The sequence below is a fragment of the Melitaea cinxia genome, chromosome 12, assembly GCF_905220565.1.
Source record: "Melitaea cinxia chromosome 12, ilMelCinx1.1, whole genome shotgun sequence".
Lineage (NCBI taxonomy): Eukaryota > Metazoa > Arthropoda > Insecta > Lepidoptera > Nymphalidae > Melitaea > Melitaea cinxia.
In genome coordinates this window covers 8,401,674-8,462,806 of record NC_059405.1, presented here as the reverse complement: position 1 = coordinate 8,462,806, position 61,133 = coordinate 8,401,674, and the positions used below count along the sequence as shown (strand labels likewise).

General features: G+C 33.6%; 5 protein-coding genes across 5 annotated transcripts; 2 read left to right on the top strand and 3 right to left on the bottom strand.

Moving 5' to 3' along the window:
- Positions 1 to 2,877: 2,877 nt before the first annotated feature.
- LOC123658313 (armadillo-like helical domain-containing protein 3) lies at positions 2,878 to 17,981 on the top strand. Its single transcript, XM_045593750.1, has 13 exons — positions 2,878 to 3,411; positions 3,494 to 3,654; positions 4,285 to 4,452; positions 5,057 to 5,168; positions 5,568 to 5,732; positions 7,843 to 7,984; positions 8,539 to 8,618; positions 8,715 to 8,847; positions 9,110 to 9,194; positions 10,311 to 10,543; positions 11,912 to 12,038; positions 15,412 to 15,566; positions 16,876 to 17,981. Exons 1-13 carry the CDS (start codon positions 3,143 to 3,145, stop codon positions 17,095 to 17,097), a joined length of 2,052 nt encoding a protein of 683 aa, XP_045449706.1. The 5' UTR covers positions 2,878 to 3,142; the 3' UTR covers positions 17,098 to 17,981.
- An 859-nt stretch (positions 17,982 to 18,840) lies between these two features.
- LOC123658574 (coiled-coil domain-containing protein 149) lies at positions 18,841 to 22,660 on the bottom strand. Its single transcript, XM_045593950.1, has 7 exons — positions 22,568 to 22,660; positions 22,245 to 22,484; positions 21,914 to 22,084; positions 21,149 to 21,421; positions 20,785 to 20,860; positions 19,687 to 19,825; positions 18,841 to 19,351 (listed from the first exon to the last, which is right to left on the bottom strand). The coding sequence occupies exons 1-7, from the start codon at positions 22,640 to 22,642 to the stop codon at positions 18,985 to 18,987; spliced, it is 1,341 nt and encodes a 446-aa protein (XP_045449906.1). The 5' UTR covers positions 22,643 to 22,660; the 3' UTR covers positions 18,841 to 18,984.
- A 1,666-nt stretch (positions 22,661 to 24,326) lies between these two features.
- Positions 24,327 to 44,181, top strand: LOC123658488 (girdin). Its single transcript, XM_045593896.1, has 7 exons — positions 24,327 to 24,395; positions 25,709 to 26,125; positions 28,105 to 28,388; positions 32,593 to 32,763; positions 32,979 to 33,195; positions 40,084 to 42,691; positions 42,974 to 44,181. Exons 1-7 carry the CDS (start codon positions 24,339 to 24,341, stop codon positions 43,309 to 43,311), a joined length of 4,092 nt encoding a protein of 1,363 aa, XP_045449852.1. The 5' UTR covers positions 24,327 to 24,338; the 3' UTR covers positions 43,312 to 44,181.
- A 1,108-nt stretch (positions 44,182 to 45,289) lies between these two features.
- LOC123658315 (threonine aspartase 1) lies at positions 45,290 to 47,444 on the bottom strand. Its single transcript, XM_045593753.1, has 4 exons — positions 47,266 to 47,444; positions 46,901 to 47,029; positions 46,017 to 46,831; positions 45,290 to 45,538 (listed from the first exon to the last, which is right to left on the bottom strand). Exons 1-4 carry the CDS (start codon positions 47,294 to 47,296, stop codon positions 45,395 to 45,397), a joined length of 1,119 nt encoding a protein of 372 aa, XP_045449709.1. The 5' UTR covers positions 47,297 to 47,444; the 3' UTR covers positions 45,290 to 45,394.
- A 7,793-nt stretch (positions 47,445 to 55,237) lies between these two features.
- Positions 55,238 to 56,141, bottom strand: LOC123658730 (HIG1 domain family member 2A, mitochondrial). The gene is made up of 2 exons (XM_045594076.1): positions 55,842 to 56,141; positions 55,238 to 55,545 (listed from the first exon to the last, which is right to left on the bottom strand). Exons 1-2 carry the CDS (start codon positions 55,969 to 55,971, stop codon positions 55,379 to 55,381), a joined length of 297 nt encoding a protein of 98 aa, XP_045450032.1. The 5' UTR covers positions 55,972 to 56,141; the 3' UTR covers positions 55,238 to 55,378.
- Between the last annotated feature and the right edge of the window lie 4,992 nt (positions 56,142 to 61,133).

Below are 61,133 nucleotides of genomic sequence, written 5' to 3'. Positions count from 1 at the left end.
AAAGTACACACCAGATTATGTAAACCATACTAAATTACCTTATGTAGAGAATAATAACCCAACCAATGAATTTATTTTGAATTCCTTTACAATTAAAGAACTTAAATCAGCTATACACAGCAGAAAAGACACAGCTTTTGGTTTGGATGGCATTCCTTATATTTTGTTAAAAAAGTTAGATGAAAATGCACTTAAGATTCTGTGCGATATTTTCAATAATTTATGGAATGGAAATTACATTCCTGAGGATTGGAAAGTTGATTGTTTGATACCAGTCTTGAAGCCTGATAAAAAAGAGTTCCATGAAGATTCTTATCGACCTATAACTCTGACTTCTTGTATGGGTAAAATTTTTGAACAGCTCTTAAAACAGCGTATTGAATACTATATTGAAAAAAATAATATACTACCTCATAATCAATATGGATTTCGAAAGGGGAAGTCAGCTCAGGAAAGTATTGCCTTGTTGCAACTTGATATTCAAAAGTCAATTATTCAAAAACAATCCCTCGTTTCTGTTTTCCTAGATATTGAAGGTGCTTTTAATAATGTTAATCTTAAGATTCTCTGTGAAGAACTGATCAAGATAGGCTTACCTGTAATACTCATAAAATGGATTTTTAACTTTTTATATGAAAGAAAAGTATTTGTTAAACATGGAAACCTATATGGACCAAGGTATTCTTCAAAAGGTGTTTGCCAGGGAGGAATATTGAGTCCATTGATATTTTTATTATACATACATAAATTAAATATGAAATTAGGATCTCTAACAAAGAATTTACAGTATGCTGATGACTTAGTTATTTACTTATCTGGCAACTCCATAAATCAAATAGCAACCAACCTTAATCAAAGCTTAAATAGTTTAAATAAATATTTTAATTACTTAGATTTACATATTAACTCCAAAAAATCTAAAGTTGTTGTTTTTGGTAAAAGAAGTAACCCTTCTATACATATTCATTATAACGAAAATCAAATAGAACAGGCTTCAGAAGTAAAATTTTTAGGCGTCCTATTCACCAGTAATTTGTCATGGACTAAATATGTTGATTGCATTGTGGCTAGGGCTACTAGAGCTTTAAATATCTTGAAATCTTTAGCTAAAACCTACTGGGGAGCTGATCCCAAAATTCTTTTGTTACTTTATAAGTCTATTATCCGAAGTCATTTTGAATATGGAGCCGTATGCTTTGCTTCTAATAAATCTTTAGTTAAAAAACTAGAATTGATCCAAAATACCAGCTTACGCCTTATTACAGGTGCTTTCAAAACAACACCAATTAATATTCTACAAACCGAATGTAATATTCCACCTCTTAGTATACGCTTCAGTTACTTAAAAAATAAATTCTTATTGAAATTATATTCATTGAAAAACAATGAACTTTTTAAAAACCTTCTAAGTGCTCATTCAACAATTTCAAACACAAATTCACTGTTCTTGCTACAGAATTTCTCTAAGTATTTACAGTTACTTGAATCTTCTAATATTCACAGAACAGAGACTACTTGGCCATGCTTTGAAGGAGATTATGAATACTATTATGTTAATATTAATGCAGAAATAGACCCTTCCCTTTCCTCGAAAGAGTTATTCTATGACAAACTTTCGAACTGGTCAAACTATAGAATTGTATACACTGACGCATCAAAGAATGAAAATAGTACTTCAATCGCCATTTATGATAGTCAAATAAAGCTTGGGTCTGGTGAAAAAATTAATCCATATGCAAGTATTTTTACAGCGGAAGCACTTGCTATCCTATCAGCATTACACTATCTAGAAAATAGAAAAACTGAGACTCTTAAATGGGTGATCGCCAGCGATAGTATGAGTGTACTTTCATCTATTTCAAATTGTAAAATGAGTGCTAAATCAAATTACATCATCTATGAAATTAAGAAGAAAACCTATCAACTGTATTCGAATGGTTTTGACATTGCTTTTATTTGGGTTCCGGCACACTCTGGGGTGAAAGGAAATGAAAATGCAGACTTTCTGGCAAAAACTATAGCAAATGCATCATCCACCCAAATCCATAACAGAAGTAATTGTCATTGTCAAACACAGTCCCTGGAAAGAACCAACGCTGCTGCCCTCCCTTACACAGATATACACAAAAAACTAATCAATAAGATGGAGAGTAACTGGCAAGAAATGAGGAACTCCCTTGAACATAAGCATAAAGGATTGGAGTATAAAAATTTAAATAATAACATTAATAAAAAACCATGGTTTTGTAAAGAGAAGATTTATAGCAATCGGAAATATTATACAGTTATTTGTCGCTTACGATTTGGACATAGCCGACTTAATTCTCATTTACATAGAATGAACATAATAAGAGACTCGCCGTCATGTAATTTTTGCAACGCCAATGAACCGCAAACACTGGATCACATTTTCTTTTCTTGTTCATCTTTTGGCATTCAGCGCCTTGTGCTAATTGATGACTTAAGTAATGTATATAAGAAGATTGAAGACGTACCGCGCTCTTTAACGGAGTTATTGAAGAATCCTTTGAATTATAAATATTTGTACAAATTCATAACGAATACTGTACAAGAGATTTGACGACAATAAATATAAAAATATTAAAGACTGAAGACTTTAATAGAATTAGTCTTGAATTAGACCGCCGGATTCGACATAATATTTTAAAAATATTAATTTATAAAAAAAAAAAAAAAAAAAAAAAAAGAAAGAAGAAAAAGATACATTCAGTTATATCCTCAGAAATTACCTAATAGAAAAATAAAAATATATATAAGTATTTATATTTTAAAGAAATAAGATTGAATAGGCTTTGCCTTCTTAAAAAAAAAAAAAAAAAAAAAAAAGTTATACTGAAAATTTGAAAAGAAACACGTCTGAATAGGCTGTATGGTCTTAGATCTTTGCCTGTCCCGAAAGGCGACAAAATGAAAAACAACAACATAATATTGTTCACTTACTGTCATCTGTAAATTTTAATATTTGTGACTTGTATATAGTCAGTAAAAAATCTAAATAAATATATTTCAGTCAATGAAAAAGTTTATCATTTTGTTTATTCTTTATTCCGATGTAATTAATAATAAATAATATTAAGAATAAATAAAAATTAAAAAGTTTTGTTCCTAATACTTAAAAATAATGGCTACACGAAAAAGAAGTGGTTCTGGTTCTAAAAGACATTTAAAGGAAAAAGTAGTACAGATATATGAATCATTTTTCAGAGGAGATGATTTAACAACAGACAATCCAACTTTTTGGGATGAATTTTTTTTATTAAAACCTAAAATTCCTCAGCTAGAGACTGAAATACATAAATTGACAGTAGAACAGCTGATAAATCTAAAAGATAACATTAACTTATTGGTAATACAATGTATAGAAATGTTGGGACAGGAACATCACATACGGTAGGATACCTTATAATGGAAATTTTTAAATAAAATGCCTTATCTAGGATTTATTTAATGGTTTTTCATCATTTGTTTGTAGGTTGGTGTATGCACTACAGACTTTTAGTGCCATTTTGACCACCATGTACCAAAGAGCAGGACAAGATCCCAGTATCAACATAAAATCTATTTTATTAGGGACAGATAATGCAAATACTAAAATGCAGAAGCTTTTAGAACATTGTAGCACAGTGTTATCAGGTAAATAATGAATAATAAACATTTCATACTCAATGGAACTAGGATCAACTCGGTGTTGGGGGTCCAGAAACATGCAATATACAGCCACAAACGCCGAGCTCACAGTAAACATCTGTATGTCCAATACAAATATAACAATTGATAGATTTAATTACTTTAGTTTTATCAGTGAGGCTCAGTTAATTCCGCCAATGTCAAGTAGAGTGGAGAATACAGTAAGGAAATTGATCAGCGTGGTTGAGATAACAGTCTCAATTTAATTTTGAAAACAAGCGAAATAATCAGACAATGAAATGAATTTTTAAAAATGAATATAGTAATGAAATTTAAACCTAACTTAAAACAACGCATTTATTGTTAAACTAAAACTACAGCTATTAGTAACTAAACTATTACAATTTAATTATATTAGGACAGATACATGATATATTTAAACTTAATTTTATAGAATTCAATACAATTATATGTTATGTGCAGGCATCAAACATGCAACAGTCATGGGCCAGTGCTGTGACCGTTGTGCTAATGCATCATCTAATATTTTTGTCCTTAAATCTTTTCATATTTGTTTTTAATACATCTCATACTTACTTATTTAACTTCAATTTGTTTTCTTTTTGTGTAAAACAGGTGATGTGCCAGACAGTTTAAAATCAATGGTTTTGAAGCTTCTATTGATAATTGCAACTGGAATAGATAATATTGATGATAATCCATTGGTAGAGCATTTAATGCTTCATTCTCTGTTTGAACCTCTAATACAGTTGCTGTGTACGTCAACTGAGAGGCAACAGCATGGTATGTTTGTAAATTCAATGTAATTGCTTAACTTTTGACTAGCCTGTTGACGCAGTGTACAGTGAGTTCAACTCAAGCCTCGAGCCTGGGTGTAATACGTGTATTTATTTATATATAAGTATTGATTATATGTATTTAATGAAAAAATAAATAAAATAAGTCAGCCGACTGTTAACTATAACAAAACAGAGACCATATGTGTATGTTATACAATATAAAAAAAAACATGTAGGTATACAATATACTTAATTTACTCTACTTGCTTAAATATATTTAAAAGTATGTAAGTATATTAAACTGTCTCCTATATTCTAAAAACAATAATATTGTTTTGTTCAAAAACCAATAAATTTTTTATATACGTTGTTGAAATTGAACTGTTCCTAAGCAAACTCAACTGTTTTTTTATTTAAGAACTAGGCTCAAGAGACTTATGTATTTTTTATTTTACTCTTTCATTCTATCTTAAAATATACTTTTGTATAGTTACCTAAGGTACTTCTAAATAATGATAAATAATAATATTGTTTTGCTATTGGAACTAGTGAGCAACCTTACCACCTATTACAAACTATTAACAATATGTTTTTTTAATATCTTGTAGGATATGATGTTGTACTGCTTCTAATGTTCTTAGTCAACTATAAAAAGCACGAATCTGCCAATCCTTATGTGGTAAAGTTATCAATACTAGATGATGAATTGGCACTTAATGGGTGAGAATTACATTTTTTTATTTTAATTATTAGCTGGAACAAACATACAGACAGACAAAAATTGTAAAAAATCTTATTTTGGTATATGTACCGTGTATACATCCATATGCATTTAAAAAGTGTTTATTTTAATATTACAATCAGACACTACAATTTTATTTATTTGTAGAGAAGTAAAGTTTTTTTTTTTTAAATATAGGTTAAGAAAATAAACTTTAAATGTAGACATTATATTTATTCTAAATTTTTTATAAATATTAATAACACCTAATTTCCAATTCAATTAACTGTACAGTATTATTATTGATATTTTATCACATATGTATAAGTAGATTCATTGTCAATATTTAATAATATCTTAAAGTTTTTGTGTATTCATGTATTTATTTATAATTATAGATATGGCCAGGTGATAAGAGCGGCGTTAAATGACTTTGTGATGTCGACATTTGGAGGGATGCAAGCAAGTGGGGGTGGCTGGTTGTCATCCCTCACAAGTATGGTGGGAGGAATATTCCTCACCAGTGATGACACACAACCACTTGTTAGAGGACAAAGGAATAGGTATTTTTTGTTTTTCTTATTGTAAAATGTTATCTTATTCTTGATAGGTACTTTTAAATTTTCTTTTTGTGAAAATTTGTCTCATTGGTGTTGTATCTGTTTGCATCTGTTTGTACTCCTTTATCCAAATGTTGTATAATAAGGGGTTATTAAAAGACGAATGTGGCTTTAAGCTGTTTCAGAATCTTTTATAGAGGATTTAAAAGAATGGAATTAAATAAAAAAAGTTTAGAAGTTGGATAAAGTGGATATAAATAACCAACTCAATTGTAAAACTCAAGTGACTTGGTCATTAACACAACACTCAAAGAAACCGATAATTTCAAAGTCATATTTTAGTGATGTTGCAGTATCGATTTTAAAACCAATTTTTAATAATATCGTTTTAATATTTAACATTTTACAATATTTAATAAATAGTTTGGTTAATTTAGTTAAATAAGCATTTGGCATCCATTTTACATTTCAATGTTTTGAATCGGCTATTAGGTCGATAATCACTAGTTTTAATTATATTTTTTTTTGTACAAATATTTTCTTGGTCTCAACAGCAGATTACAATTTTGCGCTTATATTATATTGAGTAAATCAAACTTTATCGTTTGACGTTCCTTTGTGTTATTATTTGAAGTGAAATGAAATACGTACCTACTGTAAAATTAACAGTCGGCAACAAAAATATCTCAATATTAATATTGTCAATACCTACATTACTAGACGCAGAATTTGATTCATGTGGCGCGTTGGTGCAACGGTCACAGCACTAGTTTGTGACTGTTGTGCTGGCGGTTGCGAGTTCGATCCCTGCACATACAAACATTTGTATTGGCCATACAGATGTTTGCCGTAGTTTGGGTGTTTGTGCAGTCCTTGTGGGTCTCCCACCGTGCCTTAGAGAGCACGATAAGCCGTCGGTCCCGGTTGTTATCGTGTACACCTGATAGAGATCGTTACTCATAGTAGGGAATATGTCCGTATATTTGAGCAGCATGGTAGATTCAGCTCTGATCCTTCTCCTACACGGGGAAGAGACCTATGCCCAGCTGTGGGCTTCATATTACAGGCTGAAGCGTACGTATCACTAAACAATAGACAAAAGAAAAAGCCGAATCTTTTGAGGTTGTGACTTAATGACTACTGTGTAAATGTTTTAATTTTTGTGATATTTATTACTTTTAGTACTGCGGTCACCAACCCGCCTGCCCAACGTGGTGACTATGGGCAAAACACATGAGTTCACGTTATTTTTGGCGTAAACTTGTGGAGGCCTATGTCCAGCAGTGGGCTGTATAGGCTGTAATGATGATTACTTTTATTTATCATATTTATTTTTTCATTTATTAAGAATGTGTTTAAAAATTATTAGAATTGTCGAATAAGCATTTAAAACAACATTTATCTTTTTATTTATTTATTTATTTATTATTATTTAATTGTTTCTTGTCTCCTTAACTCCATCACTTAGTGTAAAATATTTAACTTTTCTTCTAGCTCCTACCGTTTTACAACTTTTTTTTATTTTCGAGATACGTCAGGAATTCAGATTTTTTTCATTCATCAATATTATATCAAAGAAGAAACATTTTGATTGAAACATTTGTTTCAAACATTACGCGTTTTGTTTTCCTAGTGTGTACACATGTGTACGTGTAGCTTAGGTGTATGTCGTAGCCATCGTATTTTAATTCAGCGAGTGGAAAAATTGCTAATTATTAAATAATAGTTATTTTATATTTAATTTTCTTATTTTGTTTAAGGTACTAAGACAAGTAAGTTATATATTTTGTAATTTTTATTTCAATCTCGCATTCAAATAAAAGGACGCCAGTTTAATAACACGTTGTGTATATACTAGCTGACCCGGCAAACGTTGTTCTACCATAATAATAAAGACACCGTTATCACCTAGGGTCATAATAAATGCCTCCGGCCTATTATATGATTTCATTTTATGATTATATGATTTCTAGATATATTTATCAAAAAAATTGCTGTAATAATTTTCTGTTACGGTATAGGACTGTATACCTATACAGTCACAAGCATTAAGCTTACCGTAGGACGAACATGTGTGTATGATAGGATATTTATTATTATTGAATTGTTTCAGCGGTGGTGAAGAAGGCATGCTGCTAGCCCTTTACGAGGCGTCTCACTTAAATCGTAACTTCATGACGACCCTAGCTCACTCGTCGTCTGCCGCGGCTTCGTCCGCACCGCCCTCACCGCCAGCCACGCTGCCGCCACACCAGGTATACCTATCAAGCTATATAATGAGAAAAGTCAAGTGGTCATTTTCTAAACAAGTACAGTCCAAAATTTTACCAACCTGAAACAACGTATTTAACTCTTGTTTAAATAAAAATATATTTATCAAATTTGCACGTTATATTAAATATATTATATTTAAAATTTTTATAATTATTTAACTGTGGACTTGCTTTGAAAGGAATCGAATTTTTTGAATGAAATTGTAAGGTCCCAATCCTTAGTCCATCTTAAAAATTTTGTAAAAAAAAAAATAAAATTTACCTTGAAGAACGTTTTTTAAACATCTCGGTTGCTAAACAAGCGTACAATTCACCCAATGGTAAGCGATTACCGTACCTTATAGACGTCTGCAACACCAGAATCATCGTAAGCGCGTTGCTGACCTTACCCCCAAAACTACCCCCAAGAGGTCTGATCTCTCTGATGGAGAGACTCTGGTCGCCTTACTTACCAACAGGAATGACATGAAAAACGTCAAATGAAGGCAGTTAGGTTTTAATTTTTTATTTTGAAATTAAAATTTTTGTTTTTTCAGAGTCCACCAAACTTAGCTCAGATTCAAGCTCTTGATAATGACCAGCCAACCAATCTACTAGTCACATTCTTTCAATATTGGTACGTTAAGTTTTGTAAAATGAATTACGAGAAACATATAATAAACTTAATTAGAATTCAAAAAGAGTTTTTTAAATATGTTCTGTTTTGTTCCAGTTCTATAGTAATGGCTGATACTCGAACAGAGGCCAGTATTAATAAGTGTAGTCTGTGTTTCATCACACTCACTTGCATTGTTGAGGAACAATTTGCCAATTCTATAATGCACGACCAAAATCTTACTTTTAAGGTAAGTTACCATGTATGATATTTATCTTGTTACTTATTTTAATCGATAGTTTAACTGATAGTGCTAATCTATATTTACGTGTACTGACGCAACTACAGTCAATTAAAATAAAAATGACTTCGATACAGATATATATTGATTTAAATTGTTTTTACAGAAACTAAATAAATACAAGCATGACTTTACTTAACTCATTTACTATCGCTTATAAAATGATATAAAGTTGGTAACGTTCTATAATACTTACTTTGATGTTTTTCAGGTTCAATTGTACAGACTACCAATGCGTCATAGGAAAATAGTACCAGAAGAACCTCCATCACAGCCACTAGCTTCAACTCTAATTGGTAATGCTTTTTTCATATGCGCAATAACTGTCGTCCACAGCTTTGCGTGTGCAGAAGTAGATCATCTTATATGTAAAATTCGCGTGTCACAATGTCAGTTACAGTACTCCTCCGAAACGGCTGGACCGATTTTAATGACATTAAGACATAAGAATCGACCAACATCTTTTTTCATACCCTTAAGTTAAATGGGCGTTGAGCGCGTTAATAACATAGTACCTGGGTAACCGAGCTTAGCTCGATATTTTTAGTAAATCGTGTTTTCTGGAAATCATATTTAAATACGAATTACATATTGATAAAATATGAATAATATTTTCCGATTTTACCGACATAATAATAAAAAATATGAACTGGTTATAAAAATAATAAGTGCAATTAGGAAAAAAAGGATAAAGTTATCGATCTGGAGACATGGGGATTTGACCATGGTATTCTCGGTCGATCCAGACTCCCACCTGAACTACTACAAATTTATTGACAATTGCGAAATTTACCTTCGTACGCTTCAGCCTGTAATATTCCACTACTGGCCATAGGCCTCTTTCCCCATGTAGGGGAAGAATCAGAGCTTAATCCACCACGCTGCTCCATTGCGGGTTGGCGGATATATTCCCTACTATGAGTAACGATCGCTATCAGGTGTACATGATAACAACCGGGACCGACGGCTTAACGTGCTCTCTGAGGCACGGTAGGGAGACCCACAAAGACTGCACAAACACCCAGACCATAGCAAACACCTGTATGGCTAATACAAATGTATGTCATGTGCGGGGATCGAACCCGCAACCTTCGTATTCTAAAGATATTGGAGCCATTTTTTCATTGCCTAAAAACAGGGACATAACGACATTTTCTAAAAATGAATTCTAGCTATATTCTTTACTACTGTAGCCACTAGTAGTATATATATAGTAGCCAGTAGTATATATATATATATATATATATATATATATATATATTTCTCGTTTAATAGTATTATATATGGCAAAACAACGTTTGCGGGTTCAGCTCGTAATTATATATCCATGACACGTTTTGCCTTCCAGAGACAAGTGTTCATCGGATCATTTGTCTCTGAAGGTTTCTAGCGATGTAACATTACGTCCGCAGACCTGCTGGTGGAGTTCACGATGTGCCACCTGCTGAAGAAGTTCCCGGGCGAGCTGTACGAGCTGTGCGCGGGCGTGCTGCTGCGCCTGCTGAGCTACCAGAAGCGCTGTCGCGTGCGCCTGGCGCGCGACTGGCGCCCGCTGTGGGCCGCGCTCATCGCGCTGCTGCGGTTCCTCGTGGCCAACGAGGGCGCGCTGCTGCGCCGCCACAACGTCTTCGTCATGGCGCAGCAGGTACGGCACGACACGTGGCACGACAGGTACATGCCGCGTGCGCCTGGCGCGCGACTGGCGCCCGCTGTGGGCCGCGCTCATCGCGCTGCTGCGGTTCCTCGTGGCCAACGAGGGCGCGCTGCTGCGCCGCCACAACGTCTTCGTCATGGCGCAGCAGGTACGGCGCGACACGTGGCACGACAGGTACATGCCGCGTGCGCCTGGCGCGCGACTGGCGCCCGCTGTGGGCCGCGCTCATCGCGCTGCTGCGGTTCCTCGTGGCCAACGAGGGCGCGCTGCTGCGCCGCCACAACGTCTTCGTCATGGCGCAGCAGGTACGGCACGACACGTGGCACGACAGGTACATGCCGCGACAGCTGTGTGACCCGCGTCACGGCAGCCATATGACGCAATACGGTACGTAACTTAAAACTTATTCAATTAACAACCACACGTAAATGGAACAGTATAATCTTTATATAAATATTAATGAATACCTATTTCCGTTGGACACGCCATCACGCGTGAACGGCTAGACCGATTTCGCTAATTCTTTTTTGTAGTGTTTATTAACAGGAGAAGGTTCTTATGAAAGAAAAACTTAGAAAATTGCGCGGAAAACTAGAAAATTTAAGAATACCCAACCACCATATAAAATTATTTCTAATCTAACCTTAGCGTTTTGGGACAATATAAACTGTTTTTATGTAACCTTATGACGTTTGACATAGAATTGACAGAAGATTAGTTATTAACTTATATTTTTAACCGACTTCAAAAATATATATAGATATAATTATCTATATTCGCGGATAACTTTGTCGTTTTTTGAACCGATTTTAATAATTCTTTTTTTATTGGAAAGGAGATATCCCAAGTGTGGTACTATGATAAGGAAACCGGAATCTGATGATGGAATCCCAGAGAAATCGAGAAAAACCCTCGAAAATCGGGGTGACAACTATGTTTGATATTTATTGAATATGTTTGTTAATTTTTTTCGTCTTATTACGTTGTATTACTTGTCAATGTAATTGAAGTCGTTTTTTTTTATTATATCACTTCAGCCTATCGCAGTCCACATCTGGAAATAGGCCTCTCTCTCTCTCTAAGTTACCTTTTTAAATCTATTTTTTTTTTTATTATTAAAATTCGAATTTGAATTCAATATTCATAGTTAAGACAGGACTACTTGTTAAATAATAATACAATCAAGCCTCGTTTGCTTCGCGATTAAACGGAAATGAAATGATTTTGAAAAACTATTTGTGTTGTAATCGACAACTTTTGATAAATATATGTTATAGAAAGATAAGCCAACAATCATTAATGTTTTATATATGATGAAGTAACAAAAATTAAACTATAATAAATTTTAAATATTTTCAGGTTGTTAATATATTTAATCTATTTATCACATTCGGCGACACATTCCTACCGACGCCGGCCTCATACGACCAGTTGTACTACGAGCTTATAAGAATGCATCAAGTATTCGACAATCTATTTTATATGGGTATGTATAATTCTATATTCTATTTTTTTGGAATAGTCTTAAATAGTAAACAAATATGGCGTACTTCCGACCACAGACAATAGAGTCATATCGTAAGTATAGTAAAGAGACACAAAGAGCTGATGAATGAACAATATTAATAAGCCATAGACGAATATAAAATTCATTTTATGTTCAAATATTTAACGCTAACATATTGCTAAATTTATTTCAAAACCTAATAATATATATGTGGCGACATCTATCGCGCGAAATACGAACGTCGACAGACTACGTAATTAGAGAAAAACTGACGTATGCTACATCGCGCTATCAGAGTTTTCAAAGTAATTAAGTATATATACAAGAACCCGACAACAAACGTTGGGGCCAGTAGCCCGCCAGACACAACACCCGTCTGGTCGGAGGATCCTCCCTTTTCTTCACATACCTAAACTGGTGACCCCGAGCATGAACAATCAGCGCAGCCTTCGTAAGTTACGTCATCGTGACGTCATCATCACTTGACCCCGAGCATGAACATCAGCGCAACCTTCATTGTCATCATCACTTCTTCAAGCCTTCGAGCAGCGAGAAGCATCCAACATCTACGGCTTCAGCCAGCCAGCATTTACGGCTACTACGGGTATCCTGACCACCAGCATGCAGCGGACGCGCATTCCTGGTCATCGCCCACAGCCTTCTCAGCGACTTTGGCACAGCACACTGCACTTCGGCCGGTCAGCAAGCAGAGACGCACTTCTCTCCTGGTCGACGCAGCAGCCAGCCACTACGCAGCACTGCACCACTCTGACTCACTGGAGCATATGCAGCATCACCGCAGACAGTTCCGACTCACCGTGAACTATGCGGCATCTGGTTCCGACTCACTGGAACATCACTGGCCCGGCAAGCATCAGAAGATCTATGGACGACTCAACCTGCTACCGACCTCCGGGTCTCGGAGGGGAGTGATGTGGCGACATCTATCGCGCGAAATACGAACGTCGACAGACTACGTAATTAGAGAAAAACTGACGTATGCTACATCGCGCTATCTGAGTTTTCAAAGTAATTAAGTATATATACAAGAACCCGACAACAAACGTTGGGGCCAGTAGCCCGCCAGACACAACACCCGTCTGGTCGGAGGATCCTCCCTTTTCTTCACATACCCAAATATAGAATATTTTTGCTAAGAATTAGTAGTGGTACAGGATTAAGAAAAAAAAAAAAAAAAAATTATCGAGCATAAAAGGCAACAAATTTATATTTCGTTTATGTGAAATGGTCGGTAAAAAAAAAGTCAAAAAAATTTACAACAAAATAGGCCGTCTAGAAAAAAAGTCGACCCTATTAATATTATTGTCACATTATTTGTATTTACAATGAATAAAAAACCTTACGCCGGCGGCACGTCTCTATCTAACATCTAAAAAAAGGACTAATAACATTGTTCTCCACGAAGCTCTCATTGGGTAATCCTAAGTTTCATCCCAGTCTCAGAATTTTTTCCTGTGAACTACTAAACTTTTATGCCATTGCTATGTGGTATACTTTAATATTGTATTAGGCTGAAGTGATGATGAGTGATTTTTTGTGCTCAACATAAAAAAAAAGAAAAAAAAATAAGATACAAAAACAAATTAATAATTAATCGCTTTACGGTTCATTATTTAACAAATAATAATCCGTGAATATTTAAAATATAGGTAAATAGCATGGCGCATTTTATTGCTCATGCTGTTCATTCATCATTCATGTGTATTAAAATATAAGTGAATGAGATTGTATTTGAATTATTATTTTACTTTTTTTAATCGTCTATATAAACTGAAATGTAATTTATCTTTTTATTGCTTTTTATTATTTTGTTTTTTTTTTTGTTTTGTTTATATTTTTGTTTAATTTTGACTAAATCTTAATTCTACTATTATTATTTTTATTTTTTTGTTTTTTCATTGGTTTGTTTTTGTGCTTATTATTACTTGTTATTTTACTTTTATTTTTTTGAAATGTTAATTAATGTGACTTATTTGAAATGTTAATTAGTGTAAGTGGTAAATCACTACTGATTAATTTTATGTAAATAAAATAAATAAATTAATAATACTCATTCACCTCCAAAAATATTATGACCACATCCCCATTTGCCTTTAAAAAAAATTAAACGTCATATTCAAAAATATTAGTTATATTATGTACTCTCGGAATTTGTATTTTAGTAGTTTTTATGTGTTTAAAATGATAAATTGATATTTATTTTTAGTGCAGTGATGTCAACTTAGGGGTTTTCCTCCAAATTTAGGGAAAAAAAGTGGCATGGGTTTTTTTTAGGGGTGTCATATTTTTAGGGGTATTTTTAGGGATTTATATAACTTCAAATATATTTTTTTTTATTTTTTATTTCAAAATAAGCAAAATAAAGGTGTAATAGAATAGACCCTGGAATAATATAATCTAGTGAGTAGCGAATCATATTCATTTTTATACATACCGCCTTAGCGACATCTAGTGCGATTGCTTGTTACTAAGAAAGCAGAGTTAAATAAAACGCGAGGTAAAACTGCGTTTATGTTTACTACAAATACGTTGATTATTATTTGTTTGTTCAGTTCGTACGTTTATCAGCAAGTCATGTGGTAAAATATCTGATGTTAGAGAAAAAAAAGTATTGTCAATAATATACTATTATTTGTTTAATGTATTATTTATTTAAATTTTTTTAATTATTTATTTTATAAGTAACAAAAAAAATATTAGGGGAATCCTTAGTAATTGTGGGGATTTTAGGGGGATACATTTTTGGGAGTTAGCAACACTGTTTTATTGAAATAAATAGTAACTGGAGTTTACAAATGTCCGTAAGCTAATTTGTTGTGAAAGTGAGTGATAAATGCGGAAAAAATGTGAATTACGATTGACAGGTGTTTGTTTACCAAATAAGACTCTTCCAAAAGAATGGAATATAATAATTTTACAAAAAACTTAACTCGTTTTTAAATAAAATAAACAGCACTGCTAATGGATTACTGAGCTAAAATGAAAGACTAATGAGCATCAATCATTCAACTATCTTCCAATTGTACAAAACGCATCCAAAGAACCACCCACACTTACGAAATTTACGAAGTAAATACGCCATTGCAAGTTAAAATTACTTATATTTATTTAAAAAAAGTCTTCTGGATGCGTGTTGTATAACAAAAAAAAAACGAAGACAAATATTTTCTATGAAAGAGATATATTTTATCGATTATCTGACCTCAGCGGATACATTAATTGGCATTAATTGGAATTTGCCCCTTTTTGTGGAGGTCCCAGGGATGTAGCTTCGAATCTAACCCCCTAAATCCGCCCCAGTCTACGACAATAATTGACGTTGCGTCAATAGCGCTCCGCTACTCGACGGGCGACGGCGAGTTCAAGGCCGAGGCGCTGCGGCTCGCGAACTGCCTCGTCAACGTTCGCGCCATCATACAGCACTTCTCGCCTAAGATAGAAACATGGCTTACCTCGCAAAACCTCTCCACGCCCACCGAGGACCAGGTTATTATACCAAATATATATATTACTAGCTGACCCGGCAATCGTTGTCTTGCCGCTAAACGCTATTAAAAATAGGGGTTGATGGTAGAGGGTTGAAAATTTAGGGTTGTATGTATTTTTTAATGTTGTATCAAAAAAAAAAAAATAGAAATTAAAAATTTTGTCTAAAAAATAAAAAAAAAATTTGGGGTGGACTACCCCTAACATTAGGGTTATGTTGGCCGATTCTCATAGATACCGGATAAGCACAAAAAATTTCATCAAAATCGGTCAAGCCGTTTCGTAGGAGTATGGCAACGAAAACTGTGACACGAGAATTTTATATATATATTATAGAACTAATTGCCATTCTTACCTGATACAGCCGTTGCGAGATTAATTCTGTACACAGAATATTTTCAAAACAACTTACTTAATTTTTAAAATAAAAGTAGAATAAGTTACTCCTTTATTACATCAGCTATCTACCAGTGAAAGTCCCGGCAAATCGGCCCAGCCGTTTAAGAGATTAGCCGGAACTAACAGACAGACAAAAATTGTAAAAAACGTTACTTTGCTATATGTACCAAATGTGTGTACATCCATATGCATTTAGTAAAAAGCGGTTATTTTAATACTACAAACAGACACTCCAATTTCATTTATTTGTATAGATACAGTTTAGAAAATGTCACGATACGACTTGTATAATCTGAGCTGTAAATTTCAATGTTAATATGGAAAGTCGGTTCGACTGACATGTATATTAGGGGTTAGGCACTTTATTTTCCATAAAATACGTCATGTTGAATTTTACCATTTTGGAACCCTTCTCATCATTTACAGGTGGGGGTAAATGATTTCGAGATTTAAAATAACTAGATTAGACGCCGCTTTGGCGCAACGTTCACTGCGATGGATTGTACCTGTTGCGCTGGCGGTTGCGGGTTCAATCCCCGCACATGACAAACATTTTTATCGGCCATGCAGGTGTTTGCCGTTGTCTGGGTGTTTGTGCAGTCCTTGTGGGTCTCCCCACCGTGCCTCGAAGAGCACTAAAAGCCATTGGTCCCGGTTATCACACCTGATAGCGATCGTTACTCAAAGTAGGGTATATATCCGCCAACCCGCATTAGAGCAGCGCGGTGGATTAAGCTCTGATCCTTCTACATGGGGAAAGAGGCCTATGCCCAGTAGTGGGATATTACAGGCTAAAGCAGATTTTTTTTTGAAGATATGAAAAATCTTCTCCTTATACGTTAAAGACTCAAAGGCCCTATTTGCGAACGTATTTTATGGACAAACTCGACAACGAGATGACGGTTTCCAGATTCTGGAGGTGGTCCGCAAGAACTACGACAGTCTAATCCTCAAGCTGCAAGAGGGACTAGAGGCATACGAGCGATACGGTGAACGTCCTCACCGCCCACTACTGGGGCGATTAGTTCGCGCCGCCGCCGCCGCAGCGCGCCTGCGCAGTGACGCCGCCACGCTGCGGCACCACTCCGCCGCGCTGCTCACGCACTACACGCATTACTCCGAGCGACCCTGAGCATACATACATTCACACACACGTATTCACGGTCACACTCACATACTTACCCACACAGCTCGTGCGCGCCTGCTCAGTCAGACACCTCAGCGCTTCGACACCCCTCCGTAGTGCTGCTCATGTGTGACCCTGATAACGCACACACACAAACTTCCCCTCACACACATTCAGACACCACTCACGCATTCATAATACACACTGACACACATATAAACACTCACGTACAAATAAATACACACGCACGTGACTGAAGAGATGCAACCAGGGGTAATCAATCCTCTCTTAAAGGTAAATCAAACAAATTACGTGACTGGAAGCACTGATTCTGGGAAACAGTTTCATACTTATGGAATATCCAACGAACTTCAAATTTTAGAGTAGCGTAAAGCGCTGGACAGGATCTTCAAGCAAGCTTGTACATATTTAGTAACTGAGTGAATGTAAATATGACTATAAAATAAGTCAAAATCAATGTCCACAATATAAGTCCCCTGGACGAAAACTAAGTGTCACTATCAAATGAAATAAAATTCTATATGTTTGAATGTACATAGTAATTTGCTGTAGTATTAACACACAATATGTATACGTCCATAACTAAAACATGGTATGTAATAAATTGATCATTGTCCACTGTTAGAACTTACCCTCCAGTGTAATCTTCAAATCCTCAATCTTCTTCCTCAAGTGTGATACAATATAAAACTGCACCTCCTTGAGACTGTTTTTCACCAGATAATGTATGCCCCAACTCTACATTGTTGCACTCAAACCCATACTTTATTTTATACAAGTTACTAAGAACTATTTGTGTTATGATGTTACCATAAGTTTTTAGATGCATTTGAATACTGTATTAAACCAAAAAATGTGTTTGTTAAAAATGAATAAATACATAATTTATTTGTGAACATAAATAAAAAAAAAAATCATTAATGTGCAGAAAAAAACACCCATACTATTTCATATCATATAAAGAAGTGACTTGTACATGCATTGGTAAATAAAAAAATACTATAAGGATCATTACACCATCTAAATAAATTTGTATGAATAATATAAGTTATCGTTTAATTAATATTAAAAAAGGAGCACGCTTTATCAATGAATAATTGATTTTTCATGTAGCATTTACGTGTAAATAGCAATATTCTCATATCAAAACATCAGATATATACTGTGAAAATGTTATGAAATTACTTTATATTTTTATTATCAGGTGGCAATAATGATTTGGTACAGTCAACTGTACTTTATACTTAAAAGTAAATTTTAATGTTTAAAAAATGCATTAAAATATGTAAATCGATGTAATAAAACAGGTACAAATAAAATTGTATATTGAGATATGTTAAAAATATTATTTAGTTGTGTATTAAATGTTATATTTTTACTATTAATAAAAGACTGAATGTACATAAGTATTTTATTTCAATGGAATGTGAAAGTGATTTTATAAATGCATACATGTTAATTATTCAATAATATTAAACAATAATTTTATAATTGTATACATGACTAGAATTATTTTCATTTGTTAAATCTTTGGTAGTGAACATAACAAAAAATAAAGTTGAAAAATATACTTTTTTAAATATTACTCACTACTAAATATAAATATAACATTTAACAATTACTATTTACGAATTTCGTATTTTTTTTTCGTATTCTTTGGCTTTTAAGTACAATAAAATTTAAAAGGTAAATCTGTTAGATATAAAACTTACTTCACTTTTAATAATACAGTGGGTGTTAATTTTTAACTGTTTTTAGTATAATTTACAAAACTTCTGCTATTTTCAAAATGGTAAAGTTTTATATAATATACTTTAAAATCAACACCTAAATTTTGATACATATTTGTTAAATCTATTTTCTTAAATATAATTACTGAACAGATTTCAATTCAGCTAGAGCCTCCTTAACTAATTCTTCTAATTCTTGAGGCAGAACTATTTTTGATGACATATTTTTGTGATCACCGCTACCGTTTTCATAATTCAGACTTGATAAATCTTCCTTGCTTTTATTTATATCATCATCACTATCAGAATATCTGACTTTGTTTGTATAATTATTTTCATCATATGATTCCTTTTCGGGTTTCTCTTTAGAATCATCAGATTTTACTGATACAGAATCATTAGGGAATTCTTCCATTAGCATTTGTGATGGGAAAATTGGTATAAATTTTTGTCCATTGCACCAGCTCTCTAAGGTTTTCTCCAGGTCTGTTATCCTATTGGCCAATATTCTGAAAATAAAAAAATATATTACAATTTAAGTTTCCTGCATTCTATGGATATTACAAAACCTCTATAAGAATGAGTTTTTGTTTGACATCTGCCCTTCTGTATGAAGGCTTTATTATGGGGAAGCACTTTTTAGTTTCAAGTTCAATAAAGTAATCATAAAATAAATAAATGAGGTCCTTAAAGTGTCCTTTTTTAAAGTGGTATAAATGTTTAACGAAGCCTGACGTATTTGACAGTATCATAATTTTTATTTTCTTTTTTTATTACTACATAAATACAGCATGCAAAAATTAAATACACAGAATACTTCCTTAAATTAGAAAAAAAAGCTTACTGATTGGTTTTTCTTTGATGTTGTAGGGCAATTGATTTATCACTTAAAGCTTCAAAAAGTCCCAAGCACAAAGACTTAAGTTCAGCTGCTGATGTTCGCTTCAATCCTGTCTTTGAATTTAAGTTAAGAAATTCTCGAACTGAAAGTAAAATACTAAAAAATAGCACCTACACAAACTTTCAAGCAGTTTTATCAAGTTTTGTAGCTTTTTTTTTAATATCTACACAATACACACACGGTCATCTGTTCCCAAAGTAAGCAACTTAATGCTTGTGTTATGGGCAACTGCTGACTGGTATAATTACATTTTTTTTTCGATTAATACTTATAAATAATACATATATTTAAATATATAAATAAATATTTATATTACACCCAGACTCGGGGTGGTAATCGAACCCACAACCCTCGGAGCAGAAAGCAGGGTCACTACAAACTGCGCCAATGGGCTAGTCATCAGTTTTGTAATTGATCTGTTATATTTTAAATTATGAGTGATAAGTCAATTTTACAAAAAATATTTTTAAATACAAAAATAAGTGTATATATTAAAACCTATGGATGTTAAAACAAACAATAGTTATTAAATTGATAAAAATGCAACTTTTAGACGGCATAATATTTAGCGACAAAATACCAACAAAGGCGATAAGACTATAGGATATAATATTGTTAAGTTTAACATTGCTATAAAATGATTATCAGTTGCTGTTTATTTTAAGAGCCGCTAATAAATACATGATTTATTGTAGGTTTCACATACTTAGAGGATTCATGCTGGACACTATTGTCATTTAACATAAAAAACAATGACATGACATTTTGGTATGAATATTTAAAAATCAGAATTAAATAATGTAATAATAATTAGTCAACATTGAGTTTCAATTCTCTCCACTACACCTACACTAGAATTGTGATTTAACTGAAAATATCATTCTATTTCATATAGAGTCTTATCAATATTTTCATTAAGTACAAGTTTAGTTTATTTAAAAATGTTTTATAATTCTTATCTCCATACAAGATAAGAAACGTTATATAAATGTTAACTTAATATTTTAATCTTAAGTTGATGAGTTGAAATTATTTACATACCTTGTTTTGGGGTCATGACATCCGTAAATCCCTTTTTAATATTGAAATCATTTTTACTTCTATTATCTAGAAGAGTCTGAAAATATCAGTAAAATAATAATAATTACTAAAGAAAGATCGTTTCTTATATCAAAAGAGACAAACAAGCATCTAATTGTAGGTGAATATTTTAGTCTATGGATGCCTGCAACACTACAAGCATTGCAAGAACATTGCTGACCCCAGGAGCTCTACACTACTAGAGTGTTGTATTATTTAGTTTTGATCTTCTCATAGTTTGAGGTACTTTATTGGTCAAGCAAGATATTTCCCAATTACCCCTACCTCAATTACAAAATGAAACATTCAAAAATTTTGAATATACCTTATATTTTGTCAATGTTCTTTTACAAATTTCTTTTTCAACCTGTAGCTGAGTTATTCTCTCATGTAGATATTTATTTTCGGTAAGCAATGCATCAATATCAACAATAGGTTTGGGACTCTGTTCATCTGTTTGTGTGTTTACTCTATTGGATAGAACATAGCTGATTTGGTGATTCAAACGCTGAACTTTACTTTTGTAATAGTCTCGGTCTGACACAAGTTCTTCTTTTTCATCTAATGTTGCTCTATAGTCAAGTTGTATTTGCTGATACTGTAAAAAGAATATCATCATCATCATCATTTCAGCCTATTGCAGTCCACTGCTGGACATAGGCCTCCACAAGTTTGCGCCAAAAATGGCGCTAACTCATGTGTGTTGCCCAAAGTCACCACGCTGGGCAGGCGGGTTGGTGACCACAGGGCTGGTTTTGTCGCACCTAAGACGCTTCTGCCCATCTTCAGCCTGTGTATTTCAAAGCCAGCAGTTAGATGGTTATCCCGCCATTGGCCGGTGTTATAAGTTTCAAGGTGCTATTGGAACTGTATTATCCATTAATCGGCTCTAATGACACCCACGGGAAGAGAGGGGATGGCTATATCTTTAATGCCGTAGCCACACATCTTAAAAGAAAATATTTATTAGATTAATGTATTCATAAATTACTAGCTAAGGAATCTGACTAGTTAAAGAATCATCTTTAGCAAGCAATTTATTATTTACAATCTTGTCAATTTCCCTTTCCAAAATGTATGTATAAAATACCTTTTTCTTAATTTTTTCAAGTTCTTGCACTGACTGTTCATAATCACTTTTTGACGTGGACAATATTTTATTTCCATTATACTCTTCAGAGGTAAGACCTTTCTGCATCTGCTTCCTCAATGCCAGTATATCACCATTTGCTTCATCCAGTTGGCTTTTTAGTGTCTCTACCTGAAAAAAATCTTGGTGCATAAATATTTATTGTAAATTTTAAATAATAATTTAATTAGTTTTATAATTGGATGAAAAAAGAATTTGCTGTTTTTAAATAGGTTGACTAAGTTTATTAAAAAATCCTAATTGTTAAAATAAAAAATGGCACATACAGTACCTCTAATTTAAGCATGTTATTGTGCTCCTTAGTTCTTGCTAATATTTCACTACCACTTATTGTATTAGTAGGTGCAAATAGGTCACTGGTACTTGTATTATCTTGTACGATTTTCTTACATTTTAATTGTTCAACTAATAATTTGTATCTATCTCTCTCCATACTGCATTTATCTAATTCTTTGGTCATTATGGATAGGGCGTCTATTTTACTTTGCAGTTTACTTTTAAGAACAGAATTCTGAAAGTGCAACAAAACAATTAGTATTTTCTTAGTAAACAACTATAATTTAATGTATTAAATATAAATTGGGAAAGAGTTACCTCGAGAACGTAATCGTCTAATTGTTGATCTTGAAACTGCACTTTATTCGCCTTAGCGAAAATTTTACTTGACATTGCTAAAACTATATATATTCCAATATATTCAAAATCATTAATCTTTAGTCACTTTAAAATTATTTCTTAGCAACACACATCTCGTTTTATATTAAATTTGGTTTATCCTTTCGTGACTTTTTTATTTATTAATTTATACTAAATTGTTATAGTACGTAGAGTTAAAATATTATCTCGTAAATAATGTTTTAAAAATCTTATTTAATGCCTTGTTAAGTTGTTAATAACATTTAATAATGTAATAATTTCTTACAATCATTTTAAATTTCAAAATATTGTTTTATTGCTTTTAACGTCAACTACATTTGACATTTTACAATATTACTGTATAAAAAAATACATCGTATTTTTTTATACGGTACTATTGTAAAATTGTGACAGGCAGTTGTGATTCTGTGACTGCAGTCAACTACATTTAACATTTGGCCTAAAGGTCCAAATACCAGGCCATCACCAGGCCATAAACTCCAAAAAAATTTGAAATTTTACAATATTAGTGCTCCCACAAACATACAATTAAGTGCTCCCACAGACATACCGACTGTCTGAGTTGTATGTGTGTGGGAGCACTTACTGTATAAAGAAAAATAGTATTATTCATCTGTGACTGCAGATTATTGTTTTATAATTTTACCGTGGCTCCACACATGGCTATTTGTGTTTGCGTATTTGCCATATTTGACAAATAACTTCCATGTGTGGAGAGTGTATTTGCCAAATTTATTGCCGTATTAACCTATTTGGCAAATATGGCCAATAACAAATACGGCTTACCGAACTTCTGTCGGTTTTGCAAGGCACATCAAAGGCCAATATCAAAAAATATGTTTAATTTTTTGATATTTGGCTCCATGTGTAGACGGTCGTATCGTCTATTTGCCTGTACGTCAAATATTTTGTCAAAAACAACAAATACTGAACAGCAAACACAAATAGCCATGTGTGGAGCCACCTTTACAATACCTAATAAAAATAAAAGTGCGTGTGTCAGCCCCGACGCGCGACTGGAGTTTACTCCTTCAGTCAGTCAGTTTAGCCTATTGCAGTCAACTGCTGGACATAGAGCTTCCCAAGTTCGCGCCAGATATTCCGCACTGCAGCTAAGCACTAAAAGGCTTACTAGCCCAAGAAAAAGATTAATAACATGTCAAATGGTAAATAAACGAATCAAATAACATCATCTATTATATATAATGCGTTATTAGAAAACATCGTAACGAGGTCTTTCGTTTAGTAGACCTTACTCCTCATATTTTTTTCAAACCGGGGGCCTTATATGAAAATGGTTACTTAAGGAGGCGTAAACTCCAATAAAACATGCATGCATTTTACATAAATCGATTATTTTTATTTCAATTTTTATGTCTAATGTGAATTAATAAAATAATTATATTGATTGATTTTTAGTCCAAAAATTCATAGACATATAGGATGTATGAACTATGAAGTGAGTCAAAGTCTAAAAACTATAAAAAAATTGTAGTCTTTGATTGTAGTCAATTGACAACCGTCTGTTAATATTTTGTCAAATTGTCAATTCGTGTTACGGTGTTTGCACATACCCAAGAGCCCTTGTTTTTTGTTGCCGATGTTTAATAGGTTTGGAACTCGTGTTCATTTTGAATGTTTTTTCGATGCCATGTTATGTAGACGATTTCAAAGAATTAACACTGGTACATCCTAACACTTGGTGAGAATGGCCGCATCTGCTTCCGAGATCGAGGACTTCTTAAACGGACCTCTAGTTTCGTGGGTGAGTGATCAACCATCCGTGCCTTTAGTAGTAATAAAATGAGGCGTGAGATTAATTTGTCTGTGGGATACAATTTGTTGGGAGTTGTCACCGTTAGTAATACATTTTTTGTTTATTCATTACGGTGTAGCATATGTACGTTTTTATTGTTTATTTATAGCATACTAATATTTGAGTATCACGTAAACGAAAAGTCTTTCAAGAAATAACAAAGTAAAAGTCGAGTATTGATCTTATTACATAAATAACTATCTATTATTTTTTACTCTTGTTATATATTTGTTAACAATATTATTTAATTCATACAAATATTATAACAATATTATACTTTATTTTTGGCAATAAAAAAGGCTACAATAAATGCTATAATAAGTTGATTATCATAGAAAATATTGTAGTATTAGTATTTGACAGGAGAGATATTTAAAAACAATGATAGTACTTGACCTCTTTTCTCTACTTCTTCTCAGACAAAATAAATTATCAAGAAGTTGATCTATTGTTTTTGATAGAATAACTATGTTATACAATTACACAACTTTCACATTTTATATGTAACATAAGAGCTACTTTGCATACAAATAAAATATAAAAACCAGTTCTGAACACATAATGCAAATATCTCTTGTTATAACAAGAAATTTCATAATATTGTTTTTCATTGTTAGTTATGTTATAAATAAGTAAAAATAAATATAGGCATTATGTGTATCATATTTATTGAGAACTAAGTTATTGAATTAGGAGAATAGAATAATAATAAAATTTGCTTGACATTTGACTGGGCGAGCGAAATGAAAAAAATGTGATACTAAAACCGTAAGAAAAATATATAACGGAAGTCACATAATATCAGTCACACGAGTGTATAATATGACGTTTGTAAAACTAAAATATTACTAGGAAACTTTTTTAAATTATTTATGTAATTTTATACTGTCGACAAAAATTAATAAAGCCATATATTTTTTTATTTCACTTAATAGTTTGAATTATTATTATTATTATTTTGTTCGATTTATTTTAATTTACGGTATTTGTTATTTTCTAAATTACTAAATTTCCTAAATACTTTTATATACTTATTTAAAACGCAATCAACACAATAAAAAAAAAAATCAAGAACTAGAAAATATATATAAAATTCAACATTAATTTTCAAATTGTGTTGCTCCTATACTATCTGAAGAAACTTCGTTCCTACCTGGTGTCCCATGACACCACATAATTTTATTGTTTATATAAACATTTACATATTGCTTTCGAATGAAAAAGGAAACTGTAACTAACATATTGATATTAATTTTCTCTAGCTAAAATCATGTCTACCGGATCCTACAAGTATCAAGGAATACTCCTCTCTTTTCAATGGAGATATCCTACACCATATCTACCTCCAGATTGACCCAGAACCTTCATGTCACATAACCAAGCTTAGTGGCCTTGAAGATCAGGCGCTTATTTTAGGGAGAGTGAAAAACTTTGATGCAATAGTAAAAAATGTAAAAGCTTTGTATGATGAAGAATTGGGAATGACTCTTTTGGTGGTCCCTGAATGTATATGCTTAGGAAAAGCACCTGAAACACGAGAAGGATTGGAAAATATGAAACTTTTATCTCTCTTGCTACTTGGAGCGGCGGTCCAGTGCCCGAACAAAGAGATTTTTATAACAAGGATTAAAGAATTAGATGTCGACCTGCAACATAACATTGTAGAATGCATTAAACAGGTTTGTTGTGTTTTTTTATGTAAATTGATAAGTTAAAGATCCTTAATACTCATGTTAGAAATAATAATCAATCAAACTTCATTAAAAAATAAAATAAAAATGTTTATTAGCCAGATGATAAAAGATATAATATAATAATTGTTAGTAAAAATAAAAATACAAAGATAAAACCTTAATAACTAGTGTTAGTACTTAATAACTAAAAATAACCTTGTAATGTCACACCTATACTCAACTAGAGGATAGTTTCCGCTATCGGCAATGACTCTCAAGACATTGTAGCGGCTGCTGTGCATTCGCCTTAAAAGTGAGCTTGCTTTTTTGGGTAGAATGGCCGGGAAATTGTAGATATTAAGACTAGTAGTAGTTACGACTATTAAGCACCTTTGCATGTATTTTTCCTTATTGAACTCATAGGGGTTCTTATCATTCTTATCATCATATTTAAAATGCCCCTATGAGAATAGTCACCCGTATCAAATTTTATTATCATTAGTACTTGCAGTTACTACATAAAACAACAATTTGAACAAAGTTAACATAATACATATATATATATATATATATATATATATATATATATAATGATTTATAAGGTTTTTAAGATGATTTCATAAGAATTTACTTGACTACAAATACTACTAGATTTACAATACTAGATTACACTACTAGATTTACACTACTAGATTTACATATTAATGGGTAGTCTCTTAGGCATGGTCCATTCATTAATACATAAACTTTATGTTAGGAAACGAGATGATTACATTTTTAGCGTATGCAAAATGTATGTTTGATAAATATGGACAGTCCTTGACTTACTCAGTTGACGACACCATAGATCTAAACTCGTCATTTATAAAAAAATTATATACACAAGTTGAATGTTAGTTTATTATTACTTTCACGGCATTTATGGATTTCAAAATGTTAGAAAAACAAATGTTAATAATATTATAAATCCTTAAATTTGTGAGGATAACAAATAACGTCTGTTTTACACAAAAACTACTGAAGTTATTGTAATAGTATGAATATAAATAGACTTTAGAATAACATATTAAATTACTTTTAGACTATTTATTTTATTGTGAATCGCAAGGCACACTTTAATTTTAAACAACTTAAAGTTAAATAAAATTTTGTCTAGATGGTTTTTCTAAACAATGCTACGGATATAATATATGTAATATATTATGTAGGTTGATGTACAGAACCCCTTGATCTTTACAAAATATATGCAAATTTACATCTGCATTTAATAGTTTTTAATTATTATATTTTCTTATGCCTGATTAATATAGCAACGTATTAGGGTAACATTTTGAGGTTGTGTTAGGCATTACAAGTTGATTGTGCAGAGCCTGGTTCTATAATTTGAGATCTATGATTGATGGTTCTATAATTTGATGCTATATATACTTACTATTTATATTAATTTATAGATATAATGAAATTATAAAACAGTAATTGTTATTTATTAAGTAAAAACTGAATACTGACCACACTTATTGTTAGTGTATTTATTGTATACTAGCGACCCGCCCCGGCTTCGCACGGGTGCAATGCTGATACTAAATATACTACAGAATGTCTTTATTTATAGTGTGAAGCTAGCCTATAGCATGGTTATTAACATAATAACAACAACATTCAAATATGCGTCGTTAGATTACACGTTGTTACAGAATGCGTTAAAGAAATAAAGGTTCACTGCTCGTTCCCCGTAGGTGATATTATGTAGCCTATATGTTGACCCGACTTCTTAATAATATTCGTGCCAATTTTGAAGTAAATCCATGCAGTACTTTTTGAGTTTATCCCAGACATACATAAACTATATTTTTGGCTTCGGTATCGATTGTAGATCACACCCCATATATTCTTTAAAAAAAAATATTTAATGTACAGTTTTGACTTTCCTACCATTTTATTATATGTATAGATGTACTAATGTTATCCAAAATATTTTTTATTAGGTAACGGACATGCAGACAGTCGTCTTAACACCAGATGCAATTGACCTCTTCCAATCGCCAACAATGTTTAATCACATGAGAAGGCTAGCAAAAGAAAGGGACCATTATTTACAAAACTGGGCATCTCTTGTTCTTAATGAAGGATTATGCGAAAATGAAAACGAAAATAAGAATGGAAAAAGTCGATCAACTCAAAATGTTAATCAGAATAATGGAGAAAGTCAACATCTTGCAGTAGAATTAGCAGACTGGAAAGCACGGCTAAGAAAGCAAAGACAGGAACTGTAAGTAATTCTAAACTTAAATACTTTACTAAATACTTGCATTGACTTGACAATTTTTTCGTTTACCTATGTTGTATTTTTTTTTTTTTTTATTTTTTATACCTCCGACATGGGGGTCGGAGCACGTTTTCTGCAATTACTCTTTCATTCCAGTTCTCGCTTTCATGCCTCTCGTACTTTCATGCCGCATACTTGTTCTTTCTTTCATACATCTCTCTCTTACTCGGGGTGGGTTCCCCACTACTATTTGGCCTACTTTATTCTGGTTACCTTACTTATCATTTCTAACTCTAAAGGTAAATGATTACACATAGTTCAGTTTTTATTTTATTTTTTGTTTTAACAGGGCTGTTTTTTCAGTTGTTATTTTGTACATAAAATTTTTATTTGTCTTGGTGATATTATAATTACCATTACAAACTTTTATTAATTTTAACAATCTCTTAACACTACAATTGTTACTCTTATTCTACAGGATCTTAATTCTATGCTTAAAGTTATTTTACAAATTTTTATATTTTTAATTTATACGTGTACTTACTTACTAACAATTTATTTATTAATCTTGATCTTAGGTTTTATTACATTGAAACTTTTAACTAAATACTAAAAACTTACTTGCAAAAAACTGATGACTAATTCCAATGCTAAAAATTTACTACTTAACCTATGCTATCTACCTATATACTTATTATATAGAAATAGCATAATTGCCTGCCTCTTTATTGAAGAGCGACTAATTTAAATGCCTCCGTGTTATATTAAATATAGGACTCGCCACCAAGTTAGCAGACCCTTTGTAGTGTAAGCTGCCCTGTTAACTGGTTGCAGGAGTTCCGTGCGGTAGTCGGCGGCCACATGCTCCCCTCTTGCTCTGCGCGGGTCTTGTTCCGCAACAAACATATAAGTTTCCTCCGAAGCCAGGACCCACGCAGACCGTCCCGCGCGTATCTCGCCAGGGGGCTTGAGACTACTCGTTCGCATGCCACCGCACCTATGTTGTATTAGTAGTCCATGTTATTTCCAAGCAAACACAAATACTGTGTGTTGTTACCTCATAACTTTTTAATGGGTGTACCGATTTCGAAGATTCTTAATATATGACTTTATTATAAGTTAGTAGTGCTTGTCATGTGGTCCCATTTAATTTTTAGCAAGATTTATTTATAAGTTGTTTTTGAGTTATTCCTAATAATACGTATTTAATTGACTTCGACTACGTAGATGATGCTCATTTTATAATAATACTTGTCGATGTAAATTGAAGTCAGTTTTTTTTTTGTTTAAGAACATACATACATATAATCACGCCTCTTTCGCGTAGGGGTAGGCAGAGACCACTTCTTTCCACTTGCTACGATCCTTACATACCTCTTTCATTTCGTCCACTTTCATTGTTCCCTTCATACATGCTCTTCGGTTTAGGGTACTCTTGACCTAACCTTTTTTCAAGACGTCCCTTATTTGGTCTCGGAACGTCCGCCTAGGTCTACCCCTTCCAACCCTTCCATCCACACTCGCCTTATACATTTTTTCCTCAATCGTTCTTCACTCATTCTCTCGACATGACCAAACCATCTGAGCATACCTCATTTTATCTCATATTCTCAATTTTTGTCACTACACCTTCTTCTAGACCACAACGTTTCCTTATCTCACTATTTCTTATCCTGTCACTCAGTTTAACTCCTATCATACTTCTTAACGCTCTCATTTCAACTGCATTTATTCTGCTTTCATGTTTCTTCTGGTATACCCAACTTTCTCTTCCGTACATGAATGTTGGAACCAACACCCCCTCATGCACAGCCAAATGACCCTTGTTAGACACCCTTCGACTGCTCATAAAGGAGTGCAAAGCTCCATTGACTCTGTTTCCTGCATTCACTCTTCTTTCAATATCACTCTCACACTTTCCATCTCTTGTAAACTTTGAACCCAGATACACAAACTCATTCACCTGTTCAATTTGTTCATCTCCAATCATGATATTGCAGTCTGTCACTGCCTCATCTCTTTCAAACATCATCACTTTCGTCTTCTTTACATTCATCTTCATTCCCTTTCTTACAAAAGCTCCACTCATATCCGTTACCATCTCCTGCAACTCCTTGGGCGAAGACGCAAGTAATACTTGATCATCAGCATAGAGAAGACGTTTGACGAGTAACTCATTCATTCTCAACCCATTTTCATTCTCTTTTGAATCTGTCCAACAATTATCCATGAATAGATTAAACAGCCACGGTGACGCTTCACATCCCTGTCTAACACCTTTTTCGATATTAAACCATTCAGTGTATGCCCCATTTATCCTCACACAAGCACTAGAATCCCTATAAAGAGATTGCAATGCTCGTATGAGGACACTGCTCACACCATTCACGGACAATGCTGACACAATTCATTCCTCATCACTCTATCATAGGCCTTTTCTAAATCCACGGACGCGCAATAGACTTTTTTGTTTTTGGCCAAACACTTTTCGGCTATGCACCGCAAAGAAAATACCAGATCCGTACATCCCATTCCCTTTCTAAATCCCGCTTGTACATCCCATACTTTATCGTCTGTTTCATTCACAACCCTCTCAATCAACACTTTTGTATACAATTTACCGACGACGCTGAGGAAGCTTATACCGCAGTAATTCCTGCAGTCCTGCCGTGACCTTTTCCCTTGTACAATGGGACGATTACGGTTTTGCACCAGTCTCCCGATACTTGCCCATTTCGCCAGCACAAATTGAAAAGGCGGTACAGCTGGCTAGCTACTAGGCCATGTCCGGTCTTCAGCATTTCGACGGTAATCCTGTCATACCCTGCAGCCTTACCTAATCTCATACTTTTCAACGCTTTCACTATTTCATCCATGCTTATCTCACTTTCATCACCATTTATACTCTCTTCCATGGAAGGTGCCGTATGTTGTACCTGCACTTCCTCTCTTTCGAACACACTCAAAATAGTCTTTCCATCTCTTTAACACACATTCTTCTCCTTTTATAATGCTCCCATCTTGACTCCTGATTGTACTCAGTTTCGAGGTAGAGGTTTTTCCTCTAGCAGTTTTGATGGATTTCCAGAAAAACTTGGTGTTTGACTGGAAATCTTCAGTGAGCCTTCTATCAAAATCATCCTTTCGTTCTTCTTTCTTTCTAGACACAACTTCTTTCGCCGCTAATTTAATCTTTTATACTTCGTTCTTGCTTCCTTTATCTCGTCATCCGTTGTCTTTTGAACTTTTTGGTTAGCTTTTGTCGCTAACCAATCCAACCACGTTGTCTTCTTTTTTTGCACAGCCTTTTGTACATCTTTATCCATCCACACATTATAGTTCTTTCTTCTTTTCCTTCTTTTAGCTACCCCGCATACCTCAATAGCAACATTCACGACCCCTTTCTTAAATTTATCCCACAAATCTTCAATCACACCTATCTCTTCTAGGCCTTTAAAACTATCTACCTTACCATCCATTCCTCCTCTTACATTCAACGTAGCGAAGCGGCTCTCCATGGGCCACTTTTCGCCTCCGCGAGAAATGAGACGTGATGGTGTACGGATGGGACTGAGGAGTGTTAATTTAAAAAGACGTGTTCATAGCAAAACTGAATGTTTATTACTGACATTTAAATATAAGGCTTATAAGGTATACAACATACCTATACTACATACTTAGAACGTATACAACATACTATACTGCAATGGGTGGCGAACCACATTGCCGCCATTTTGGTTAATTAATTAATTTTTTTCCATGCGTTCCCACGAATAGCAAGGGACCCACAAATAGTTTGTCCACCCCAGCAGAGCCCCGCATGCCAGGGTAAGGGCTCGCTTAATTCTGGGTCGCCCGGTCCCAGGGCAGAGTGGCACGCTAATGACTAGGCTTGCCCCTAGCCACGCATCCATCTGCGCGGCAGACGTTGGATTGGCGGAGAGGGTAGGAATAGGGATAGGTGGTGTGAAAAGGAAGATTGGTAAGTTGGTGTGGGGAATAGGAAATGTAGGATATTACCGCCCAGTGGCAGTGGGTAAGGGATAGGACAGTAATAGCTAGGGAAGCCGGGGTTGCATACCCGTATACTATACCACAACTACCGGACAGGTAATTGGGATGAGTATCCCATGACCGAATATGTATATGTTTAAGAACACGTACGATTATTCGTTTATGATACGATTTATTCACTATTTCTTTTCAGAGAAGAAAAATCGGAACAATTGTCAGAATGTCGAGAAGAATTAGAGCATACCAAGTTAACACTTTCAAAATTACGTGCTGATAGTCAAGAGTGGTTTAATGAAGCAAGAAAAGCAGCAGGGTATAGAGACGAAGTAGATGCTTTGAGAGAAAAGGCAGAGAGATGTGACAGGTATGTGATTTAATAACAATAATTAAAAGTATTACAGATGTTGATCCATATTATGTGTTAGTAAGAATAAACTGTCTAGAATAAGATAAAATAAAGATAGGTTAGTAACAATATAAATAAATTTTATACAGGTTGCTTCCGATGAGATAACAAAAGTTTGTGTATTTTTATCGGATGTACGAAATTTAAAGAAAATGTATGATGTATTTTTATAGGTTAGAACAGGAAATTCAACGATATCGCGACCGATTAGCTGATGCTGAATATTATAAGACTAGAGTAACCGAATTACGAGAAGATAATAAAGCTTTAATGGAAACAAGGGACGCTTTAGAAGAGCAACTGCAAAGGGCTAGAAAAAGGGCCGAGCAATGTTTATCTCTAGAAGCAGCAATGATAAAATTGAAACGAGAGGCTAATGATATTGCATTGGTGAGTTTTATTATTTGATTGTGTCACTAGCGATTTTAAATACTTTTTTAATTCTTTCGGGCCTTCCACGCGGATTTTTACCGTTTTAAATCCCTCCCTGTCCGTTTGTCACTAGAAGTCACATTTCTGATCTCCCTGACAAATATAATGTCACAAAAGCTCGCTGCTCTACCCCTTTCAAATGATATCAATGATTTTAAAATGATATCAGTCAAAATCATTTTATCAATCATTTTTAGATGATATAATATGATTTTATCGTCATAAAAAAAAATTAGGAGCTGTTCAACTATAAAAGAAATCCCGACCAAGTACGAGGCGGACTCGCGCACCGAGGATTCCGCACAAACAAAATTATTAAAAATATTTTTATTATATGATGTAACTAAAAATTAACGCCCGCTTAGCCCGTTAGCCCAATTAGCCCGTTGGCGCAGTTTGTAGTGACCCTGCTTTCTGATCCGGGGGTTGTGGGTTCGATTGTGGGAATCGTCCCGAGTCTGGGTGTAATATACAGGATGTCCCAAAATTCAACGATAAGCCGAGACCGGAGGATAGACCTACCCATGACTACTTGGGAAAACAAAAGAAAAATAATATATCTCAATTTTTTTTAAGTTGCAAAAAAAACGAGTTTCTTCAAAAATTTTGACCTGTGATGATAATTTTCACTACCATGACCACAAATTTTTAAATAGTTCTGTTTTTTTTTTTATAGGCAACCTGAAAAGCATAACTATCTACCATAATCATTAAAAATTCCAAAATGCTTCCAGTTTTTTTATAAAAATTAATCAAATGTATTTTTTTCCCTACATTTTTTTAAGATTTTTACTTTTAATCAACTTTAACTCATCGTGGTGTAAAAAAAATTACGAACACTCCCATGGCAAGTTTTTTTAAAAAGATGACGTAACTAACCAAGTTTCCAAAATGGTCTAATATTCTCGGAAAACCAGCCACCAAAAAAATAATATGCGTACTAGTTCTAAACAAGAACCAAATTAAATAAATTGTAGTTGACAGTTATACCACTAATAATCACTTTTAATAATAATAATTACTTTTACTACGTGCCCAAAACAGGTTCTAGTTACAATTTCGGGGAATTTGAATGGGGTATACAGACCTAAGAAGTTAGAGAGAGATAGATAGAGATATTTACGTTAAACAGAAGAATAAGATAGGAAAACCAGCAAAAAAAATTGTGCCTTTTATTTCTTGTTTAGAAATGACATTTGGGTCTAAATGACAGTCGTGTATATATTTATTATATCGTGTATATATTTTATATATATATATATATATATGTACTATTTATAAGTATGTTTATCGAATAAAAATGTATATTCCGTTTTTTCGGAAGAGTCTTATTTGGTAAGCAAACCCCAGTCAATCTTAATTCACGTTTTTTCCACATTTATCACTCACTTTACAACACATTAGCCTACGCACATTTGTAAAACTCCATTTACTATTTATTTTAGTAAAAATAAATATCAATTTATCATTTTAAACACATAATAATACTGTTTGCTCGCAAACGAAAAAAAAAACCGACTTCAATTACATCTAGGGTTGCCAACCATACTTTATAATAAAGTATTTTACTTTATTTTTGGTAAATATACTTTATACTTTTGCATACAAATAAAGTATATGAAAATACTTTATTTTCAATCTTTACTGTGATGCGTGAAACAAGATACTCATTATGGGTACTTAACTATTTAACGGTACACATAAGGTAAAACGGATGATGGAAAGGATTTAAAATTACTGAACGAAATGTTAGATGACAGATGTGGTGTTTTGAATGTGACAGGACAGGTGACAATCTGACATTTGTCACAGATGTCACTACTCACTATCAACGATATTGTAGAAAAATTGACCGTTGGCTTTGTTTATATGCAGTTAAGGAATCAATGGTTGGAAAAATTGTTTGACCTTAGCGAAGATAACTGGCTTTCAATACTCCCTAACGTGTCCTTAAAAAATGCGGTTAAATTTGAAAATTTTGAAATGATAATTATAAAAACTAAATTACAAGACGGATTAAATGTTAAGATGCAGGATATATATTCCGAATGTATAAGACAAAAAAAAATCACTAATGATGATAAAAAAATTTCAGTGAAAAGTACAGTTGAAAAATGGCAATATATACTTAAAAATGCACCTGATAGCTTACCAAATATAAAAAAAAATTCTTACTTACTTTCTGTTCCCACTACTTAAGCTTTTACTGAAAGGGTTTTTTTAGTAATGAATCTAAAGTAGCGAGAAGAGAGAAATATAGCGTCAATAAATTTAATTAGAAACGAATTTTTATTTATATAAATTTAAATAATGATTTTTAAACAAGTTTGAAACATTTAAATATAACAAAAAATTGTTAGCATGTGCTAAAGGCACACAAAAATACGTTTTTAAAGCAATAAAAACATAAAATTTAAAAAATACTTTTTTTTTCTTCCAAATACTTTATTTTTTCCTATCCAAACCATTTTATACGTTTTTTTTTGTCAAAAAAAGTTGGCAACCCTAATTACATCGACGAGTAATACAACGTAGATCGACGAAAAAATGGTCAAGTAACAACGCATTATCAAAGATTACTCAAAAAGTAGTTATCAGATCGGCTGCCCAATTTCAAAACATAGTAAGGGACAAATTTTGCGAAATCGTTTTTTTTGCATTTTACGTTCCAATGGAGTCGTGTGAATATGATTCGATTGATATATTCCAATAATTTTATTTTTGTTACTTACTATGTTTTGAAATTGGGCAGCCGAGATCTCGATGAAATTTAAATGTTACCACATGATAAACACCGGCTTTCGATTAAATTAAAAATCATTAAAATCGGTACACCTAATAAAAAGTTATTGCGGATTTTCAAGAAGTTCCCTCGATTTTTCTCGGATCCCATCATCAGATCCTGGTTTCCTTATCATGGTACTAAACTAAAGATATCTTCTTTCCTACAAAAAAAAAAGAATTACTAAAATCGGTACATCCAGTAGAAAGTTATGCGGTATAATACAACGTAGGTCGACGAAAAAAGCGTCAAGTAAAAACGCATTATTAGATATAGCTCGAAAAGTAGTTGTTAGATCTCAAATAAATTTAAATGGGACCAATTGGCACACACCACCTTTCGATTAAAAGAAAATTTGTCGAAATCGCTCCACCCAGTCAAAAGTTCTGATGTAACATACATAAAAAAAAATACAGTCGAATTGAGAACCTCCTCCTTTTTTGGAAGTCGGTTAAAAACGACTAAAATACGAATTCCGAGAGTACAGATAACTAATATTTTTGAATATGACATTTCAATATATTTTTTTAAAAGGCAAATAGGGATGTGGTCATAATATTTTTAGAGGTGAATGAGTATAAGTGAATGAACAGCAAGAGCGATAAAATAGGCCATGTTCTTTACCTATATTTTAAATGTTCACGAATTATAATTTGTTAAATAAAGTTACCGTAAAGCGATTTCTTTTAAATTTGTTTTTTGTTATTTATTGTTATTTTTTCTTTTTTTAATATTGAGCGCAAGAAAAACCTTATAAAATATTGCAAATGTCAATCTTTTATGGTAAAGTCCCGAGTAGAAAATTTTTCGTGTTCCTTAGAAGGACCGGACCGGGCATGCCTGATCTGGACTGGATAAGGTATGTAACGCAGATGATTTGTCTGGACCTGATCCAGTATGCCTTACCATACTTGATTATATTTTTAATCAGGCTATCCTGATCTGGACCAGACCGGGTCATGATACAGCTTGCCGGATCTGGCATGCCTCATTATATCCTGATCCGATCCACATACATGGTCCGGTTCAGCCTGACCTTTTTTCTAGTCGGGGTGTTCATTGTGGGTGGGTGTGGTTTTATTTTATATTATGAATATATCTGAATATCAATTTCACCCTGAACATTTTTAGCGCTATCCCATATAGTATACCACATAGCAATGGCATAAAAGTTTACTGTAGTTCACAGGATTTTTTTTGAGATTTTAGGATGAGACTTAGGATTACCCAATGAGAACTTCATGGAGAACAGTTATATTCGTCCTTTTTTTAGATATTAGAGAGAGTGTACCGCCGGCGCAAGGTTTTTTATTCATAGTAAATACAAATAATGTGACAATAATATTAATAGGGTCGACTTTTTTTCTAGACACAGGCGGCCATTATATATTTTGTTGTAAATTTTATTTTTGACGTTTTTTACCGACCATTTCACATAAACGAAATATAAATTTGTTGCCTTTTATGCTCGATGCTCAATTAATATTTTTCTTTTTTTTTTCGTAATTCTGTACCTCTACTAATTCTTAGCAAAAATATTCAATATATTATTAGGGTTTGAAATAATTTTAGCAATATGTTAGCGTTAAATAATTGAACATAAAATGAATTTTATATTCGTCTATGGCTTATTAATATTGTTCATTCATTTGCTCTTTGTGTCACTTTACTATACTTACAATATTACTCTATTGTCTGTGGTCGGAAGTACGCCATATTTGTTTACTATTTAAGACTATTCCAAAAAAATAGAATATAGCTATACCAATCGGCTGTTACCTATAACACAAGCATTAAGTTGCTTACTTTAGGAACAGACGACCGTGTGTGTGTTGTGTAAATATTTATTTGTTTATATTTAATGCTTTTTGCAATTTTTCCTTTATCTGTGCTATTAGACGTTGCTTCGTACAAAATTTTAAGATTTTTAACGACGTCCAAAGACGTAACAGGTTGTCGATTCCACTTTTTTTTTAATGTGCTACCTAGTAACTTTTTACTGCGTGTACCGATTTAGATAATTCTTCTTTCTTAAATTTGAAGCGAGATCTGACGAGTACTTTTTAACCGACTTCCAAAAAAGGAGGAGGTTCTCAATTCGACTGTATTTTTTTTTTTTTTTTATGTATGTTACATCAGAACTTTTGACCAGGTAGACCGATTTCGACAAATTTTGTTTTAATCGAAAGGTGGTGTGTGCCGATTGGTCCCATTTAAATTTATTTGAGATCTAACAACTTCTTTTCGAATTATATCTAATAATGCGTTTTTACTTGACGCTTTTTTCGTCGACCTACGTTGTATTATACCACATAACTTTCTACTGGGTGTACCGATTTTAATAATTCTTTTTTTGTTGGAAAGGGGATATCCCTAGTTTGGTACCATGATAAGGAAACCAGGATCTGATGATGGGATCCCAGAGAAATCGAGGGTAACTCTTGAAAATCCGCAATAACTTTTTACTGGGTGTATCGATTTTGATAATTTTTACTTTAATCAAAAGCTGATGTTTATCATGTGGTCACATATAAATTTTATCGAGATCTGATAACTACTTTTTGATTAATCTTTGATAACGCGTATTTACTTGACATTATTTTCGTCACCTTACGTTGTATTATACCTCGTAACTTTTTACTGGGTGCACCGATTTTGACGTTTCTTATATAAATTAAAAGCTACTATTCGTCACGTGGTCCCATTCAAATTTAATTGAGATTTGATTAGTAATTTGTGAGTTATATCTAATATTGCGTATTTACTTGACGGTTTTTTCGTCACCCTACGTTGTATTATACGTTATATCTTTTTACTGGGTGCACTGATTTTGATCTTTTTTGTATAAATCATAAGGTAATACTTGTCATGTCGTTCGTTTTAAATATGATTGAGATATAATGAGCAATTTTTGAGTAATCTTTGATGACACGTATTTACATGACGATGTTAAGACGACTGTGGTCCTGTTCAATACTTTGCCACAACGCCATCTATCAAAATTTAATGAAATTACTTCGTTCACTATCGATCAAATTACAATATTCTACCACTAGAGTAGAGAGTAGCAGTTTATTCGTTATAAATATATTTGAGCTTTTAATTTTTGAGTTATCGCTAATACTGGGTATTTACTTGGCTATTTTACGTCGACCAACGTTATATTAACCTCATTACTATTTTACTGGGTGGACCGATATCGATGATTCTTTTTTTAATCGATAGGTGGTGCTTGTCATGTGGTCCCATTTAAATATAATTGAGATTTGACTCGAACTTTTTGAGCTATATCTGATATGGCGTATTTACTTGACTGTTTTTGGAGTTTTCTCCTTAAGAATCGATTTTCATTTAAGGCCCCGGAAAGAAAAAATTGAACAGTAAAATCTACTGAACGAATGACCTTGTTAGAGATGGCGTTCAGACGTTTTCTAATAACGCAATTAGGTTCCGATAGATGGCCTTATTGGATTCATTTATTTACAATTTGATATAGTAATAATATATTTCTTAGACTAGTAAGCCTTTTTGTGCCTATTTAGACAGTTGATCTGAAGGGGTAAACTCCAGTCGTGCATCGGAGCTGTGTGAAAACATGAACATTACATATTTTTAATAAAAAAGACATAAACCGTAATTCAATATAAATCTGCTTCAACTAAAAAACCCGCCGTAATAAGCGATGTCAGCGCTTCGCGTGAATCGGCGACGGGCCTTTTATGAAATTTCTGCCTACAATCGCTAACAAAATGTTAGAAATAACAGTAGAACATTATATAATTCTACAATTTTATAATGTCGCGTTATATGGAATACGAACAAAGTATTACTATTTTTTCGTCGATCTACGTTGTATTACTCTTCGATGTAATTGAAGTCGGTTTTTTTTTTCGTTTGCGAGCAAACACAATTATTGAGTTATCTTCTAATAATGCGCATTAAATTGACGATTTTACCGACTACCTATCGTATTACTTATCGATGTAATTGAAGTCCGTTTTTTGGCAAGTAAGCACAATATATTATATCTATAACAAATTGTGTTAACATTATTTTAATTTTAGGAAAGAGATGCAGATCAACAGAAAATTCAGGAACTGATTGAGGAAAATAATCATTTGCAATACATAACAAAATCTGTTTTAAGTGAAAGCAACAACAGTAACTTAGACACTGATAATGAATGTGAGAATACTTTAGAATCGGGCGAAAATAGTTTGTCTGAACAATTAACAAGTAACGCACAAGCAAGAGCTTTAAAACTTGAATTAGAAAATAAAAGATTACTCTCTACAATTGACAGTCTGAGAGAACAATCACTACTTGAGAGTAGTGACAAAGTATTAGAATTAGAGAAAGAAAAAAAGAGATTAACTCTTAAATGTGATCAGTTACAAGAAAATTGTAACAGGCTGAAGCAACAAAATTCTGAACTGGAAGAAGTATTCAAAAATGCATTAGAAGAAAATAGAAAACTACAAGATTCCTTAGATAATCAAAAATCTTTTATCGACAGGCAGGCAATTGATAGGGATTCGGAGAAGAACAAACTACAAGACTTCGAAAGGCACCTGGAGTCTTTAACTAAAGACAAACAAAGAATACAAATGTTGTGTGATTCAATACAAAGAAGGGCCGATGATCTTGAAAAAACATTAGATGCCAGAACAAAAGAATTAAATGTCGTCAAACCTGAAGCTGAAAAAGTAACTCGTTTAATTATACAAACTGAAGAACTTAAAACAAAACTAACTTACAGTGAAAAAGAAACCCACAATTTACAAAGAGAAGTTACAAAGTTAAGAGAAGCAGTTGAAGAAAAAGATGTCACACTAGACACCATTACTACTGAAATAGAACTTAAAAACAAAGAAATAGAACGATTAACTAGGCAATTAGATATTAATCAATCGCTAACTAGTAGACTTCAAGATTTAGAACAAAAGACGCAAGAGTTAAAGTCAAATAAGAAAGTAGATGCTGAAACTATACAAACTCTTCAAAAAGATCTGATCTTGGAAAAAGTTAATTTTGATAAGTTAAGAAATTGTATGGACAAATTGGGAATTAATACATCAGAGGTGTTATCCAAGGACGCAAGTATTGAAGAATTGTTAGAAAAAATTGTTGCAAATGTAGATCATGAAGCATTGATATCTGAAATTATTTCGAAAGCGAGTTTCTTTAATGCTGTTCCATGTAATTGTAATAATAAAGAGAAGCCAGATATCGATGAAAATGTAGTGAATCCTCAAATTGAACAATTGACTGCAGACTTAACCGCGTTACAAGTTTCTTTAGAAAATTGCCAAGCAGAGAATGCTAAGCTACAGGTGAATGTGGCGACGCTAAATTCGCAAAATGGTTCTCTTATTTCACAACAAATGACTCTACAACTTGCCAATAGTCAATTGGCAGCAGAAAAAGAAGAAATAATTAAACAACTGGAAGTTTTGAAAGACAAACAAGATAACCTTTTACGTGACCAAGTAGCTTTGCAAACTCTGCATGAGCAGTTAAACACAGAATATGAAACGTTACTTAGTGAAAAAGAACCTGTCAAAGCAGTAATTAAAGATTTAAAACTTGAAAACAGGGAGTTAAAAGAAAAACTAACTACTTATGAAAAGAAGATATCAGACTTTGAACTAGAGCGGGAGAACTTAAAGATTGAGTCACGTAACTTAACAAATTTAAGAGCTGAACATTCTAAATTAAAGGAAGATTTTAGAAATTTATTTACTGCCAGTGATAGATTGAAAAATGAATATAGAAATATGCAAGAAGAATACAGAAATATTCGAAGTGAAGTAGCACAATTAAAGTTAAGGAATACAGAAATTTCTGGTGAAATTAATACTAAATCGGAAATTATTACTAGCATGGAGTTGGAAATGAGCAAAACAAATCAACATTGTGAAATGTTGATTCAGATGAACAAAAGCTTAGATGCCGATAGAAGATCGTTAATGGATCACGTTTCTCAACTTCTTACACAATATCACGAATTGTTAGCACATTCTCTAAAAGATAAACAACACTACCACGAGGAGGAAAAGATGTTTGCAGACAGAGTAAATGCTTTATGTAGACAAAAAGAAAAATTGGAAGAAAAAATTATGGAACATTATAAAAAACTTGATAATTGTACACCAAAAAGACGAGGTTTTGGAGCATCATTCGTAAAGAGGGTACGTAAAGCCGGAACAGATTTGATTAACAAAGTTCCTACCAGAAGCAATAAAAGAATAGATGATGCTAATCGTTCAAAGTCGCAATTGACTTTAGCTGGCTCCGAATCCGGGGAATCTGATCCAGGTAGTCAAGATTTGGAAAAATTATCGAAAGTTTCAGACCAAGATCAAGGATCTTCTAATCCAAGTGTCGAGTCACCTAGACACAGTTCTGACTTGAGTTTTAGAAGATTTGAAGATAACATAATAAAGAAATCTGATAACGTGGAAATGACAGGCTCTATTCATAGCCTCGACCCAATAAGAACGGGCAGCGAAGGCAATTTTGTTCGAAGGTTGTCGGCAGCTTCAATCCATAGTGGGGGAGGCGACGATGCTTTAATTCGAGCATCTCTACGAAGGCGACCTCATAAAGCAGTGCAGTCTTCACACCGAAATAGTTATCAAGGCATAGAGGGCGAATCAACCTTGCCTGCAGGTAAATTATATTTGAACTAAAATTAATTTTTTTCTCAAATATGAAAAATGATTATCAGTATATGGGTTTAATTCATTAAGTATATTATTATGATAGCTTAATAAAAAAATATAACTTTTCATGATATATTTTACTATAATATTGCCGTTTCCATTTGTTAATTAGTTAATTATGTATTTATCAATTTTGTTGTTAAAATTGTGTGTCACTCGTAAATAATCTCACACATACGTGGTCATGTTTTGCGACACAATTTACTATAATTTTTGTATAAAATTTCAGCGTCGACTCCATCTCCAGTATTCGGAACTGCCGGAACACGTCGTACAGTATATTTAGCCGATGATAATCCAGATGTCACTATAAACAACAAACCTCAAAGTACTCCTGTCAAGGAAAATCCAACTTACTTGGTTTACAATAGAATTTCAACAGTTATTGGTGATGGAGCTTGTCAGAGTAACAGCGATAGGTCAATGGAGCATCATCAACCTCGGTCTATGGAAGAAAATATGTCAGAGCGAGAAGATTTGAGAAACGATAAACGGACAGTAAGTCGTAATGAAAAGACCGACAACTCTAAAGAAACAGCTATTTGGTATGAATACGGGTGTGTATAATGTTTTCATTACATACATAAGTATAGAAATAAATTACATAAGACAAAAATAGTTGTGTGATGTAATGGATAGACTGATGGAAAGCCTTGAGTAACAAAAAGATTGTGATTGAGTAATATTTGGCCTTAGTACATATAAATGGATCATAATTATTAAATAGCAGTATTAATTCGGCATTTATTTTAAACAATTCAATAATGTATGTTGATGGTAAAGACATAATTTTATCTTTTTCAATTTATATAATATGTTAATTGTGCAGTTTTATTTTTATTTATTATTTACACGACATAGTAATTTTGAGGCTAAAGTATACATTTTTTATGGGTTTATGTGTGATTGTAATGTGATCAAATGCGTAATATTGAGAGATATAATTTTATATGAATTATCTGTGACATAGTATCACATTGAGGATTGCCTTGCCAGTGATCTGTGACAATATAATAAAATTGCACATAGCCGCAATCTTTCAGTGAAATAATTTTTTGAACTTATTACTCAGTATTTAAATTAGACATAATTTGTGATTTATTCTGAGATTTTTTATAAGAAACCAGACATATTTTATGCATTATTTTAATGATTTTTAACGAGTGTTCACAGACAAAAATATGAATCCCAGTTTACCTTTAAGTAAATTTATTATTCTTAAGTAAAAGTTAAATGTCTTTAGTTGCTCTAGCTAATATAACATAATGATATTTTCGAATTACTAACATATTAAACATTATGTGATAATGTAAAACATAATGCATTTATTCTATACTATTGCAGTTATAATCACAATTGAATTAGTATCAATTTAGGAAGTATAAGACAAAACAATATCCACTGAGTAGGTCAAATATATCACATTTTAGTACAAAATATTATTATTATTTAAAATAAGTGAGTATTAATACCATTTATATTTTTTATCTGATGATTTTTTTTTAATGATACAAAAACCAATTGATTTTTTTATATAAGTTTGTGTTGTGTGTTATTGTAGTATATATTAGTTTTTACTTTTCAAAAGAGATTAAACATTATTATAGACTGATAACAATAATATAAGTTAACAATCCGCAATTGCTATACTATACATTTTTTATTAGAATAAATAAAACACTAATTGATATTATGAAAATATTAAGATAATTCAAATGACTTTTGGACATCACAAGATTCAATTTGAAATAAACTACAATAAGCACCTTCAGTTTCAAAGATAAGAATCGGTACTACGATATGGTGCTCTGCTTTACTTATATTTAGCAAATAATTGCTATGTTATTATATCGCAAAGTGAACTTTTTAATGAATTTGTATTATATAGTCGTACTTAATAATCGCCTCTCACCGAATTACGTAATTACTTAGCACACTTCTTTCTAATAAAACATCGAAATACTTCTTTATAGTTTTATTTTGCCTAACCCTTTAGCTTTTTAGATTACATTGTCATTTATTGCCATGAATCTGAAGAAGATATGTGAGAAGTAAATTGTTCCAATTATAATAAACATTATGAATTTCTTTTCTTCATTTAAAGCTTAAAAACTGAGTAACGGTATCTCTTAAATTTACAATAATTCCATGTTATCAAAGGATTATTGAAAGAAAAGTACAAATTGTAAAATATGTATTGTAATGCTCTTAATAAATAGAAAACAAAAGTAAACAATAGTTGTCGTGTCTTTTAAGTTATTATAAATCACAGGTTCCTTAACATTGGAAGACTGTTTCCTTTTTAAAATGTAATTTTAATTTGTAATAGTGTCAATGAAGTTACATTACATTACATTACATTTTAAATGATAAAATAATTACTTAATAAAATGTATGATACTATATTTAGATTCAAAGTAAAAAATACATCAAATATATTTACAAATTCAAAATAGAAATTAAACACTTGTAACAGTTACTAACTAGTAGAAAAACCTGCTTTAAGAACCTGTCATTTAGATTTTCTTCAATAATTACAAAAATTAATATATTTTTATATATTTAAAAAAAAAAAATATAAACTTTATAAAGCAATAAGTAATACATGTAAGGTTAAAAGCAATAATTTATAATAAAAAATAAACGTATGTCAAAGAGATCCATTAAGATTTTGTTCAGTCTTTATTTCCCACTGTAGCACAGGAACTGGTGGTAATGAAATTTTGAATGGCACTCCAGATACAACAGCCTTGCGTCCGGTATCAACTTTTGGTGGTAAGTAGGAAATGATACACTAAAATTAAATAAAAATTGTATGAAGTAGCTATAAAAGATTGATAAATTGAAAATATGATACGCTAAGGTTGTTTGCCTCCCTTTTTAGAAAAAAACCTCACAATTACTCCACATAAATTATATACCATTTTATAGAATACCATTTTATAGCTTGCTCTACCGGCATTAACTAAAAATTTTTTTTATTGCTTTTGTTTTTGTAAGTTAATTATTAAAATAACATATATGATGGCTTTAATTTTAAAACAACATGAACATAATTGAGGGTCAGTAAATTTTTTACTTATTTAGTGCAAATTATTCGCACGGGTATTAGCTAAATATGTAATGTATGAAATTTTACATTGTTTCACATTGTCACAAAGTTATTCTATTCTGTTTTATTTTATTTTCAAAATTCAAGTTTTATTAGGTACAATTTAACACATAAATAATAAATAAAGGATTAACTTAATATAAAACCTGTATTTTAATACCTTAGGTTTAGCTGTTTCTGTTGACATGTATCCAATACACATAGTTTTAGTTGTGTGACCCCAAAGTAGTTCTCCATCCCCATTTTGTGGGTTAAATATAAGTGCCAGTGTACCACTGAGTCTTTCAGGTATATCCCATAAAAAAGGTGACTCTAAGAATTTTTCTTTCAAACATTTATCGAGGCCTATAACTGGAGATGATTCTAACAAGCTCTCAGCTGAATTCTTAGCTAACTGAGTTCTTATTAAGTGTTCTCCACACCCTGAAGTGCAAGATGCAATAGAGGGTTGTATTCCGTCCCGACTCATAACAGCCCATACACCACTTCCAAACGATGCAGCTTGCCCCACTCTTCCTTCATGTTTAAGAGATACTCCTCCTGAACTCGCCCCTGATGCTACAACTCCATTGGCATCAACACAAATAGCCCCTACTGTATCTAAAGGACTAAACTTTAAAGCATTCTGAACTGAATATCTTTTTAATTTTCGTTTACAATGTTTAAAATTACGGAAAGCACGACTTGATATCATTTTTTGTTCTTCAACGATTTGCAGACCCATTCGTTCAGCCCATGTTTTAGCACCATTTCCAGTGAGTATACAAGGTGGTACACGTCCTAAAGAAAGACTCTCACATTGCTTTATACAAAGTTGTTTAGCTAATGTAATGGGGTTCCAAACATTAGACACTGCACCGCACGCACCAAAATGTAATGTTTGTCCATTCATTATTGAAGCATCACATTCAACTAACCCCTCCCAACTTAAATTTGATCCATACCCAGCATTTGTCAAAGGGCTATTTTCTAATTCTGTAATAAATATATTAGATAAGGTATTGTCAAACAAACTGAAATGTAATTTTTCTTTAAAATACTCACCAATAATGGCCTTTTCTACCGCGTCTACAGCATTTCCACCTTGAGAGAGCGCTTCAGCAGCCTTAAGGCATGCACTTTGGCACATTTTTTTATAGTCTTTTCTTAAAGAATCACTGTGATAACCAGCTCCTAAGAATAGTGTGTACAGGAAATAATTAAAATATTTAATTCATTTAGAAAAAAAAGTGCTTTAGTCCACACGACTGAAGTAAAACTTCTTTAGCTCTATCTAACTTATATCTCCCTCTCAACCTCGTTCGCCTCGCCCGATCACACTTTTCATAACGCTCTCGTCACGCATTTACCATCTTACTCCCCAAGCCAAGCGTGCGTAATAGTTTTACTTCAAAAAACAAAATACTTACCACAGTGAACGGCTATAAATCCATTCATCATGTTAATATAATAGAATTAGTACTTCTACTTTCGTAAGTCATAAATTCTATTTGATACAACATCCAAAATCTTTGCACAGACACAGCTAGTACTTAATTATTACATTAATCTTCTCTATTTTTAAATTATTGTTTTCAATTTCAATGTAAGACTAAGTTTTAAATCATGTTAATGTCAATTGTCAAAGATTTATAAGTGAAGGAAATTAAGATTTTTTTTTAATTTAATCGAACATAAGAAAAATCGAAACGATTTCCAAATCGATTCATTGACTATTAGGTTGAATACTGTTATTATTCTGTTATTGTTTTGACATATCTAATAATATTTTTTGTACTTGTTTGTTGTGTGTGTGTTGTGTTCAGTAATTCATAATTATAATGCAAAGAGCAGCACGGAGGGGAGTAGCCATGTACAGGCGTTCCCCTCTGTCAAGGTATAAGGCCAAATGGCCATATGCAAACAATAAAACTAGTTGCAGCCGCACTGATCACTAGACTAAATCTAGTTGTGCGATTGAATCAACGTCCTTCAAAAAATGCCAAAATGTTCCGTTTTTTGCTGCAAAAAAAGATCTGCCACGTCAAATTTACTAAAACATGGCGTTATCTTTCATACGTAACTATTTTTTAATCACATTATTACTTGTATACTTATTTAAAACCTTTTTTAAACTTAAAAATTACAAATATTATCGTTCGTGTTGACTCGATTTGCTTACCAACACAGGCCGCTCGCCCGCATACAATATGCGGATCAGTCGAGCGACTGATCGGAGTCTATTTCCGAGAAGTCACTGTCGCCGAGCGATAGTGTTGTTACCGGTTTGTTTGTAGATGGTTATCGATAAAAATGGCAAAGGCAAAAGAGGAGACAGACATTTTTGAGATTTTGATTTATTTAAAATATTATATTGCTAGCTTTTTTTAATAAACATAGTTATATAATAAAAATGCATTAAATTAAATATAATACACGTATTATGAGTATTAATACATTTTACTAGAATTACTTAATGTGAACTTCCACCATAATGTTTTCTATAAAAATTTGGCCAGTTTTTTAAAAATCCAAATTTAAAGGATACATGGGAAAAAATGGTAATAACAGATTAACCTGGACGCCCACAAAAAATAGTGTAATTTGTTCAGATCATATCAATACTACTAACTTTTAAGTGTTGGCGAACAATAGAAGGATTAATCGAGGGCACCAAACCAACACTAACGCCACACTGTTTTTGTCCCGAAAGTCTTTTTTGTCTCATGTACAAGGTAATCAAGATATGGTTCACCTTAGTCATAGTAGTGAAATGAAGCTTAGATTTATCAACTTTGAAAATTAACAATGTTAAATCCATCCTTTCAGAGTCATCAACAAATCATTCAATCTAGCAGATGACAAGCTATCATCTTATGATGCCATTTTTTTTGTTTTTCGCAGGGTAACCCATTTACGGGTGATATCCAGGATGCCCGGGTAGGCATTCCTAGACCGTATGTCGGCTTAGCACTTGGGGGTGCACTACCGACCAAAACCCCTGCGGGAGCCTTCAGCCGCTTTAATTGGAGGGTCCCGGATCTGCAGGCAACAGGATCCCTCCAGCGACAGGCTGGCCTCGGCGAAAAGACCAGACTTCTCCTCCATGGGACTGTCCGGCTCACCTCTGAACAATCCCGACGACGCCATGTCTAGCAGGAGGCCCGACACGGGCACAGGGGCGTTACTGGAAACGCATTAAGTAGCGCCTCCTACGCACCCCCGTTCGTCGCCTGCGGACGGAGGCCTCGTCGGCGGCCCCCTCTCTCATCCGCTCGTCGTTGTCCTTCTGGGACATTACTGTCTCGCAGAAGGAGACCATCGCCTTCCAGGACTCGTCGTCGCCGAGCATCGCCGTGATAACGCTCGGCAGTGACAAGTCCCCTCCGAGGACTGTCGTCAGATCGCGACGTAGCGCCGCCCATCTCGGGCACACCTCGAGGGTGTGCTGGGCAGAGTCCACCGCCGCGCCACAATCGTGACATTCAGTCGTCGGCTCCCTTTGGGCCGTCCGACACAAGTATTCACCAAAGCAGCCGTGCCCGGTGAGAACCTGCGTCAGACGGAAGGTGAGGGGTTTGCGCTTACGGCGCATCCACCGCTCAAGGACCGGGCGCAAGGCAGCCGTTACGCGTGTGCCATACGGCTGCTCCGCCAGGTCCTCCCCCCACCTCCGCATTAGTGCTTCTTGCCCCATCCGGCGCACCCATAGGATCCCGTCCAACGTGGGGTTCTCACCGAGAGATCTTATGATGCCATTAGTGTTACGCTCCCTACTCCCGATTCGTTGACATCACCGTGTACATCATCAACTCCTCAAAATTTATGTTAACTTTAAATCGTTTATTGTAGAATGGCATTGTTTGGCACAACAACGTTGCACCAAACGTATTGTGACATAATTATAATAATTAGACATAGGCTGTCGCGACACTTTTTAACTGACTTCCAAAAAGAGGAGGTTCTCAATTCGAATGTATTTTTTTATGTATGTTACTTCAGAACTTTTGACTGGGTGGACCGATTTTGATGATTTTTAATTTAATAGAAAGCTGATATTTATCATGTGGTCGCGTTTAAATTTCATCGAGATCTGATAACAACTTTTTGAGTAACCTTTGATAACGCGTATATATTACGTATATTGTATTACTTGTCGATGTAATTGAATTCAGTTTTGTTTTCGTTTGCGAGCAAATACAATTATTGTAGACTAGCTGACCCGGCGAACTTCGTATCGCCTAACACAAACTTTATCGTATGGTATTAAAGTTCAAATTGACTTTTAAGTATTATCACAAATCTTTTGTATGGGAGTATAGAAAAGTGTTGTTTTTAGACTTTTTCAGGAAATTTAAAAAACTTTTTTTTTTGAATTTTTCTCTCCGTAAGAACCATCCTCGTACTTCAAGGAATATTTTAAAAAAAGAATTAGCGAAATCGGTCCAACCGTTTTCGAGTTTTGCGCTTAGCAACACATTTAGCGACTCATTTTTATATTATAGATATTCAAATAATTAAACACATACATACATACATAAATAGATACATAAATACATACATACATACTGACATATATACATATATACCCACGTACATGCATACATACATATATGTATACATTACTAGCTGTGACCGCAGCTTCGCCCGCGTTGAAATCAGTGTTTCACAAAGTTTTACCGGCAAACTTCCAGTGAAATTTTCATCAAAATCGGCTTAGTCATTCCGTAAACCTTCCTCTTGAAGCACTCTCTCTATTGGTGAAACCGCATGAAAATCCGTTCAGTAGATTTTGAGGGAATCGACCACATACGCTTTTGGGGACTTAGTTTTATAATACACTAACTGTTGCCCGCGACTACGTTCGCGTGCTTATGAAGATATGCATTACTATTAAGATGTTTAACGCAAACTATTTTTTTATTTCAGTCACTTGAAATGCTTATCACACTGAGTAACTTTTTAAAAGGCACAATTTAGTATAATTTAATAGTTATTTTTAAAAAGAAGATTGAAATAAAAGATTTAGAAGAGATCGCTTTTTAGCGATAAGACCGCCCTTTGTACCTAATGAATATATTGTCAATATTTTTTTTTTTCTTTGATATGTATTATTTCTGTTTTTGGTGTACAATAAAGTGTATTATTATTATTATTATTGTTTGTATTTGTTATTGTAGCCAGGTTGTTGTAGTATGTACTTGGCAGCAACTTCAAAATTATAAAATATTTATTTAATCATTTCTGATTAACTAAATCAAAATACGAATTACTTTGTACTAAGTAAAATTATTTTTCACTTTTTAGTTTCCTTTTTGAAGTCGGTTTTTTTTGGTTAAAAATTATTTTATTTTACAATTTTTAGTGATGGGTAGACCTAACAAGGATGCTTTTTCTCTTGTGTCGGGGGTCCGGAAACATACACAATACACAGGCACAAACACCCAGACAATGACAAACATCTATATGGCCAATACAAATGTCTGTCGTGCGCGGAGATTGAACTCACTAACGCCAGCGCAACAGCCGGTGCTGTGACCGCTGCGTTAACGCGTCGTCATACTATGAGTAAAGTTCACTATCAGGTGTACGTAATAACAACCGGGACTGACAGCCTATCGTGTTCTCTGAGGCTAGGTTGGGAGAACCACAAGGATAAACAACTAGACCGAAAATAAATATTTGTATAAAATAAACATAAATATCCACTCCGAGCGGGAATAGAACCCGCGACCGTCGGTGTTTAGGCGCCGCCGACACGGCACATGCACCATTATATCAAAGCGGTCGTCAAACAGCAAAAGGTAACTGCTGTAAATTGTTGAGAAATTCCCTCGAGTGTTTATGGGCTCCATCATCAAACCTGGTCCTGCGATTATCTTTCGTCTCCATCATCAGACTGTAATGGCACTTGTAACTCATATAGGTGCAAAGTTCTCATCAATAGAAACGAATTAAGTTCAAACACCAGGTAATTGTTATAAGTCGTTGAAGAGTTCCCTCGACTATTTTTCATCTCCATCATCAGACTGAAATGGCACTTATAACTCATACATATGCAAAGTTCTCATCAATAGAAACGAATTAAGTTCAAACAGCAGGTAATTGCTATAAATCGTTAAAGAGTTCCCTCGATTATCTTTTGTTTCCATCATCAGATCGACTACAGACCTTTATTAGTAGTGCTTTATAGTACTTAATGAAAACATGATTAAATTTACTAGTCACCCTTACGATTTTTGAAAGTTTCCCTCGATTCCTCTGGGATCCCATCATCAGATCCTGGTTTCCTTATCATGGTACCAAACTATGGATATCTCCTTTCCAACAAAAAAAGAATTATCAAAATCGGTTCATAAACGAAGAAGTTATCTCCGAATATACATAAAATATATATATATATATATATATATATATATATATATACGGTCGAATTGAGTAACCTCCTCTTTTTTTTGAAGTCGGTTAAAAAGGAAAAGAAAGACGAGTATGTAGAGAAACTGAAAGAAATTTTTAAAGGCATAGAAGAGATAGGTGTGATTGAAGATTGCATCTCAGGTGTTTAGTCGCACTGTGGCATCCAATATGGGATATCTAGCAGGTAATTTATATATTTTTTTATGTAAGTGATATATTCACAGGTTTATAAGACCCGTTTTGTTATTTCATTTTTTTTTTATTTCAACATGCATCGGTACTTCACTGCAACTTTAGAAAACTTAATAATTAGTCTTAGAATCTCTAAAAGTCAATGCGAGTCCACTGACCAAGACTATTCTGCAAATTGTTTGTTTTGTTTAGTTTATAGTATTATTTAGCCATTTTTCTTTTCCTTGAAATTGACATTTTTTGTACAGTAGAGACGAGTTTCGAGGAAGTTTGTAATCACAAAATGTTCACTAGGTACCCCAAACATAACACAGAATTACCGAAACCTTTGCCCTATAAAGTTTTACACTCAATTAGATGTGTATATGAATGAATACCTTTTTTATTTTCAGATAAACGAATTCTACCCATGGAATGCAAGGAAACTGCAGTTCTGCTGTTATTTATGGACAACGTCTTTGACTCCGTCAATGGAAGTCATACTAAAAATAAAAATGCTAAGCCACTACTCGGCCCAGCTACGCTAACGTCTGGCCATATAAAGACATGGACAGAAGCAAAAAAGTTTTTAACTCGATGCAGTTTGTGACTTCTGCTGGCAGGGTCGAAATTGTTCCGACCATAAAAAATTGGGTGTGGACACTGGAGGAATTTTAAGTTTTATTGATTATATTACGACTCGAATATGGGGTAACATCAGTCTGGTTGCGGCACCTTAATCAAGATCCCCTAGAGAATTTCTTTGGGGCGGTTAGAAGTCACAGGTGTCGAAACCTCCGGTAGGAGTAATAGTGTTCTGTGGTCGAAACGTTAACCCGACATGCGACCAATTTGAGTCCGCTTTTGCCACTCTTTTAATAAACAATTTAAACAGTGTCCACACACAAGGGAAAAATTGTGAAAATGACATATACGATGCTTTCCCAGTAAAAATTTAATAAAACTTATATCCAATTTCCAAGACATAGTTTATCATATTCTCAAAGAAAACTTAGAATTTCATTATTTAAAGGATATTATTAAAACGTCTATTTATTCCTTAGTCAATTTTGATTTTATACAATGTAATACGCAGGCGGGATATGATCAGCTTTGGGATCCCGACCGAATGCTGGGAAAATCGCGCCGAAATGAGATCTAAATGGTGCCATGACATAAAAATCGGACTTGCCAAGCATGACGAAGACTGGCTCGAGAATATTAAGCAGAAAAAGCTGCGCTATGCTTCATCTCCTCCAGCGGATTCGCGATTTGAGTGCAATCGATGTGCCCCCGAGAGACTTCCACGCCAAGTAATGCTGGGTCTGATAGCGAACGCGAAGAGACTCGCAGGGCGCCCTATGCTCCGGTTTAAAGACTCCTGCAGGCGGGATATGATCAGCTTTGGGATCCCGACCGAATGCTGGGAAAATCGCGCCGATAAGAGATCTGAATGGTGCCATGACATCTAAATCGGACTTGCCAAGCATGACGAAGACTGGCTCGAGAATATTAAGAAGAAAAAGCTGCGCTATGCCTCATCTCCTCCAGCGGATTCGCGATTTGAGTGCAATCGATGTGCCCTCGAGAGACTTCCACGCTTCCACTTAATGCTGGGTCAGATAGCGAACGCGAAGAGACCAGCAGGGCGCCCAATGCTACGGTTTAAAGACTCCTACGGGATCGATGTGGCAAGAAATGCCGGGCCGCAATAGGGCTCTATAGCCATCAATGACGATGTGGGATCCTATTAACCCACTAGCGCTGCAACAATCATCTACTATAGATGCTGTGGCCAATATGTTTAGGATATTTTTGGTAATTAAGTCAAATCCAGGTGCCTTTTTTTCTTGCAGGTTCTTGATAATTCTACATAGGTACTTCTCGAAATATTACTGGTGGTGACATTTGATAATCTTGACAAATCGTAAAAAAAATTGTATCGATTTCAATTGTATCAATTTCTTCTTCAGTGTCTTCTGCATTCGCTTCACTGGGTGTAAAGGTTTTTTCCAGCAAATGCATTAGCTTTTTCTTGTGGAGTCTTTAGCCAGCCAATAATTGCTTTAAGACGAGGCTTTGCTATTTGAAGTTTGTCATAATTTTTTGTAATCTTCCATAAGGAGTAATTACTTGAAGTGTTCGCTGTGAGGGTCTCCAGTTGAGACTCAAGTGTCGTCAGTCCACTGTTGTAGGAGCTCAGACGTCGCTTTTCAAGAAGTACTGATTTTATTTCTAGTGGGTAGTTAGTCTGCCTGTGGATAGTGTTATTTTCAGGCGTGCTAGCCCAGCAAACCTTTTGGATGGTTTGAGTCAATAATATTGCTGGTTTGTTTCTGTCTTCAGGCGTTTTCAGTGCTATTTCCAGACCAACTTTGTCTTCGACCAGCCGCCGGAATTTATATAAATGATGTTGCAACTTCTTCTTGTATAATTGGCTTCCGTGAGGATTTGCCAATGTCAGAGATGTTGCAACTTTGAAACTAAATGGTCATCTGAATGTATGCAGATGACACCTGTTTATTTTGTTTTGGTAGTAACATAAAAGACATAATTACTCAAGCTCAACAAGGTGTAGATGTTCTGCATAATTGGTTCTATCACAATCTTTTAACTTTTAACACTTCCAAAACAAGTTAAATTATATTTAAAACTTAAAATTATTGCACCGCATGATCCACAAACTGTTGACAACTTTCCAATCGAGCAGAAAACATGAAAAATATTTAGGTTTACGACTAGACAATTATTTAACTTTTAAATTTCAAGTATTTTGTAATTTTTAGTTGAAATAAAATAAAAATAAAACATTTGTTCATATGAGAATATTAAGACTTTATTTGTGTTAATTTACATAATATTGTAAATAGTATCATTACTATCATCCATTAAAATTTATTACCACTATGATGAAATAGATATATATTTTTGTTTTTTTAATTATAAAGCTGCTAATTACTTCAAAGTTTTTCCAGCAGTCATTACAACACCAACAACTAAAGCAGTTATTGTAAATCCTTGTGCGACAATTCTAGCTCGCATCATTTGTTGTGATAGTTTAGTTCTGCCAGTACGAAAGCACCATAAACCATATGATAATGCCCCAGCAGTAGCAAGGCAACCTTAAAACAGAAATAATTAGAATAAATATGTTTTACAGGTACACTGTCAATAGTTACTAAAGTAGCAACACAATTTCATTGTTTTTTAGGTAATATACTGATATAATTCATAAATACAATTTTTTTTACATAAATATAAAATGCAAATGGAAAATACATTAAGTCTCGAGGCAGCAAAAGTATCCACCACAATTTCTGGAGCGGAGAGTACACTGCCAACTGCGCCAATTAACTAAAGTATCATGAGAAAAGACAAACAAAAGATGTTTATGATAATGTTAAAAAAATAATTATACCTATAGGAACAAACGGATTTTCACCAAATTTTCGTACAAATTTTTCTTTACTAGTTTCAACATGGTGAGCCGGTCCCATTTCTCGGCGTAATTGTATCCAATCCAGATCTGTTGGTTCTTCGTTTGCCATTTTTAATTTATTTTATTTTTCAGGCTTTGTGGAATTAAAATACTTTTTACTATGCGTTATATAAAATAAATAGAAGGTACAAGTTAGATTGAAAATTTTGACATGTTTTTAATGTGATCTCTGAGCTGTGTTGCCAACCCCAAGAAACTAAGAATCAGCAGCTCATCAATAAAAAAACAGGAGAAAACAGTAGGTAAAGTAAAAAAAGACAGATTTCATGCTTTCCTCGTATAATTCAAATAAATACCTACTTTTATTATTTATCAGGACGCACATACATTGTTAAAGTAACATTATTTTCCACTTTCATCCTCAATTGCCTCATTAGTATTTTCAGACTCTTTCCTTCTTAAAATCATACATATTGTTGCTAAATTTCTTCATGTTTTGTCTTCAAATGAGTAGCAATCAGTTATTTCGGATTTAACCGTTAGCAACTCATTTGAAGATTTAATGTGTATGACCTTACGATCAATATTTTGATGCGTAATTAAGTTTTCATAATATTTATAGCAGAAAATAATCTTTACACGGTGGCGCTGCAAGTAAGCTCAAAAGTTTCTTCAGCAATTCACACAATACACACAAAGGCTTAACATTTGTGAATGCTTGAAATGTTTCAAAATATTCGAAAAATACGTTTTGAAGAATTTTGTACGTGGTTAATTTTGGACAAAGTGATTTCCCCGTGTATAAAATATGAATGTCAATCACTTAATACTGGTCAAGAAATTCCCTCGAAACTCAACAAGAGTACTGGCATCTGATCATTGTGTATTATTATTTAGTGGTCATCAAAACATATTACATAGTGTAATAGATAACGCTGAACACTTATTGAAAAAAGTAAAAAACAGTAAAAATTAGGAATGAAACAGAAAACAGGGGCATCAATGTAAAAACAGCAAATCTACTGTATATAGTATCAGTATTACATTACTTGGTCTATGGTCTACTGTTAAAACAGTAGGGTTGGTAGCACTGTCTCTGAGATGGGTGTAACTAGGGTAATACCTACTTAGAGAAACCGTAAGTCCAGTATATAAGTGCTCCCTCACACACACAATTAAGTTGGCCGACTACCGAACAACTAAATTGCGTACGTATGCGTACGTTCACAATTTAGTTGATCAACTTTATTTTGTTAGCCGCAGACTATTCGATTTAATCAGTGACAGTGTTGCTAGCGCAGAATATGGGAAGCATCGTACATTGCATTCTAAACTCAGATGTTATCCAGATAAATTTTTTCATACTACAGAATGAGTATTTCGTCTTTTGATGAACTCATATATCTAATTAGGCCAGCAATAATCAAACAGGACACACCTTTCCGACTCGCTATAGCCGTTGAAGAAATATTTTTTTTTAAATATAATTAATATATGTATATCCACGGGCTTTTAAAAACCATGTCCTTTTTTATTTCTAAAGCATGCTATTTTTTAAAATTAAGGTTCATCTATAAGTTCTTCTACAGTCTACTTTTTCGTTTGCAACAAGTGATCGGGACGCAGACGTCGTACCCGTCAACGAAGATCCGGGCGTAGGGAAATCACGCGCACGCGTGTAGTCGTGTTCCATCTTTCCGTACGACTGACCAACTAAGTTGGAGGTAGTCAGCGAGCTTGTATAAGGAAACCGTGCTAATGAACAGTTGGGCAACTTTTTAATTGTACGTCGATCGGAAGTGAATTTCGATTCTGATACGATCGGTATCCAATTTATTAGTTGGTCAACTTAGTTGTAGAAGATGTGTGGGCTTCTATATGTCACTATACCTATTAGTATACTCTGCGATTTAGTCGTAACGGAGTTCGGCCAACTTAATTGTATGTGTGTGGGAGCACTAAGTGTATAATCTATGCTGTCAGTTGTCATAATGTCATTGTATAGTATCTAAACTAATCTGTGGTCATTGTTAATGCTTTATGCTATTTGTATCGTCGTAGCTGGTGTAAACTGAAATAAAAAGATGTTTTATAACAGTGAATTTGTGGTTTTTATTAGGGTAAGGAGATGTGTTTAATTTTAATTTTGTTTAGTAAGGAAAATGAAATCCTAATTACAATATACACGTGTTTTTGTTTATATTGATGTGGTAATTTTATACATTTCCTTATTATACGATGCAACAATTTAAATTGAAGTATTTTACCCATCAAATAATAAAAGCAAGGCCAATATTTCAATTATGTGGCAGTATATAAGAATAAATTGTTTTATTTATTGCAAAAATACTAATCAAGGGCATCGCGTCATAAATGTAAAATGGCGTACAGTATTACCTATTAGGTCCTTACAAATATGAAATTGGCGTTTTGTATGGTCGGAACATAAAGTCGAATTTATATATATATATATATATATATATATATATAAATGTATATAATAATAATAAGTAATGTATATATAAATTAGTGTTATATATATATATAATATATTTAATTAATCAAAGTATGTACCATTGCTATTTATGCACTTTTGCCATTTTAAGTATAGATACATAGTTCATTGATACCTATACTAAAAAAACAATTCAGACGGGAAGCAGTAGAATGTTTGAAGGCAGATTGGACTGCCGCATCAGAGTTGAATTTGCAAACAGTTATCCAAATTTCGTAAAAAAATGGTAATCTGTTGGAGCAAGGTCCGGGGAGTATTTTGGATGTCTCAAACATTCCAATTGAAGCTCCTTATAATTTGGTAGCCGTCTGTTGTGTAGTGTTTGGTCTAGCGTTGTCTTGAAGCAGCAGTGGCCTAGAGCGATTGATTAGCCTAGGTTGTTTAGCACCTTGCTTTTCCATCATGGTTTGCAGTTACTGACAATTGACATTTGCCATAGTTGTCTAGTCAGATTTTACTAACTTCAATTTAATCCTTTCTAATTTTAATCTGTTGTCTAAGCCTATATTTGTTGTTTTCACAATGAATGTATTAACTCAAAAGGAATCAAATTGATACTAAGTACCTAATATTTAGTGTTATTATTTGTTTTCAAATGTAAAGGACATGGCCAAAAAAGTACATTCCACGTACACATACAAATAAATATTTACTAAGTATTAAAAAGAGAAAGATGAATTATGACGTAGTTTTTAACCTTTCTGAACTTGTCAGTTTTTATTTCAAAAAAATAAGCAATACAAGATGAATTCGTCAACTTCCGCCATACTGTACTCTAGAGAAATCTATTCTCTCTGCCAAGTACCAGCTTGCTGCTTTGGATTTTGTGGATCGACTCGCCAAAAGACTCATCGGTGACAAATCGCTGGTTTGCTCTAGACTTTAAAGTCTCGAACATCGGCGCAAGGTTGCCTGTTTGTCGGTATTTTACAGGTTACATTTCGGAGACTGTGCTCTAGAACTATACAATTTGGTTCCACCATCACCTTTCTACCACCGAACCGCAAGGCATCGCATGAATCTGCACCGCTATGTAGTTGAAATCCCACGATCTCGCACTAAACGGTTTGCTTCCTCGTTCCTAATACACACCACAAAAATTTGGAATGCCCTGCTGGCTTCCGTTTTTACAACGAACTATAACTTGGGTGTCTTTAAATCAAGAGTGAATAGGCGTCTTCTAGGCAAGCGCGCACCACCTTAGGCTGCATCTTCACTTGCCATCAGGTGAGATCGCAGTCAAGCGCTAGTCTACATATAAAAAAAATAATAATAATAATGGACGTTCCTCACCATGCGTATTACTAATGTAGACACGTTTTTAGATAACAAATGCTTTTATTATAATTATTAAATTAATTAATATTCAATAAATGAAAAAAAAATGTATTAAAATAACTATGTTAATATGAGTATTATTTAATTTCATTCCCACATTCTGCAACATAATACATAAAATGGAACGTGTTTACGTGCTTGACATTGACTTGATATTGTTATTATTGTTATTTGATTGGAATGCCATTCGTTTCTTTGCTGCGCTTGCGTTGGTTGTACCTACTGTGTTTGTTTTTGCGATTATTCTTTAATATTTTGGACCCATGCTTTTGCTTATGTTTTATTTGACACTCATTCTGTTCTGGAAGCTATTTTAGGCTATTATTGTAATTCCCTTGTAGGGAACAGGACTGTTGGTTGTTGTTGTCATGTAATGACTGTAATCTGGTAAATTGGTTGGGCAAGGCACCAAAACAATATTCAAGCTCCAGTAGGATTTTTAGACAACGTACTTATAACGTAGTTATTGTTTAGTCAATTTAGGAATTTTGGAACATTCCGGGATGTCTGGCGCGAACTTGGGGAGGCCTATGTCCAGCAGTGGACTACAATAGGCTGAACTGACTGACTGAGGTATATTCATATGTAATATACGCTTCAGCCTGTAATATCCCACTACTGGGCATAGGCCTCTATTCCCCATATCGTAGAAGGGCCACAGCTTAATACACCATGCTACTCTAATGCGGCTTGGCGGATATATTCCCTAATATGAGTAACGATAGCTATCAGGTGTTCATGATAACAATCGGGATCGACAGCTTAACGTGCTCTCCGCGGCATTGTGAGGAGACCCACAAGGACTAACAACCAGACTGGAAATAAATATTTGTATAAACACAAATATCCACTTCAAGCAGAAATCGAACCCGCGACCGTCGGTGGTTTGGCGCCGTTGACACCACGGCACACGCACCCTTATACCAGTGTTCGCCATATGTAATATATATAGGTCAAAAACATTAATCTCTATGGTTATGCTACAATTCACTAACACGAGTTTTGGCACTGCGGAATTTTCAGTTGTTTTTTACCAAAATTATAACCACCCCGCTTAAATAGTATAGTTAGTAGCCAACTTACTTAAAATTTAACAATAAAAGTTCTCATATTTATATTTAATACACCAGGGTATTTTTGAACACTTGAGTTTCAGTATGACCAAAGTTTTAATTTCTATTTGGTCGATAGGAAAACCACAAAAATCTACTGAAAATCTCTCTCAATTCCGTATTTTCCGCGTAATAGTTTTATTTGAATAAAGCAGATCAAATTTTTGTATTCTCATGACGTTAGTATTATACAGTAGTTGATAATTTGTTTATATATTTTTTTTTTTAAATTAGTGATGAATGATCTGATTCATATGTTTTTGTTGCAGATGCCTATGTCATCTCTCAATCTGAAGTCGAGTGCTT

Bases quoted from the DNA above. Each gene is read 5' to 3' on its own strand.
- LOC123658313 (XM_045593750.1), top strand. From the start codon at position 3,143: ATGGCTACACGAAAAAGAAGTGGTTCTGGTTCTAAAAGACATTTAAAG. The intron at 12,039-15,411 runs GTATGTATAATT...TTGCGTCAATAG, and splicing joins CGACAATCTATTTTATATGG to CGCTCCGCTACTCGACGGGC. The intron at 15,567-16,875 runs GTTATTATACCA...GACGGTTTCCAG, and splicing joins CCACGCCCACCGAGGACCAG to ATTCTGGAGGTGGTCCGCAA.
- LOC123658574 (XM_045593950.1), bottom strand. From the start codon at position 22,642: ATGTCAAGTAAAATTTTCGCTAAGGCGAATAAAGTGCAGTTTCAAGAT. The intron at 22,485-22,567 runs GTAACTCTTTCC...TTGCACTTTCAG, and splicing joins TAGACGATTACGTTCTCGAG to AATTCTGTTCTTAAAAGTAA. The intron at 19,352-19,686 runs GTAAGCTTTTTT...TTTTATTTTCAG, and splicing joins CATCAAAGAAAAACCAATCA to AATATTGGCCAATAGGATAA.
- LOC123658488 (XM_045593896.1), top strand. From the start codon at position 24,339: ATGGCCGCATCTGCTTCCGAGATCGAGGACTTCTTAAACGGACCTCTA. The intron at 28,389-32,592 runs GTAAGTAATTCT...ATTTCTTTTCAG, and splicing joins AGAAAGCAAAGACAGGAACT to AGAAGAAAAATCGGAACAAT. The intron at 33,196-40,083 runs GTGAGTTTTATT...TTTTAATTTTAG, and splicing joins AGGCTAATGATATTGCATTG to GAAAGAGATGCAGATCAACA.
- LOC123658315 (XM_045593753.1), bottom strand. From the start codon at position 47,296: ATGATGAATGGATTTATAGCCGTTCACTGTG. The intron at 46,832-46,900 runs GTGAGTATTTTA...TATTTATTACAG, and splicing joins GGTAGAAAAGGCCATTATTG to AATTAGAAAATAGCCCTTTG. The intron at 45,539-46,016 runs GTATTAAAATAC...ATTTAATTTTAG, and splicing joins CAGAAACAGCTAAACCTAAG to TGTATCATTTCCTACTTACC.
- LOC123658730 (XM_045594076.1), bottom strand. From the start codon at position 55,971: ATGGCAAACGAAGAACCAACAGATCTGGATTGGATACAATTACGCCGA. The intron at 55,546-55,841 runs GTATAATTATTT...TTCTGTTTTAAG, and splicing joins AAATCCGTTTGTTCCTATAG to GTTGCCTTGCTACTGCTGGG.